Source organism: Mercenaria mercenaria, chromosome 4 (assembly GCF_021730395.1).
Source record: "Mercenaria mercenaria strain notata chromosome 4, MADL_Memer_1, whole genome shotgun sequence".
NCBI classification, from domain to species: Eukaryota; Metazoa; Mollusca; class Bivalvia; order Venerida; family Veneridae; genus Mercenaria; species Mercenaria mercenaria.
In genome coordinates this window covers 25,022,745-25,094,833 of record NC_069364.1, presented here as the reverse complement: position 1 = coordinate 25,094,833, position 72,089 = coordinate 25,022,745, and the positions used below count along the sequence as shown (strand labels likewise).

General features: G+C 36.6%; 2 protein-coding genes across 7 annotated transcripts; one reads left to right on the top strand and one right to left on the bottom strand.

The window, feature by feature from the left end:
* The first annotated feature begins 14,111 nt into the window (after positions 1-14,111).
* LOC123551289 (SCO-spondin-like) lies at positions 14,112-44,129 on the top strand. Of its 6 annotated transcripts, XM_053540788.1 has the most exons (13): positions 14,112-14,813; positions 17,875-17,910; positions 19,127-19,277; positions 20,447-20,622; positions 30,453-30,512; positions 31,969-32,163; positions 32,789-32,980; positions 33,629-33,820; positions 35,786-35,956; positions 40,026-41,054; positions 42,466-42,600; positions 42,918-43,002; positions 43,237-44,129. In XM_053540788.1, exons 1-13 carry the CDS (start codon positions 14,753-14,755, stop codon positions 43,976-43,978), a joined length of 3,225 nt encoding a protein of 1,074 aa, XP_053396763.1. In that variant the 5' UTR covers positions 14,112-14,752; the 3' UTR covers positions 43,979-44,129. The 6 variants fall into 6 exon arrangements, with proteins under 6 accessions (XP_053396763.1, XP_053396765.1, XP_053396764.1 ...); XM_053540790.1 differs by lacking the exon at positions 32,789-32,980; XM_053540789.1 differs by lacking the exon at positions 33,629-33,820.
* A 10,207-nt stretch (positions 44,130-54,336) lies between these two features.
* LOC123551288 (L-proline trans-4-hydroxylase-like) lies at positions 54,337-68,536 on the bottom strand. The gene is made up of 10 exons (XM_045340105.2): positions 68,440-68,536; positions 66,486-66,567; positions 66,096-66,174; positions 64,022-64,132; positions 62,360-62,454; positions 58,242-58,332; positions 57,118-57,262; positions 55,554-55,705; positions 54,681-54,813; positions 54,337-54,383 (listed from the first exon to the last, which is right to left on the bottom strand). The coding sequence occupies exons 1-10, from the start codon at positions 68,441-68,443 to the stop codon at positions 54,337-54,339; spliced, it is 939 nt and encodes a 312-aa protein (XP_045196040.2). The 5' UTR covers positions 68,444-68,536.
* Between the last annotated feature and the right edge of the window lie 3,553 nt (positions 68,537-72,089).

Below are 72,089 nucleotides of genomic sequence, written 5' to 3'. Positions count from 1 at the left end.
TGGGTTTGGGCATGGTCTGCATCATTTCTTAGGTAACCATGCCCCCACCTTTTTGTAATAAAAACCCCAAAAATGTAACATAAATTTTTGAAGCAGGGTTTCCACCCAAAACTATAGGAAAATCCCTATAGGTTATAAAGGGCTCCCTTTTTGGGTCCCGACTTTTTAACATCTTTTGGGAGCATGGCCCTACATCAGAACTATGGTAATCATGCTCCGCCTGTTGAAAAGATTTATTAAAAACATTTGGGAGCAGGGTCCATCAGTTTAATAGAAAACCCATTTTTCCGCCTTTTTTGGAACGACTATCAAAAAACCCATTTGGAGCATGGTAAAGCATCAAAACTTTTAAAAAAACCATGCTCTCCTGTTATCATGTTCATGAAAACAACGGGTTGGGAGCACTTTCTGAAATCAGTACTATAGAAAAACATGTTTCCGCCTGTTGTCATGTCCATGTAAAAGCAGTTGAGCAGGGTCTGCATCAGTTTAATAGAAAACCATGTGGGCGGATACAGGGTCTGTTTTTACAACATTTTGGTGCATGGCTGCATCAATACGTAGAAAAACCCTTACCCCGCCTTTTTAAAGCCTAGGGAAAAACCCATTTGGGAACAGGTCTGCATAAATTACTTTTAAAAAAACTTGCTCCCCCTTTGTCATGTCCATGTTACAACTTTGGGAGCATGGCCCTGCATCAGTTTTAATAAAAAAAACCATGCTCCCCTTTTTGTAATGTCTGTGTTACAATATTTGGGAGCATGGTCGCATCAATACTACAAAAAAAAACCATGCCCCGCCTGTTGTCATGTCCATGAAACAAAATTTTGGGAGAATGGTCTGATCAGTAAAAAGGGGAAAAACCATGCCCCCAACTGTTGCCCATGTCTGTTTTAAACCCCGGGTTGGAGCTTGGTCTCATAAAAAAAAACCTATAAAAAAAACATGCTCCGCCTTTGTCAGGTCCATTTTTAAACATTTGGGAGCGGGGGCTGCTTTGTATAAAGAAAACCATGCTCCCCCCGGTTGTCATGTCGTGTTAAAACCTTTTTGGGCGGGCTGCATAAATTTAACTTTTAGAAAACAATGCTTCGCCTTTTTTTTCTTTTTTCAGGTCCCAAACAGGGGGAAAACATGGTCTGCATCATTTACTATAAAAAAAAACATGCCCACCTTTTTGTAATGTCTGTGTTACAACAGTTGGAGAATGGTCTGCTTCAAAACTAAGAAAAACTTTGTTTCCCCCTGTTTCATGTCCATTTTCCAACAGTTGGAGCATTGTCTGAAACAGTAATAAAAAACCCATCCCCCCCGGGGTTTTTGTCATGTCTTTGTTATGAAATTTGGGAGTTTTTGGCCCGGCATAAATTTTACTATAGAAAAAAATTTGCTTCCCCTGTTGTCATGTCTGGGTCACAACAGCTGGAGCATGGTCCACATCTTTAAAATAAAAAAACCATTCCGCCTTTTTGGGCCCCAAGTTTGTTTTTAAAAACAGTTGGAGCATTTTTCTGCATCAATATAAAAAAAAAATTTGCTCCGCCTTTTGGTCAGGTCTTGAAAAACAGCTGGACATGGCCCAAACATCAGTATAATAGAAAACCGAGCCCCGCCTGTTGCCCCGTCTGTATTACAAAATTTAATTGGGGGGGGAAACTTTGGTCTGCATCAATACAACAAAAAACATGCTCCCCCGGTTTTTCATGAAAAATGGGGGGGGAAAACAGGGTGAGAGGGCCCTGCACCCAGTTTAATGGAAAACCATGCTTCGCCTTTGTCATCTCTGTGTCAAAAAAGCTGGAGCTGGTTTTTATCAGTATAAAAAAAAAACCCCAAATGCCCGCCTGTTGTCATGTAGTTTTAAAACAGCTGGACATGGTCTCATCAATACTATAAAAAGCCATGCTTCGCCTGTTTTTTCATTTTCATGTAAAAAATTTGGGGAGCGGGTCTTCATCTTACTATAGAAAAACAGGTCCGCCTGTGTCTTGTACATGGAACAGCTTTGGCCCAGGGTTTTGTATCAAAAATAGTAAAAAAACCATGCCCCGGGGGTTGTCATGTCTGTTTACAACATTTGGGAGCATGGTCGGCATCAATCCTACAGAAAACCTTTACCCCCCCTTTTTTAAAAGGGCCTATTAACAACATTTTGGAACTTTTGGTCTGCATAAATACTATAAAAAAACATGCCCCGCCTTTTTGGCATGCCCATTTTTACAACGTTGGAGCATGGTTCCCATCAGTTTTAATGGGAAAACCTTGCTCCGCCTGTTGTCATGTATGGGGTACAACAGTGGAGCAGGGTTTCTGCTTTCATTACAAATGGGATAACCATCTTCCTGTTTTTTAAAACTATGTAACAACAGTTGGAGCATGGTCGCTTCGGACAAAAAAAACTGCCCCGCCGGGTTGTCATTTTCATGAACAAAACACTGGAGCAGGGCCCTGCATAAATACTATAGAAAACCATGCCCCCCTGTTGAAAAAACCTTTTTAAAAACAGGGGTTTGGGAAAGCATGATTGCATCATTTACTATAGAACTAAGGGTCAAAAAAAATTTGAAAAAAGGGCCCCCTTAGGAAGTCCCAGGGGACGGGGTAGGGGAAAATTTTACCCGGGGTTGGTGGGGATTTCGGGTGGGGTTGGGGTTGGGGGGTGTGATATTTGGGGGGGGTGGGGGGGGGGTGGGGGGGGTTGGGGGGGTGATTGGGTGGGTAGTGGGGTGGGGGTTTTGGGGAAAGGGTTGGTTTTTAACGTGGGCCCCTGGTTCCTTTGGGGGCCGGGTGGGGTTGGGGCTGGGGTTTTGGAGGGGTTGGTAAAAAGGGGGGTTTTGCCTTTTCCCGGGGGCACCGTCGGGGGGGGCGGGGGTTTAAAGTAATTTTGGGGGGTTAATTTAGAAAAAGGGGTAAAATTTGGGAGAAAAGGGGAAACGAAAAAAGTTAAGTGGGGGGGGGATTGCCCCCCACCCCCAGTAGGGGGGAAAAAAATTTTTGTCTAAAACGCCAAATTGGTCCTTTCAGTTTTTCCCGGTGGGGGCCTTAAAAAAAATTAATCGGTTTTTAAAAATAATTTAAAGTAAAAGTAGTAGGGGTGGGAGTAAGGTAAAGGATGAAGTTAGAAGAGATGGGTTTTATTAAAAGGGCCCTTAATGCAAAAATTTAAAACGTGGGGCCCCGGTGTGACCTTAAACCTTTTGCCCCCTGGTGACCCAAAGTCAGTGGGGGTAAAAAAAAGTCAAGTTTGAAATCCGGGCTTGAAGTTTTAAATTTTTAGAAAGGTTTTGGGCGCCAAAAATTAATTTTTTTCAAGAAACCCTTTAAACAAAAATGTTTTTAAAAATTTGGGAACTTTTGGAAACCTTGCTTCCCTTTTTTAACCCCAAATTTAAAATCGGGGGGGTTTTTTTAAATTAATTTTTGGAGAAGAAAAAGGGTTAAAACCAAAAATTAAAAGGTGGGCGGGGGGTTTTTCCCCCCAAAACTTTACCTTTTTTTGAAAAATAAAAAAATGTTATCTATTGTATTCCCGATGAGAGGATGCTTCAACTGTTAGAAAAGGCGGGCATGGTTTTCCCTATCCATTTACCCGACCGGCGGGGGGGGGGGGGGGGGGGGGGGGGGGGGGGGGGGGGAAAATTGGGGGGGGGGGGGGGGGGGCCAACGGTTTTAACACCCGGTTTTACCCGGAGGGGGCATGGGGCTATCTTTCAGAGGGTGCAAACCAAGCTCCCTCTGGGTTTTCACAAAAATTTCAAAGGGGAACATGGTTTTTCAAAAGTACGAGGCAAAAACCTTTCTCCAACTGTTGGTTCACGGGAAACAAAAAGGGGAAGCAGGGGGGTCGCAAGTACTGAGGCTTACCCGTGCCAATGTTGGTTTTCGTAGTTGCTTTAAAAACAGGCGGGCATTTTTTATCTATATAGTACTGATGCAAAACCCGGCTCCAACTGGGGGTTAAAAAAGGTCATGGTGTTTTACATGTAGAAAGACAGACAGGTCCGGGCAGACCGGGGGTAGGTTTAGTACTGAAACAGGGAAAAAAGCTAAACTGTTTTTCACAAGAGTGTCAACAGATGGGCATTGTTATCACAGTACTGATGCAGCCAAAGCTCCCGCGGGTTTTTAAAAAAGGGGATGGCAACAGGGGGAGCATGGTTTTTCTTTTGTTTTGATGGAGACCGCTCCCCGGTTTTTTAAAAATAACATGACAAAGGCGGAGCATTTTTTTCGTGCCTCCGAAGGGAGGCATCTTAATTTCAACGTCCCCTCCGTTCGTTTTTTTCGTTTTTTTTTTTCTTCGTTAGTTCGTTCGGTTTGTCACAAATTAAAGTTAAATTAAGTTCTTGCATGGGAAAAATACTGCACCCCCCCAACTTTTTTAACTTGGCACCCTGATAGTACACCCTTGACTTTTCCCCCCCCCTTTCAGACTTTTGGGTACTAGGTCAAAGGCCATGGTTTACCAAAGTCCCAAAGTTTTAAATTTTTGCAAAAACCCTTTAAAGGGTTTGTTTTTGTTTTTGCATGAAGGCCCTTTTCTCACAAATTCAGCACCCACAAAATAATTAACTTTGGGAAATTTGATAGTACATATTGGGCTTCCCCAACCCCACAGACTTTTGGGGTTTACAGGGCAAAAAGTCCCAAGGGACACGGCCCCAAAATATTTTTTTTTTTGCGCAACGAAAAGTTAATGTTAATTTTTTCATGAAGGCAGTTTACTCACCAAAAATATGCCCCACAAATATTTAACTTGGCATTCCCGAAAGGGGACACATTGCTTTTTCCCCCCCTACCCGACTTTAGGGTCACCAGGTCAAAAGGGCAAGGGCCAAGGGCCCCACTTAATTTTTGATTAAGGCCCTTTTTTCCGGAAAATTAAAGCCCCCATGGCTTTTAAATTTGGCCCGTCTGATAGTAACGTTTGGGCATCCCCCCCCTACTGACTTTGGGGGCACCCTGTCAAAAGGGAAAGGGCACTCAGCCCGACGTTAACTTTTTGCGTTAAGGGGCCCCTTTTCTCCGGGAAAATACTTTCACCAACGGTACCTAACTTGGGAGCCTGATAGAACACGTTGAATTCCCCTCCCTACTTTACTTTTTGGGGGCCAAAGGGAAAAGGGCAAGGTCACCCCGGCCCACGTTAATTTTGGCGTTTAGGCCCTTTAATCCCAAAGTTCTTTAACCCACGGCCCACTAACTTGGCACCCTGTTTGTTTTCCATCAAAATTCACCAGCCCTACTGACTTTGGTGTCACCAGGTCAAAGGTCAAAGGGCACACCCCCCGACCTTTTTTATTTGCGGTTTAAAGGGCCCCGTTCTCCCCAAAAGTACTTTCACCACCCCTTTTGACCCTTTGGGGCACAAGGTTTAAAGGTCAAAAGGGCACAAGGCCCCGGGGCGTTTCCCTTTTGCGTTAAGGGCCCCTTTAAATCGAAAGTATTGGGGCCCACGGCTATCTAACTTGGGAGCCTGATATTCACGTTGGGCTTCACCAGCCCTAAATGACTTTGGGGGCCCCCCAGGTCAAAGGCCAAGGTCAACGGCCCGACGTTTAAAATTTTTTCGTTAAGGGCCCCTTTTCTCCGAAAGTACTGCACCCACGGCTATTTCCTACGATACCAGTCCTGTACTTCCTATGGGGGCATTTGTCATTTTTTGTGACAGCTCTTGTTCTATAGTACTGATGCAACCATGCTCCAACTGCTGTTACTTGGGTTTTTAAAAAACAGGCGGAGCATGGGTTTTCTCAGTATTTGGGTGAGGCCATGTCCCGTGTTTTTTAAATGAAAATGCAAAAAGGCGGGGCATGTTTTTTTTTTTGTACTGAGGGAGAACCCTGCTCCAAAATGTTGTTACATAGGTTTTTCAACAGGCCAGGTATGGTTTTCTATAGTTAAAAGATGCAGACCAGGGTCCAGCTGTTTTAAAAAACATACATGACAACGGGGGAGCCCTGGGTTTTTTTTAAAAATGAGGGGAACCTGCTCCAAATGTTTTTTAACCTGGACCCTGGCCAACGGCGGAGCATGTTTTTTTTATAGTATTGATGCAACCTTTCTTTTCCAAAAATGTTTTTAATAGGGTTTAAAAAAAGGGGGGTTTTTGGTTATCTGTAGTATTGTTTCAGACCATGCTCCCAAATGTTGTAACACGACATGACAACACGCCCGGGGGCCCCTGGTTTTCCCACTATAATGATACAAAACCCTGGGCCAAATTTCTGTTCCTTTTACATGAAACAGGCGGAGGGGAAAGTTTTTCCCATTTTTTTAAAGAGAAGACCAGGGTCAAACCGTTGTTACATGAACATTAAAAACAGGCAAGCTTTTTTTTTTATTTGTAAAAAATGCAACCATGGGTCCAGCTGTTGTAAAACATTACAGAGGTGAAACAAGGGAGGGGGGGGGGGTTTTCTAAATTTTATGGGGGGTATAAACCCAGGGGGTCCGCCTTGGGGTTGGGGGGACACCGAGATTGGGGGGGGAACAGGGGCCGGGGAAGGGGGGTGGGGGCTTTCTAAAATTTTACTTGGGGGGTGGGGGAAGACCATGGGTCACACCCGGGGTTCCTAATGGCATGGAACCCCCAGGCGGGGCATTGGGGTTTTTCCTTGGGTTTTAAATTTGGGGTGCAGGAACATTGCTTCCAAAAAATTTGGGGAATTAGGGGGCAATGGGCAACCCGGGGGGGAAGCGGAATTTTTATTTATATGGATGTTGGAACCATGCTTCCAGGTCTGTTTTGGGGGGGGCACCGGGGGGGGGGCCCAACAGGGGGGGGAGGGTTTGGTTTATCTTTAGTTTTTGTTGGGGTGGGGACTTGCCCAAATGTTTGGGGAACCCCCTACTTGACAAAGGCGGAGCATGGGGGGTTTTTTTTTTTTATTTTTAATGTGGGGCCCCTTGGAAACCAAATGGGGGGGGGTGACACAGACATGACCCAAAGGGGGGAAGGGATTTTTTTCTATAGGGAATTGGGGGTTTCAGGGGCCATTGGGGGTCCAACTTTTTTATAAACAGACATGGGCAACGGGGGGAGGCAAAGGGTTTATTATTTCTTTATGGGGAAGGGCCATTTTCTCCAACTTTGGGGAACCCCGGGACCAATTTTTGGGACAACGGCGGGCCCTTGTTTTTCCCAATTGGGGGGGGTTTTTTTATGAGGGCCATTTTCTCCCCCAATTTTTTGGGTAACAAGACCCCCTTTTAACGGGTTTGGGCAAGTTTTTTCCCCAAGTTAAAAGGGGTGGGGGAGACCATGTTTCCCAAACCCTTTGGGGGGGGCTGGAAAATGGGGGGCAACAAGGGGGAAGCATTTTTTTCTTAGGGGGAAATTTTAAAAGGGAAAACCATGGGTTCCAACTGGGGATAACCAGACCCTTTTAAACCCGGGGATGGTTTTTCTAAAATTTCGGGGCAAGACAATTGGGGTCCAAACGGGGTTTACCTGGACATGAACCCAAAAAGGGGGGGGCATGGGGTTTTTCGTTTTGGGGGGAGGGGGCCATGGGCTTCCCAACGGGTCAGCAAAAGGGGGCCTTGGGGGCCCCCAGGGTGGAAAAAAGGGGGGTTTTTTATTAACCCTGTGCAGACCAAGGGGCTCCAAGTTTTGAAAAAATGGGGCAAGCAAAGGGCCGGAAAATTTTTTCATAGTTATGGGGGGAGGTCATGGGTTCCCAACTGGGGGTTAAAACCGACAAAAACAGTGGAGCTGTTTTCCAAAGTAAAGATTTTTAGCGGGGGCCCAAAGTTTTCCCCAACAATTTTGGAACCCGGGGGGGAAACTGGGCAACAGGGCGAAGCATTTTTATTCTTTTAAGGTTTGAAAGGGAGGGCCTTTCCCAAGTTTTTAACCCAGACTTTGGGCAACAAAGCGGAGATTTGGGGGTTTTTTATTTTTTAAATAATGCAGGGGCAATGCCCCCAAAATGGGGGGGAATGGACAGGGAAACCCGGCGGGGCATGTTTTCTAATAGGGGGGAGGGGGGCCATGCTCCCAATGGGGGCTGGGGACAGGGCAGCAAAGGGGGAGCTTGGTTTCTATTTACCTGGGGGGGTGCAGGGGGGAAAAGGGGTTCCAATTTTAGTTACATGGACATGACAAAAGGGCGGAGCTGGGGGTTTCGGGGGGGATTGGGTGCAGACCTTTCTCCAACTAAGAACCAGGGGCCGGGCAAAAGGCGGAGCATGGTTTTCTATTATACTGGTGCAAACCCTGGGCCCCAAATGTTTTTAACGGGAACATGAAACAGGGGGAGCATGTTTTTCTTTTAGTTTGATGCGACCATGTTCCAGCTGTTTGGGGTTTCATTGGTTTTTTTAAAAAGAAGGGGGGTTTTTTATCTACCGTATTGAGGCGGGCCATGCTAAAATTTTTGGTTAACACAGACATGATATTTCCCCCGGGGGGAAAGGTTTTATTATTGATGGCAGGGCCAGGGGTCCAATTTCTATTACGGGGACTGACAACAGGCGGAGCATGTTTTTTTTGTACGGGTGCAGGGCCATGCCCCCAACTGTTGGGGGGGATGAACATGGGGTAACGGAGGCAGAGCAGGGGTTTTTTTAAAAAGGAAGGGGGGTGCAGACGAGCCCAACTGTTTTTTTTAGTTTGTCATTACAACAGGCGGAAACCCTGATTTTCTATTAACCGGGTGTAGGGGCCGGGTCCAACTGTTTTTTACTTTGTCTTTACAACGGGGGAGCATGATTACCTATATTCTGATGTAGACCCTGCTCCAAAATGTGTTAAAATAGTCTAAACAATAAGGGGGCGTTTAAAAAATAGTATTTTCCTATAGTTTTTATTAGACCATGCTCCCCAATGATGTTACATGTCTTTACAACAGGTGGGCATGGTTTTTTTAGTACTGATCAACCATGCTCCAAACCGGGTGGGTTTTCATAGTTTGTTACAACAGGCTGAAACATGGTTAACCAAAAGTACTGATGTTTGCCATGCTCCAACTGGGTTTTTACCTTTGTCTTTTTTCAACGGCGGAGCATGATTGCCTTTTAGTAGATTTTAGCCCAAAGCTCCAACTGTTGTTTTCATATAAATTTCAAAAGGGGAGGATGATTGCCTAATAAGGGTTTTAGACCTTTCTCCAACTGTTGTTAAAATAGTCAAATTTAAAAAGGGCGCCCGGTTACCAATAAAATTTCTGATGTTTAACCCTGCTCCAAACTGTTGTTACATAGTCTTTCGCAGGCGGGGCATGTTGCCTATAGTACGGGTGTAGACCATGCTTTCCCCAAATGTTCTTAACATTTTTTTTACAACAGGGGGGCAGGTTTTCTAAAAATACTGAATTTCGACCCTGCACCAACTGTTGTTTTCATTGTCATTTTCAACAGAAGGAGCTTTGGGTTTCCCATAGTACCTTTTTAAAACCATGCTCCCAAAGTTGTTAAATAAATCTTTTCAAAAAGGCCCGGGCATTTGGGTTTTCATAAATTCTTTAGTAGACCATGCTCCAAATGTTGTTACATTGTCCCTTACAACAGGCGGGCATGGGGTACCTATGTACGATGCAGACCAAAGCTCCAAAAAATGATGTTAACCCTAGTCTTTACAACAAGGGGCATGGTTATCATTGTATGGGTGGGAGGGCCATTCTCCCAACCTGTTGTTAAAATAAATCATTACAACGGCGCAAGGGGTGGGTTACCCCAAAAGTGCTTGGAGTAGGGGCCATTTTTCCTCAACTGTTTTTACATATCCCTTTACAAAAAACCCGGAAAACTGATTGGGCCCATAGGTACTGAGTAGACCATTTTTCTCCAACCGTTTTTTCCCATTTTTATTTCAAAAGGCGGCATGGTTTACCTATAGTACTGATGTTTGACCATGTCCAATTTTTGTTTTCATAGTCTTTATAACAGGCGGAGCTGATGATCTATCATACTGATGTAGAAACCCGCTGCAACTAATTTTTACATAGTCCTTTTCAACAGGCGGGGCATGGTTAAACTAAGTATGATTCCCGACCATGCCCAACTGTTGTTACATAGTCATTTTCAACAGGCGGGGGGCATGGTGATCTATTAACTGATGCAAAACCAGCCCAAAATGATGTTACATAGTTTGTTTTTAAAAAGCGGGGCAATTGGGTTTTCTAAAGTACTGGAAAGTAGACCATGCTCCAAATGTTGTTACATAGTCTTTACAACAAGCGGAAAACTTTGGGGTTTTTCTATAGTACTTTATGTAGGGCCAGGTTTTCCCAAATGTTGGTTTCATTTTTTTCTTTTAAAAAGGGGGAGCATGCTTACCTATAAATGTTTTTAGACCATGCTCCAACTGTTGTTACATAGTCTTTACAACAAGCGGGGCATGGTTTTTTCTATAGTACTGTTTTAGAAACCCGGCTCCAAAATGTTGTTTTCATACTTTTCAACGGGGGGCAGGGGTTTTTTATAGTACTGATGCAGACCATGATCCAAAAATTGTTACATAGTCTTTACCAAAAGGGAGGGGCATGATTACCTTAGTACTGATGCAGACCATGTACATGTTTAGATTGACGTCTTTATGTCACATTTGACAACAAAAGTTAAATTTTTTTTTAAATAGAAGAACCAAAGGAATTTTTAAGACCCTATGTTCCCCGGGAAATGTTTAGGGAGTGGTTTTATTTTTTAAAATGAACGGAACTCCCTTTTTCCCAAAAAATCCTTAAAATCAAAAATAACAATAGGTATTAGAGACATTAAAATATGATTTTAGGTTTATCGAGCGACCTTCTTTTTTCCCGGTGGCAAATTTTTGGAAATTCTAAATTTAAAATGCTTTTTGTTGCCGCTTTTTTTTAAGACTTGTAATCCGAATCTTATCAGGAACAATGAATTTAAATATTCTAATATATGAAAAAATTTTATAACTAAGAAAGTTTTAGAGTCACCATCTGCTCAGGGCAATTTTTTCTGAAAGTGGGCCCCAATTTTCCCCCCAATTGTTGGGATATCCCCCCCTAAAAAAATTTAAAACATCTATTTCTGAAAAAATCATTTGGAACAGCCCGGGGCCCGGGGTACGAAAGAGGGATCTGGGCATTTTCATTTTTCTGGGTGACCAACACCTTCCCTTAACCACGCCCGGGGTCCTCACGGGAAAGAAAAAAAAATTTTTAGGGAAAGAGGGTGGAAAACCCCCATCGAGGGGGGGGGCAAATGGGGTTTTAAAGGGCAACGGCGCAACCAATCCCAAAAAAAAAATTTAATTTCGAATTTAGGTTTGAAAGCCGCCAAAAACCGCAGGCCGGAGTCCAAGCGTTTTTTTTCCCCTCAGAACCCCAATTTTTCAACACAGAATGTTTTTCTATGTTTTTATATGTAAATGAAAAAAAAAAAGTCGTGATCAAAAGATTTTTTTCCCGGGGTCCCTATAATATGGAAAAGGTTTTACAACGAGACCCTAAACGCTATGGAGATTTACTCAAAAACTTGTAAAAACGATTATTTTAACACAGTGACAAATTTTTTTTTATCATCGATTTTTTTTTTCATTTTTGTTCTCACACAGACATTTTTTTAAAAGGCCCCCCTTGCTTTCTATATGGCTTAAAAAACTTTTTCTTTATCATTTTTTACTTTATCAAAGACACGAATTTTGGGCTTTCCCCCGGGGGAAAAAACCTACCCCCAAACCATGGGAAAATTGGCCCAACAAGGGCATTTTTCGAATTTTCATTTTGGGCTCTAACTTTTTCTCCCTTTCTCAAAAAAACAAACGTTTCGACCCCATATTGAAATACCCCAAAAGGGGAACAATTATCGTCAGAAGTAACAATTCTTTACTTTCGGCCCCAAATGTAAGATTTCGCCTTTATGAATTAGCCCTACTTTTTTTTAAATTTGGGGCCCCCTTAAACTTTTTGTACTGGGACTTTAATTTTTAAGTTTTTCCTACAAATCTTTAGTGATCACGTTTTTGGGCTCCCCCTTTTCCCCCAGTGCCTAACTTTTAAGATATTTCTTTTAAGGGCGGTTGATTGCCTTTTTAATATCATGGGGAAAAATTTATCTGGGAAAAAAAAACAAAAAGTATTTCAAAACTTAAAAAAATTTGCAAAAGAGACACAATTTTATTAATCCTAATTTGATTATTGGATATTTTAAGATTATCTTTTTTCCAAAATAAAAAAGGAAATAATTTTAAAATGGGACATTTTATTTTTACGATTACCGGTTTGATGCTGAAGATTTAGGGCCCGTTTCCCAATTTTTTATCCTGATTGGGGGTGCATATTTCCCCATACTTTTCATGAATAAAGAACATTTACTTTTGTGTGCGACTTTAAATTTTTACGTATTTCAAAAATTTTTAATTTGTTAGGGGGACCCTTTTACAATTTCCGTGCCTATATGTAGTAGTCCCCGTTTTTTTTAAAAGTCAAAAAAGGGTTTTTTGAAAAAAAAAAATAAAAAGTTAAAAAATAAAAATTCGGGAAAATAATTTAAAGAAAAAATTTTTTTTGTTCAGTATATTTGACCCCCTTTTTGGGGTAAGGGGGGGGTATAGGATGATTATACCCGATTTTTGCGTATTCCTTTTGCCGGGGTTTAAACAATTTTAAAAAGAAAATTTAAAATTTTTTTTAAAAGCTTAAATTTTTTAAACACAAATGTTCAGTCAGTTTGTTGCTGTTTTGACATTTTTTAACCGCGCTTTTTACTATTGGGTTTTGGTTTTTTTTTTTTTTTATTTTTGCGTTTGAAAGCGATTTAGTTTTACTAAGCTGTTTTCCCTTAGACATAAAAAAAATGGCGTCTGTCTGTCTGTGTTTTCCTTTTTGTCCAGTACATATTCCTGGAAACCCTCTAACAGGTTTGGGATTACATGTTTTGATAAAAACTATCCGACCCCTGCACTACTATGCAGAATTGCAAGACTGGAGCTTTAATGAAAAATGCATTTAAAGATATTTGATCTAATTTTTGTTTAAATTCATTAAAAAAAAATACTGTTCCCCCTAACAAGAAAAATTTTTACACGAAAACAAAATGTTTTTCATCATTAAAAAAAAAGCAGTTAAATTTTAAAAAAGTTTTTTTGCCCTTTATTTTGGGGTTTTTGTCCTTCTGTTCAATGCGGGAAATTTCTTTTTAAAAATTTTGTTGGGATTTGTGTCAGTTTGCTTTATTTTTAACTTTAAAATATCCCAACTCCTAAATTCAATTTAATTTCTAATTTTCGCAAAAATTTTAAATTTTTAAATTTTTAATTTTTTAAATTGAGAAAGTTTAAAATAAAAAATGTACGTATTCAAATTGTACTAGATCTAGACTGCTGTACTGTACAGTAAGCTCACAACACAAGTTCAAACGGTTTAATAAGAAAATACTACATTGTTATTTCATTACTTGATGTTTTTTTCAATGCCACATAAATCTAATGAGACATATCAGGCCAACATTATTTGGTTTTAAACACACGTGTTGACAAACTTGGAGGTGGCAAGATGCATACTTTTTTAAGCGAAATGATATGTAAATTTTGGAATTTCCAACAGCTATATATGTAATTGTATATACTGTATTGGAATTCCCAACGTCTAAAAAAAGTAACTAATTGACGCATGCGCATGACGAAACCATGCGGGGCCTGTTGTAGTTATCCCTCTCCTTGTAATAGTCGCGAGAAACTGATTCAAAAGCATGTACCGTCTCCCATTTTTATATCGCGGTTAACCTGACTTTTTAGTCAACTCTGGATAGATGTATGTCAGGGTTGTGCCGTTTGCCTTTTTGTAGTTAATGCTTCATAAACTAATTTTAATTTTCATGTTTACATCATTAAATGTGGTTTTAGATCGTAAGAGCGCATGTTTCATACATAAAACATATAAATAGATGTAATCCTTAGTTATAGTTTAATTAAGGAATTAAAAAAAATAGCCAGACGACCTTAAATGGCAAAAATTCACAAAATGGGTGTGACTTTTTTTGTTAAATATTAAGTCCTTACTCTTTCTAAACCAGTCTTTTAAAGTTAAGTTGCAGTAGATGCATTTAGCTTAGCACATTGTTACAGCAAATTAATTACATGCAAAAAATTAAAGTAAATATGTCTTTTATACCTTGCGTGTGTGTGTCTGGAAGAAATTCCCAGAAAAGGACCTCGGTTAGATTTTTACCAACAATGCTACAATGCGCCGTTTATTTTCGTGAACATTTTTTTTTTTTTTTGGCTGAAGGATAAAAGTAATGCGGAAGTATTTCTATATCGTATACCTTTTGAAAAAGCTATTGTGCAATGTGCGTTTAGATGAGGCGAAGAACGTGAAACGTCAAGTAAGTTTTTGTTGTGAATTTACGAATCTAATATCATGAATTAACTAAATTCATTTCCACAGCGCATTGTGTAGTCGCTTTAAACTTCTAACAAGTAATGACACATTAAAGTATAGGGTTCATGTTATTGTCAACCACCAGTGCGTGATTTTAATACATCGAAATGGTTTATAAACAATTTCTTAAACAGTTTGAAAGATGCGGTTGACAGACGACAAATTTTGTGGTTGAGAAAATATAGGAAAGTAAGATAATGTAATTTCATTACTAATTGTCAGCAGGCTGGTTTGGGAAAAGATGAGCAACATGACTTTAAATCAACATTAAAACAATGAATTATGATAATTAAATGCGTTGGTGTTAGAGTATTGGATGTATAAGATTCAGTTTGAAAGTGGACAGCAAACAGTCTCAACTTTCTATTGTTAAGTCTCGAATTTCTGTTGTTACCATGGATATTAACAAGGTTGTTTTACTAAGTGTCGTCTGCGTTGCAGTAACTCATATTCAAGGTAAATTACTACATATACCTTTATTATGTTTTTCCTTTTTTTTTTAAATATAACTCATTATTATATTTAGAACAGTAATGATAACGTATTTAAAATGAATCATCGGTTAGTCTTGTTTTTCAGTTTCGTTACATGAGCCGTGCCATGAGAAAACCAACATAATGGGCTTGCGACCAGCATCCGCGCAGTCTGGTCAGGATCCATGCTGTTCGCTTTTAAAGCCTACTGCAATTAGAGAAACCGTTAGCGAACAGCATGGATCCTGACCAGACTGCGCGGATGCGCAGGCTGGTCTGGATCCATGCTGGTCGCAAACCCACTATGATGATTTTCTCATGGCGTGGCTCAGTCATGTATTCATTAAAATACAGTATTTAAGTTATCTAATCACATGTCAAAAAGGAATGTTGCAGATACAGGACACATCAATCAAAATTGAAATGATCACAAAGATGCATTAATACAATCCGCACCGGACATTATATTATTTCGGTGTTTAAAGACATTTGCCTGCTACATCTTTCCCATATATTTTTGTTGCGATATGAGTTTACCTTGTTTATACTTTTAATGACTTAAGAAAGATACTGCTAAAAATATATTCTAAAATATTACGCTTGTTTTCTGGCCAATTTATTGTCTCAGTTCAATACCTGCGTAAAAATGCGGTGATGCAACTGTGTCCCACTTGAAGCTTGCGCAATGCCTTTAAAATATTTTTTTTCAATAGTAAATAACATCATTATGATAATCGTTGCGTGTTAAATTATTCCAAAAATAGTACATTCCAGAAATAGAACACCTATTTAATTTGCACGGATGAATAGGGAAGAAACCTGATTCAAAACTCTCGGGTAGAAAGGCGTAACTGACTGATATTATCTCTCAGTATCATGTAAATAACACGCCGAAAATGCAATGTTTACTTGTCTTATTTTTGATTTCTATCCATAATGCAACAAAGTATTTGTCGACTTGACCAACTTGACAATTGCTTCAGAGGTCAATACGTGACAGTCAAAAGCCGAAGGAAAATTAGATAAAATCGCTTATTTATGTCGTAGATTCATATTCCCATATTTTTGATAACCTCTGTTTAAAATGCATGTCTTCAAAAGATTTATTCATGATATTTTACGGACACCTGAGAATTATAAAAAAATCATGCTTTTTGACAATAGCTTTATATATTAAAACACAAAATTTAAATATCTTTGGGCCTTTAACTTTACTTAATTCCTCAAACATATTCCAGTGAAACTTTGGTAGACGCACCGTATAAGCGCCCCGTTTCGTAAGACCGCTTAAAACAGCCCTAAAGTAACGCCTGGTAGAAGGGGTGAGATGATGGATAGATTTTCGCGAGGTTCGAAACTACAGGCTTTAATCTACAAGGACTAGACTCCAGATTTTGGCTAAAGCTGTCTTTCTTTAGAACTGAAATTTGATTATATTATGAACATTAGAACAGGACTTTTTGCTTCTGAACTATCTTAAAAATGCGAAATCAAGAACAAACTATGTCCGAGTCGGAAATCGAAGCAGGGCCGCCGCGGCAATAAAAGCTTTCCTACCCGCTTGACCAGTATCTAACATGCTTTGTAATTAAGGCAGGTTACCTCCTGTACCCAGTTACAAACGCAAAATTCTATTTTGGACGGAAAATAACTATTTTGCATGTGTTTCCATAACATATCATCTATCAGTTTCCAAGTAAGCCTTAAGATGTATAGCGATAATTTCCTGATATCTAAAAAATATAACGTTTTTTGTTGCCGTACGATCTGGAAGTCAGTGCCTTTAAAATTGGGTTGAAAAAAAAGACACAGATGACTAGAGCAGGCTTAGGGTATTTTGGAAGGTCAACTTAAAATTGTTCTAGTTTTACCTCTATCGGCTCATACAAGGGGCCGAGGGCCCCCATTCGCATATGTTCCGGTTTATCTGAGTTTGTTTATTTGTTTTATATTCTAAAATTACAACAGAGCATGTCAGGGGCGTATTATTTATAAACTCGAAATTTGGACCTATCAACTTGAATAGTTCAGAGATACTTAACTTGAAATTTCAGCCTTTGGCTTGCTAACGAACTACCATATATGAACACAGGTGTATTGGTCGCTGGTACCTGTGGTAACCCTTCTGGAGCTCTGGAGGGTGATAAAAGAAAAGTGTTTGCACTTAAAAGCATCACTTTTTAACCATTTTTAAATCTGAAAGGTTTTCGGCCATTTTGAGTTTGAGCATTTATGGCAAGGAAATACATGTATTGTCAAACCCAACTCAAATGTATAGCTATATATCCTGGCTACCTTTTAGACCAAGGTTGGGTAACTGGGGTAGCTGTTTGAACAAAGAAGGTGTCCGGATAGTGTTCGATCTTAGATTAATTAAAAAAAAAAATTACCATATCTTAAAGTTTAGTCAACCTAGTTTCATTCCATTCAACCAGTATTTCGTCCTGGCTATATTTGAAATCCGGATTTGATTAAGAGACTTGAACAGGTCATACATGGATGAAGTGAAGGATAATTTTAAGTATACAAATGCTATGTCACAACTCGATCCTTGTTCAAGTCCTACATACTGGGAATCTTACATAGATGTGTTGGTTGATAATCCGCTTTACATTTTAATAATCTAAGAGTCAATAAAATGATTTCCAAGCTTGGTCTTTAGAAGTGGCCATGACAAACTTATTCATTAACTTTTCTGACTTTTGGCAGACGGACGGACGTTCAAAGTTTGCTGATAAGGAGGCCCGATGCTAAGTCGAACCTTCTACTTAATAGTCGAAATTTCTAGTTTGAGTTAATAAGTCAAAATTTCAAACTCATTGTTCGAAATTTCGAGTTTGAGTTAATAAGTCAAAATTTCAAACTCATTATTCGAAATTTCGATTTAGCATGTCGAAAGTTAGAGATAATATTTTCGAAATTTCGAGTAATTATGTCGAAATTTCGAGTTAAAAAGTAATACGAACTTGACACTATAATTATGTAATGCTCTTCTGCATAAAATAGATTCAAGTAACATTATCACCTATATATTTTATATGCAGGTACACTGGGTTTTTGCAATACAACGGAAACACCATGTAAGTTAAATGTATTTTTTACAAATTAGCCATAAAACATTTTTTATAACACATAATTAAATATAAGTTTTCCCGAAATATAAATATCATTTCAAACATATTGTTCTACGCATTTTATTAACTTAAAATTTCACCACAATAATTAGAAGTTATGGACTAATTAATGACTTTTATTAACGGTGTCTTTTGAGAAAAAAAAGCTCAAACTTACTACTCGGCATTTTACAATATTTTACGTTTTCCCCAAAGACCATTTGAGCCGCGCCATGAGAAAACCAACATAGTGGCTTTGCGACCAGCATGGATCCAGACCAGCCTGCGCATCCGCGCAGTCTGGTCAGGATCCATGCTGTTCGCTTTCAAAGCCTATTGGAATTAGAGAAACTGTTAGCGAACAACATGGATGCTGGTCTGGATCCATGCTGGTCGCAAAGCCACTATGTTGGTTTTCTTATGGCACGGCTCATTTCGGCTTTCTTCGGGAGCAAATGCAGTTCATACGAGCAACGTATTAAAATACGGAGAAAACGTATTCATACGGAAAATGCCGACCGTCATCGCGGGGTGTGGGGGGGGGGGGGGGGGGGGGGTGTTCACAACCTGAACGTAGCCCGGAGGTCCGTCGCATTTTTGTCAATAAATGCCATGGCTGAAGTTAATTAATGTCTTTACTATCTTAAAACACATTTCTTGTGAACATTAGCGTTACACTCACTATCAAAAACTAAGTATTAAATAGTCTAGAAAAACTACTAGTTCTCAAAACTGAAATCTCCAATTCTGTGATTCTGCAAAAAGCGGCCCCCTTTAACGTGACGAATCGCAGATCTGTTACGTAAGTTCGTAATAATATTTACTGTTGTTTAGGTTGTACCCTTTGTATACATGTAATGCATTCAATTTATTTCAGGTTTTAAAAGTGTATTCTTTTAACTCCTTGAAATAAGGACTGCAATTAAACATTCAATAAGCATCGGAAGTCAGACTATGTAACAATATGCATGGCAATGTTATTTTTACTTTTTTTGAGCTATATAAATGGTAGGAACCATATGTACTTTTTTCTTTTGAGATATTTTTCTTACTGGGGTCTGTAAGGATACAAAGCCTATTGTAAATGGATGGCATAATCATCGGATATTTCATATTTAAAAAATGGACACATACATGTATATGTTCATTTACGTCAAATTTCAAAGAGGTGTTCTGTTTTCAGCCATAAATATGTGTCAGACTGGCACACATTCAGTGGGACCCGGCAGCTATATATATCTTGATTCCGCAGGAGGTGCGCCCAGTTTTACCAAGGTTGAGTGTAATTGTACACTGAGCTTCTCCGGTTCGGGAACTCTTAAAATTGCATACAGGTAAGATAAATGACCATCTATGACTTTTTGCATTACGTAACCATTATGAAGTTCCTAGCGACACGATCCCCACTATTTTATCAAAATAGTTTACATTTTTTTGCGATAGTTCAAAGTAACTATGCAACAGGGTTCTTTTTAAAATGAATTGAAAATAAAATTGTAATTTTAGGCATAGAAATTACTGAAAATGTTTCAAACAACTTGGATTATTGATGGCGGGCAATGAGCTGAAGTACATGACTCAGTCTTAGATAATTAATGAGTTATCACCCTTTTGTACTAAATTTTACGATTTTGTTACTTTGTAACTACTTGATAGAATTTTATTGAACTTGATATATGTGTTTAAATAGATGGCAGTGAGAGGCAATGCAGTGTGTTGGAAACAAAGATTTGTTTAAAATAGATACCAGCTTATCTACCCATTTTTAGAGTTTTGTATGTAATTTATATCATATACTTTAAGCTGGGAGTTGAAAAAATGCATATTTGATAGGGAGATTCATGTCTATAACCCTGACATTTTTTCTCGATTACTTTAGAAACTTTTTGAATAAAAATACACGCTGCTGTTAAGGTATATGGTCCACAAATTGGCAAGTTCTATATAACAGTGTTATTAGGATATATCAAATATTGATGCCTGGTAAGCTCACATAATTTTGGTATCATTTGAAAGTGTATTGTCTACTGAAAAAGAAAATATAAATTACATGACAAAAATATAGAGGATATTTGTTTGTTTTGAGTGAATATGGAATATATCTCACTGAGAAGTGAGAAAATTTCAAATATTTTCACGAGCGCGTGAGTGATGAAATATAAAAATATTTAACTGAAAGAATACAGTATTTCATTAGTTAGCATAAAATAAAATATTTAAATATTCTAATATAGTACGGGGGCCAATTAGGCCTACAATGCGACCCGCTGCACAGCTTTGCATAGAAATTAGATTGTTTGGCAGGACCAGCGGTGTGAAAAACTAAAATGCGTGCGTGCGCGCGCGTGTGTGTGGAGGTGTGTGTGTGTGTGTGTGTGTGTGTGTGTGTGTGTGTGTGTGGGGGGGGGGGGGGGGGGGGGGGGTACGGTAGGCGTTACTGGCCGACCTAATCAAAACATTTTGGTCTTACTAATGCACCTACGTTTGTCTCATAACTTAACAGGTCAGATCAAAACTTAACGGACGACTGTGGACTAGTAAACTACACAATAGTTGATAGAACCTGGGGCTGCAACAGTAGGAGACTCTCAACTACGCACAAAGGCAGCAACAACCTAACCTACATTAAAGCATTCGACAATGTAGCCAACTGGCAGTCCTGTCTTGGATTAATGTCTCGTAAGTATGGAACAGTTTGATAAACCTACCATATCGTATGCATGGTCAAATCCTGTAGACAAAGACCAAATAGTATGTAGGTTAAACCTATAGACAAAGACCAAATAGTATATAGGTTAAATCTATAGACAAAGATCAAACAGTATGTAGGTTTAACCTATAGAAAAAATAACACAAAAAAGTATATAGGTTAAACCTATAGACAAAGACCAAACAGTATATAGGTTAAACATATAGACAAAGACCAAACAGTGTGTAGGTTATGTAGCGAACCCCTTAGTCGAGCGGTTACGAGGTGGCTCTATAAGAGGTGCTACACGAGTTCGCCTGGGCCCGGCTGGTGGCAAACATAGATTATGGATAGATTCAGTTAACTTTATAAGATATAACGGAGGTGATATTAATTTAAGCAGAACTTTTATTAACCATGTTAACAGTGCAAACTATTATAAATAACATGACATGCAATATTCAACTCAGTAATTCATAAATGACATTAGTAATAAATGTTAATATATATATTTATATATCAGTTCACAATATTCTTGCTGTGCACCTTGGTTTAATCACTACACGTCTTTACAGTTTGTTTAAACTACTTAAACACAGATGAAAGTTCCACTATTCCAATTTATATTCATATAAATTGAAAGGCACTCATTGAAACAGATCACTTTTGGGAATACTCTTTTACACCACTTTAAATTAGGTTCATCAATCATTCAGCAACGATAGTGTCCGAATTATATTAGATAAACTCCGGTAAATACTTATGTCGCACACTGTACAAATTAGACACTAAAAATTACGCACTGTACACTAGATCTATAACAGGGTATAATGCTAAGGTTTACAAAGGTATCCGGGCTATTGGTATAGCATAACTATATACCAGTTGGTATAATTGGTATAGATGGTATAGATCTAATTGGTATAACTCTACTTGGTATAATTGGTATAATTGGTATGCAACATCTTCATCTGATTAATTCTCGTAAATAATTAGGTTTAACACTAAACAAATGGATTTACCACACTTTGGCACTTTTTCGGTTGGTATAATAATTATTAGGCACTTGTAGATCTAATATGATAGATCCAGAAACACTATACACGGTATAAACACTGGAGATGGAGATTCCTATAAGGAACTTATATATTTATAACATTGCGCCACTTAGTCGTTTATTTGTTTAATACCAATAACGGTAAGACTCTACCTCTTCTTGTGACATGGTTGGTATATGATGGTATACGACGGTATAGACTACTTGTCTATGGTATTTATACCAGTTGGTGAGCGGACCGCCAGCCTGGGTGTTTACAATACACCAATTGAATTTCGCGCCACTTGACCTTTTATATGTGAGATTTCGTCACATCTCGCACGCGCCACGAGATTTAAACACAGCAATGGCGGACAAAACACAGTAGTAAATGGAAATTTCACACTTCTTCACGAATTACGGACACACAACACGATGTCATATGAAAACTTTGATAGGTATTTAAAGTATTGAACACATATTATTGATTTCATAAGTATTTAGGCATTTTAGTAACTTTTAAAAGAACTAACGAGCATCGTATCTCAGAACAATTATTAGCGATTTCAAGCGATAAACAAGTTCAAATATACGAGTCCAATATACAGGCGCACAGCTACAAATAAATCTGTAAACATGAAAAACAGTTCAAATGGTCATCAAAACACACGATGTTAAAATGAATGTACATTTACTTTTCGTAATAACATCAGAATGAACATTTAAAACACATGGAAAACCGAGTGGGTGGGGTAAGATTAACATCGTGCCACAGATAAGAAAATATGCTAATTCCTTATGATATAAATGTAGAGCCCGATTCTGTGAATCAGAACAATGATAAAACTAAGTCTTTATCTATTCTTAACTAATAATTGGTGAATTAAAGTAGGGAACTTCAAAATTTCATGATATCAAATAAATGTCGAGACAATCAAGACACTGGGCCGTTACAGTTAAACCTGTAGACAAAGACCAGACATTATATAGGTTAAACCTATAGACAAAAACCAACAGTATATAGGTTAAACCTGTAGACAAAGACCAGACAGTATATAGGTTAAACCTATAGACAAAGACCAAACAGTATATAGGTTAAATCTGTAGACAAAGACCAAACAGTATATAGGTTAAACCTATAGCCAAAGACCAAACAGTATATAGGTTAAACCTGTAGACAAAGACCAAACAGTATATAGGTTAAACCTATAGCCAAAGACCAAACAGTATATAGGTTAAATCTGTAGACAAAGACCAAACAGTATATAGGTTAAACCTATAGCCAAAGACCAAACAGTATATAGGTTAAATCTGTAGACAAAGACCAAACAGTATATAGGTTAAACCTATAGCCAAAGACCAAACAGTATATAGGTTAAATCTGTAGACAAAGACCAAACAGTATATAGGTTAAATCTGTAGACAAAGACCAAACAGTATATAGGTTAAATCTGTAGACAAAGACCTAATAGTATATAGGTTAAATCTGTAGACAAAGACCAACAGTATATAGGTTAAACCTATAGCCAAAGACCAAACAGTATATAGGTTAAATCTGTAGACAAAGACCAAACAGTAAATAGGTTAAATCTGTAGACAAAGACCAACAGTATATAGGTTAAACCTATAGACAAAGACCAAACAGTAAATAGGTTAAACCTATAGACAAAGACCAAACAGTATATAGGTTAAATCTGTAGACAAAGACCAAATAGTATATAGGTTAAATCTGTAGACAAAGACCAACAGTATATAGGTTAAATCTGTAGACAAAGACCAAACAGTATATAGGTTAAATCTGTAGACAAAGACCAACAGTATATAGGTTAAACCTATAGACAAAGACCAAACAGTATATAGGTTAAACCTATAGACAAAGACCAAACAGTATATAGGTTAAATCTGTAGACAAAGACCTAATAGTATATAGGTTAAATCTGTAGACAAAGACCAGACATTATATAGGTTAAACCTGTAGACAAAGACCAACAGTATATAGGTTAAAACTGTAGACAAAGACCAAACGATATATAGATTAAATCTGTAGACAAAGTCCAAACAGTATATAGGTTAAACCTAAAAAGACCAAACAGTATATAGGTTAAACCTAAAAAGACCAAACAGTATATAGGTTAAACCTAAAAAGACCAAACAGTATATAGGTTAAACCTGTAGACAAAGACCAAACAGTATATAGGTTAAACCTATAGACAAAGACCAAATAGTATATAGGTTAAATCTGTAGAAAAAGACCAATAACGCATGTTATTTCGTGTTATAACGTCTGCAAAATCCCGAGGGATTCTGCAGATGTTATAACACAAAATGAACATGCGCTAACGCTATTCTAGCATAAAACGCGAAAAAGAACTAATAAATAAATACATTCTAACTCAACGTCATGAAATAGGCGGGAATATCTGAGTATTTTTCCACGTTGACGTCATTTCCATAGCGCGTGAGTGTTAACACACGTTTTCTCTCTTGTTTTAAAACACCCCCGAAAAGTGATAATAACATCAGTATAATATAAAATGTAAGTTAAACCTGTAGACAAAGACCAAATGATTTGTATGGACAAACATTTAGACAAAAACCAAATGATATGTATGGTCAAACCTTTAGACAAAACCAAATGGTATGCATGGTCAAATTTAGAGACAAAGACTAAATGGTATGTATGGTCAAACCTTTAGACAAAAACCAAATGGTATGTATGGTCTAATCTGTAGACAAAGACCAAATGGTATGTATGGTCAAACTTATAGACAAAAACCAAATGGTATGTATGGTCAAACTTATAGACAAAGACCAAATGGTATGTATGGTCAAACTTATAGACAAAGACAAAATGGTATATAAGGTCAAACATTTAGACAAAAACCAAATGATATGTATGGTCAAACCTTTAGACAAAAACCAAAAGGTATGCATGGTAAAAGTGGTATGTATGGTCAAACTTATAGACAAAGACCAAATGGTATGTATGGTCAAACTTATAGACAAAGACCAAATGGTATGTATGGTCAAACTTATAGACAAAGACCAAATGGTATATAAGGTCAAACATTTAGACAAAAATCAAATGATATGTATGGTCAAACCTTTAGACAAAAACCAAAAGGTATGCATGGTAAAAGTGGTATATATGGTCAAACTTATAGACAAAGACCAAATGGTATGTATGGTCAAACTTATAGACAAAGTCTAAATGGTATGTATGGTCAAACCTTTAGACAAAACCAAATGGTATGTATGGTCAAATCTGTAGACAAAGACCAAATGTAATGCATGCTCAAACTTATAGACAAAAACCAAATGATATGTATGGTCAAACTTTTAGACAAAATCCACATGGTATGCATGGTCAAATTTAGAGACAAAGACTACATGGTATGTATGGTCAAACCTTTAGACAAAAACCAAGTGGTATGTATGGTCAAATCTGCAGACAAAAACCTAATGGTATGTATGGTCAAACTTATAGACAAAGACAAAATGATATATATGGTCAAACGTAAGGACAAAGACCAAATGGTATGTATGGTCAAACTTATAGACAAAGATCAAATGGTATGTATGGTCAAACTTATAGACAAAGACCAAATGGTATGTATGGTCAAACTTAAAGACAAAGACCAAATGGTATGTCTGGTCAAACTTATAGACACAGACCAAATGGTATGTATGGTCAGACTTATAGACAAAGACCAAATTGTATGTATGGTCAGACTTATAGACAAAGACCAAGTGGTATGTATGGTCAGAATTAAAGACAAAGACCAAATGGTATATATGGTCAGACATTAAGACAAATACCTGATGGTATATATGGTCAAACTTATAGACAAAGATCAAATGGTATGTATGGTCAAACTTGTAGACAAAGACCAAATGGTATGTATGATCAAACTTAAAGACAAAGACCAAATGGTATGTATGGTCAGACTTATAGACAAAGACCAAATGGTACGTATGGTCAGACTTAAAGACAAAGACCAAATGGTACGTATGGTCAAACTTAAAGACACAAACCTAATGGTATGTATGGTCAAACTTAGAGACAAAGACCAAATGGTACGTATGGTCAAACTTAAAGACAAAGACCAAATGGTATGTATGGTCAAACTTTTAGACAAAGACCAAATGGTACGTATGGTCAAACTTAAAGACAAAGACCAAATGGTTTGTCTGGTCAAACTTTTAGACAAAGACCAAATGGTATGTCTGGTCAAACTTATAGACACAGACCAAATGGTATGTATGGTCAAACTTATAGACAAAGACCAAATTGTATGTATGGTCAGACTTATAGACAAAGACCAAGTGGTATGTATGGTCAAACTTATAGACAAAGACCAAATGGTATGTATGGTCAGACTTATAGACACAGACCAAATGGTATGTATGGTCAAACTTATAGACAAAGACCAAATGGTATGTATGGTCAGACTTATAGACACAGACCAAATGGTATGTATGGTCAGACTTATAGACAAAGACCAAGTGGTATGTATGGTCAAACTTATAGACAAAGACCAAATGGTATGTCTGGTCAAACTTATAGACACAGACCAAATGGTATGTATGGTCAAACTTATAGACAAAGACCAAATTGTATGTATGGTCAAACTTATAGACAAAGACCAAGTGGTATGTATGGTCAGACTTATAGACACAGACCAAATGGTATGTATTGTCAAACTTATAGACACAGACCAAGTGGTATGTATGGTCAGACTTAAAGACAAAGACCAAGTGGTATGTATGGTCAAACTTACAGACAAAGACCAAATGGTATGTATGGTCAGACTTAAAGACAAAGACCAAATGGTACGTATGGTCAAACTTAAAGACAAAGACCAAATGGTTTGTCTGGTCAAACTTATAGACAAAGACCAAATGGTATGTATGGTCAAACTTATAGACACAGACCAAATGGTATGTATGGTCAAACTTATAGACACAGACCAAATGATATGTATGGTCATACTTATAGACACAGACCAAATGATATGTATGGTCAAACTTATAGACACAGACCAAACGGTATGTATGGTCAAACTTACAGAGACAAAATGATGTGTATGGTCAAACTTAAAGACAAAGACCAAATAGTATATACGGTAAAACCTGTAGATAAATACCACTGTCGGGAAATACTATTACATCATCTACATATGTTGATGGTTTTTGTTTACTAATGAAATTCTTTGTAAGAAATTACTAAAGTAGTAAAGTTTCTGGATTTCCCATCCAGGAGTTCTTGTTCAATAATGATTTGCACGACAGGATTGTCATTGATATTTGCTTGATATATAGTGTTCATACAATCGTATCACAGTACTGACAAGACCAAACGGTATGTAAGTTCAAACAAGCTCATTTGTTAGTCTTTGTAATAGTGTAGAAGAAGATAGACATGCTCTGGGTGTTAATCCCGGAAAACAAGAATTAAAATAACGCATTTTTTTGTATCCATAAGGAAATGAATTGAACTAAGCTCATGTGTTTATGCTAAAACTATGTCCCGTTATGTTGGCAAAAGTCAAATGAAGCTGTATGATGTACACTAAATGAATGGATTAAATGCCGAAGGACCAACGTCCAATAGTTTTGATTATTGACCGGCAATCCATTTAATAAGTGCTTTAATACATGGCATCATAAATAGATTTTTAATTTTTATGTTTTTCCTTAGCCCACAAAAAATTAGTATTGAACTGTAGACCAGCCGGTAGAATAATATGTGGACCTGCTATTCATATAAGGAGTCATGTAATAAACAGAAAATTATATGATAAATATTCTAGCCTAAAATTGCTTTTCTTGTAACTTTTCGAGGGGGAATGGGGGTGTGTGTGTGGGGGGGGGGGGGGGGGGTGTAAACAGGAGAGAAAACGTGATTCTCGCGCTCACGTGCTGTTATAACACCTTTTTATATATGCACGTTCCGTGGCAAAGCGTAAACGTATTACGGCCCAAAAACGGGTAATTCAAATGAAAATGACGTCAACGTGAAAAAACAACTCAGATATTCCCCCGCATTTCATGGAAAGTTAATGACGTTGCTGGAGAATGTATTCATTTATTAGTTTTTTTGTAGGGAACATACACGTTTTTTTTGTGCATTAACGTCTGCAGAAGCCCGCGGGATTGTTTGTGACCGAGACCGAAGGTCGAGGTCACAAACATATCCCAAGGGCTTCTGCAGACGTTAATACATAAAACAAACGTGTATTGTCGCTATTCTTGTATAAAAAACATTACACGACGACTTCATGCATTGTTTTCATATGTGATGACTTTACGATTCCGGTACATTTTTATTTACCATTCGGTTGTTCTTGGAAACGGTAAACATGTTTTAAATATCCATAACCAGGGCACACAGATCAGCAACACTACCAAATGCGTGATTTGAAGGTTTATGAGCATCTTATTTTTATTTCTAGTTATTACAAACGTTATATTACCCATAATTTTGCATATAACTTAAAAATTTGATTAACTGGAACACAATTTTAAGAATAATAAATTTACATTCGAATTATTTTGAGTACGAACACATTTAGAGTACGGATGAGTACGAGGGTAGTGACTAGCTTTCAAGGTTTATTATATGAATTCTGCGTAAAATCAGCTAAAACATACCGACTGATACTGACAAAAATCGTAAATATAATACCTAAAAACGAGCAATAGCACAAGTTACACGCGATACTTATTTATTCACAGTTATTTACAATAACTGAACAGACGCTTTATAAAGGGAGTGAACTCTAAGAGAAGCTAGTGCGTACATTGATGGGGGCAGTACGTTTGGGGTTGGAAACTGATACAGCTAAACATACTATGGATTACATTGTATCTATAATGCTACAAGAAGAGGTTGTTATGTAAGAAACAAGACGCAGATGCCAAATATCAGTGTGTGCAAAAATACATACATATGTCCCTGGCAAAGCATTTCAAAAATAAAAATCGGGTATTAACAGCACGTGAATTGCCTTGTTTGCACACGATTTTTCTCCCGTTAACACATGGGCGGATCCAGTGAAAAAAGTAGTTTTTATGCAAGAATGCGCGTTTTATGCTATAATAGCGTTAGCGCATGTTTATTTCGTGTTATAACATCTTCAGAATCCCTCGGTATATGTTGGTACCCTCGCCCCACGGACTCGGGAACCAACAAATCCTTCGGGATTCTGCATAGTATTACGTTATAACTCGAAAAAAAAATGCGTTATCCCTACAAAACAACACTTAAGAATCGTCAAAGAATACGCTTTACCTTTTAACGTCTGCATAATCACAATGAATAAAAAATTAATAATCACAAAGACATTTCGTGAATCCCTTCACTGTGAGATTCGCAAATGAATAGATGCAGTATCACTGACCCTTTCAGAACAATTTTGAATGCTGAAAAATGATCAGTATTTTCCCTCCAGAACTTTACAAGTTTGTCTTGTACTAATTATACCTATACGAAACTTTACCATGTGTCTCCTAACACTTCTTAGGCCCCTACAGCAGAATTAACGCTTGTTTTCAGTGATAACTTTGTGACACATTTACACTTGCCTTCAAATAAACCCTTGCCAAACACGTAACAGTGAAATTTTACACTATCCCGCTGTAACACTTCTTCAAACAACAGTTTACAAATTGTTTGAAAACTAGCAGTAAACACTTTATACAGTTAAAAATACAATTTGTCTTCAAATATCTCATTGCATCATTTCTTACAGCAAAACATTACAAAATGTCTTCAACTATACCCTTCCAAAATTTCGTACAATAGAACTACACCCTTCGGAAACGTTTATCAGCAATACTGTTTGTATTGAAATGTCTTCTTGCACTTCTAAAAACATATTTAAAATATCCACGAACAGATTTCTAACAGCAAAAAGTTACCATTCCTTTTCAGCTTTACCAAAATTGCAACATACTTGTCAGAAAAACTTTACGCTTTGTCTTTATTCATACCCATTCAACACTTGTTGCATCAAACCTTGACCATTCGTCTTCAAGTACATCCATTTTGAAAACTTCTTACAATGTTCTTGAAACATATGATCAAGCTTTTAAACTTGTATACACATAAACTCTTGTAACACCTCGTATGTCAAATCTTTGTCTTTCATTACGTCTTTACATCATATCAGTTTGCCTTGAAATGTACTTCTTCCACATTTCGTACGGCGAAAAAGCAGAATTTGTCGCAAACGTAAAAATATATTGAAATACACCACTGAAACGCTAAACCTTTACTGTTTGTCTTCAATGCACTTGGCAAAACTTCTTACAGCAAAACATTTCATTTAAGAAATAATGTAAAGAAATATTGATACACGGAAAAAAGGTTATACGTCCGAGGAATAATTTTAGCGTAAGCGTGTTTTAACAGAAACATTAGAATTTGTCTTATGTAATGCTGTCGCAACGATTGTTTTTAAGTCTTACAGCCAACATTGCACTTTGTCTTCATGTATAATTTTGCATCACCTTTTACATCAATCCCTAAAGGTTTGTCTTCAGATATTCACTTTTAACAGTCATACTTTACTCTTGTTCTTAAACTAAACCCATGCATCCCTTCTTAAAGCAAGACGTAACAATTCCTCTCAAACTTCAGTATTGCAGCACATCTTACAGCTCAACGTCTAAAATATTCTCTTACAATACTGAAGTCAAGAAACGCATTACAATATGTCTTCCTTGGTACCTCATCTTTTTCAGTGTAATGTACCTAAAGAGTATGTCTTTTGTTTTCAGCCAGTCACACCATAAGCGTACAGTGTTATCCATTCCGGATTTACTACGCACCCGACGAAGGTAAATACCTATTATCAATCTTGCTACTCGGGACCACAATTCTTGTACGACTGGTGGTGCCTTCTTGCCGTAATGGCACACCTTGTTTCAAAATGACCAGATAATTATGGCACTAGGAGTACCGTTATGGAAAGAAGGCACAGTCAACATTAAAGTTAAATTCTTACTAATGTTATAGAAACGGACTGTTCAGGGCAGTGAACAAAACAAAGAGTCCTTGTATTGTCCGTAAGTATTGACCTGGCACTCATTAATTTTCGCCGATATTTTCGGACGTTTTCGTTAATTTACGCAATATTTATATTCTTAAAATATCTATATTACTAAAGTAACAGTTAAGCGTTGACACGGTGGCGCAGTGGTAAGGTGTCTGACTTCAGACCATGTTACCACGGGTTCGAAATCACATTAAATCATTTTTTTATGCAATGTAATGTTATCGATGCCTGTTTTATTGTTACATTATTTTATGCATCACATTTTTTTGTGAATTTTACTTGATTCTCTTGTAGTATTTATTTTCTGGAATTGGTGGTGACAATTACTTTGTATTTTTAGATCCTTCTAAAGCCATTTTCCCACTTCTTCTACAACGGTTAAATATGATAAAATTCAGTAAATGGACCATCAAACCATACGTTTGATCCGATAAGTGGTTAGTTTGCATATAAAACTTATAAAAAATGATCCGGTCAGGCATAGGACTCGAACCCACAACCCTGAGGTTGGCAGCTTAACGCCTTTTCCGCACAGCTACCTGCACATACATGACATTACGGTATCAAGGAATTATATATAAGTTATAGCTACATCGCTATTCATGTTCGGAAACCGATAATTAATTTACGGAAATAAACGGAATATTCATGAGTGCCAGGTCAATACTTACGGACAATAGGAGGTCACAGTCCTGAGGAATGTGGAATTTGAATCTGATATACGCAATCCCATACAGAAATTATTTGTAATCCAGAAAGCTAGACATTTTGACATAGTAGTCATAATCTTGAATGGCACGCCTATAATCTTGAACGACACGCCCATAATCTTGAATGCCACGCCCATAATCTTGAATGACACGCCAATAATCTTGAACGACACACCCATACACGCCTACTCAGTATTAAAGATATCCAATGCCCAATCTTTCACTTAAATATTTTATCTAAAAATGTACTGAAAATTGTCATTAAATGTGTTAAGCATAACTAAATATATAAATTAATCGTGTATGTATAATGAAGTGGAGCTACATACGCAATTAGATGTCATGCAATAAAAAGTCGATTGTTAAAGAAACTTCCAGTTTTAGTAGTAGCACACACATATAATTACCTAGCTGTCAGGGTGTACTATATTAAATCTAGTACATAGAACTGTAATATTTTCAAATACGAAATTTGGGTCTAGTTTACCATAAAATAAATATGCTCAAACTGAGGATTTGTATTTGCAGTTGTGAATGGTCAGTTCGGTGACTGGTCAAATTCGTCTGGATGCTCTATGTCATGTGGAACAGGGACTCAAACTTGGGTTAGGAGGTGTGATGACCCAGCCCCAAGGAACAACGGGACTGAATGTCTAGCACAAAATGGAACAAGAACATTAATAGAGACCGAAGTCAGACAATGCACCTTAGCTAACTGTCCGGGTAAGTTATAAACTTAGTACACGTGTAGCTCTAGCATGTTGTTAGCTTGGTAATGAAATAAGGTAAGTGATTAAGAACTCATATTTTATATTTAGCATGCTATACTAGTTAATGCTGAATAAAAGTCACCGCTTTTGGCACTAAGCATTTGCTCATTCAGTTTACATGCTTAGAACTATGCACGTTTCAAGTGCTATATTTCTCGAGACTGGATAAGAGTGTAAGAGTAATTTTGCTTAACTGCGTTCTAAAAACACTCTTAAGAGTAATTTTGGTTAATTGCGCTCTAAATCACTCTTAAAAGTATTTCAGTTAACTGCGTTCTAAAACACTATAAAGAGTAGTTTGGTTAACTGCGTTCTAATACTATATTCTTAAGAGTAATTTTGGTTAACTGCGTTCTAATATACTCTTATTTTGGTTAACTGCGTTCAAATGTGTTATTCCATGTAAAACGCGATCCTCAGTAGATCTACGGAAACAAGTTAGAAATGTCGGTGTAAACTAAGGCAAGAGTTCATGACTCTGGAAATATCAGTTTGATATGTTATATCTAACGTCAGTAATATATGTGAAAAATAATTTACACCACCTCAGTTCAGCCCTTCTGTATCCCATTAAACAGTAAACGGTGAGTGGGGTCAGTGGCTGACCACGTCCCCTTGTTCTACAACGTGTGGTAATGGTACTGAGATTCAGACCCGATCCTGTGATTCCCCAGCTCCACAGAATGGAGGTACGGCATGCCTCGCAACGAATGGAGAGACTGTGCTGATCGAGACTCGTACAGTACCCTGTTTCATTACCGCATGTCCAGGTAACATACATGCCTGCTATGTACTTAAATTAACATTATTTCTACTCCTGTGTATACGAATTGAAGAGCTTAACTCAAAGATAGGCAACAGGGCATTTATCTATGTATGTATATATATATAAAGAATCTAAATCAAAACTATACAGAATTAACGGTTAAATAATTATATAGAATTGCACAAAATATCATTTACGTCGAGTTTCGGTTATCTCTAACTAAAACACTCGATTCCTTGGAATACGAGATACCGATGGTCAACTGTAAAATGCGTCCTGTATCATATGCGTTATATTATTTTATATACCTACGTTAAAATACATCTATATGAGGATTTTTTTTTTCAAAATGAAGGTTTTTCAACTTTTATATCCACTAACTATTATAAATCTTTCAGTTTTATTGAAGATTGAAACTAAAGTTGCAATGATAGAAATTTGTGTCTGTATCGAACATGTAACATCAAATACATTTTTGTATGGTTTTATCTAATTCTGTTTGGAAAATTCAGTCAGTAAGTTGTTGCAATATCAATTTATAACAGAATAATAAAAAAAAAACACAACCAAAAAGGACAGAATGGAAGCTGTAGGAAAAGTTAGCTTTGTTGATATTCTTGCGTATAAGAAACAATGCCTGTCATCTTTTTAGTAAATGGTGGGTGGGGTTCATGGTCAAATACGTCCCCTTGTTCAGCAACGTGCGGTAATGGTACTAGGACTCAAACCCGAAGTTGTGATTCTCCTTCACCACAGAATGGTGGCAATGCTTGCCTCGCAACCGATGGAACGAGTGTTTTAGAAGAAACTCAAACTATACCCTGCTTCGAAACTGCGTGTCCAGGTAACAGCGCCATATACATGTATATGTTGTTCTGTTTACTACTGTGAACCCCATACGAAGATATCGGTATCCAGATCGCATACTTGTGTCACTTTCTTGTGCACTTTAAGGTAGTAAGTCTAAATTGGGGTCCAGTAACGGATTTATTCGATTCTTATATATCTGTTCATTTACTCTTATTATGTTTTCTGAGAGCATAGAACATGTTACAATTTCACGGATTTGATTTTCCTGTTCTGATTATCATACGAAGAGTGATTTTAGCATAAGTATAAATTTGATATACATACTTTGTTTAATGAAAAGCACGAATTTAAAACACCTTTGGACTAACCTACGGGTATGAGGCAGAACAACCCTTTATGCCTTTAATAATTCAAAAGTGTGTAAACATTCCTTAAAATTACAATTTTATAGCAAAAAACTCGTCAAAATTGAAAGTAATTTCAAAATTGCTAAAATATGTTCAACATCTCTGAAAGCTTAATCCTTTTCTAAAACAAGACTTAAAATGAATATTGAGTAATTTAAGATTATGAATTGATTTGCTATATTAAGGATATAAATTGACAAAACTATAATCTTATTTGATATATCACTTAAATGCTTAATCATGTTAATATTATTTCGAATGTTTAAATGTGCGAGACGTAGTTTTTTGGTGGCTGTGGTAGTTATAGAAAACTATTTATGAGAAACGTTAATATTACAAAATATCTATAATACTAGTATGTATAAATAGCTCTCAACTGTACTGTATATCCGCGGAAACTAAACGTGACGATAAAAGCTGAAGATTGTTGCGCACAAATTGACATCACGATAAACATCAAGATATGTGTTTTTTCTTATCAACACTCCTGAGCATTGATAGTTAAAATAACGCATGACCGTGGCTTATATTCAGTTTATTTCTTAAGTTGGCTGGCAGATGACAGGGGCGAAAAGGGGGTAGGGGTCATGACCCAAAGTGTATGTGATCATCACTTTGAACTAAGAAGTTGTACTCTTTCCTTCTATTTTAATGAAATGCGCATTTGACAGAATGCGCTTAGAAATTAGCTTTCAAGTGGAAAATAAGTAGTGGAACTTGTATCAGATGTTTCTTTGGCAATGAAATACCAGTACATTAAATCTCATTTAGGCGACACTTTCGTGATTAAGTTTTTGTTTGGGGAGGAGGAGTATTTTTAACACCGAATATAGTAGACGCAACTTGACCCCGATGGTTGAACTTTGCATTATAATACATAACGAGGCACAACCTATTATTGAAAAGGAGTGTACGTAAAACACGAGCTGCACGAGAAAAAGGAAATATAAATTTGTGTAAATATAAATTAGTGTATTGGAAAGTTTTAACTGATCAAATGTGATTTTATATTCTTTGATACTGCACATTAAACAAACTAATTCCATATAAATATACATGTACACGGCTACCTTAAACCCTTGATTTCTACAATGAAATAATCGATATGAATAATCAGCCTAAGGTCAACCATCGCGGTCAAGTTGCGACTACTATATTTTACATATTTCTGTGATTATTGGATATTTTGTTAGTGTTGCATTTGAACTATGTTTTAAAAGAGAGCTTTCTTTTGCCAAAATAAATATGCACAGAGCCACATTTTGCACAAGTGTCTATATATTAAATATATTTTATGCCGATTTTAGCGAAGCAGCTCGGGAGCGACAACGCAGAATTTGTTTATGCCTTTGTGGAGGTTACGACCTTTATGAATATGATTCAAATTTTCCATATTCTAAACGTGTTTTTTTTTCTGACAAACTTGCGTTCTCGGTCCCGAGATTCTATGGGATTTAGATTAAATAACAAACAGGCAGCATAAATGAATGTCATTAGCTAGCCAGTACATCCGCCTTGCAAGTATATGAGAGGGTTTGTTTTCATTCCATCTGTGAGCAAGTCACTTTAAAATGACTTCTCTATAATTAAAGTGGATGGCGGGTATACAGACTGGTCTGCATGGACGGCATGCACGAAGACCTGCGGCGGAGGAAGTCGGGGACGCTCTCGGACCTGCACGAATCCTACGCCACAAAATGACGGACTACCTTGTAATGGTAGCTCGAGTCAGACCGAGGACTGTAACACGAATACTTGTCCAGGTAAATGGATGAACTATACAGTTATTTTATTGCACGTGATACTCATAATTAGACGAAAGGAATACTGTGAGCTGAAGACTAGCTGGTTAGAATGTTTTTATGGATTCCACGCTTTATATTATTAGACCACGATAATCCGTAAATAGCCAATCGCAAAGCATACTTGTATCCGTCTATATTTCATATACAACAGTAGCGTTGTATATATATCGGGTGAAACTTGGGCGAAAAACGCGTGAATTTCGTGTCAATTTACCATCTAACAATTCAGGCTAACGCCGGAGTTAAATGACCTTGCAATATTGTCACCAGTTATCAATGGGATAAAAATATGACTGACTGCGGGTAAATTCAGTTGACAACGTCTAAATATTAATATCGTAAAATGACCCCATGTTATTGGATATCAATAAAATTTTATCTGTAGATTTCGACAATTTAGAAAACTTTGAAAATCAAATGTACTTTGGGACTTGTTAAGGATTATAAACACTAAATCATCTTTACAGTAAAATTAAAACATCATACTAGTGTTTCCCACGCACCAAGACTAGTATCTTGAATAGAAATTTAACAGGCGGTTAGTTTAACAGCTTAATGCAGTGGTCATGGGTTCGAGCACCATTGGAGTCACGACCATGACCTCATAGACCCCAGTACTGGTTTTCATAGGAAACGGGCTCGAGAATGGTTACAATAAGCTTAAAGCTTTCATCACAAACGAGCTAAAACAAATAAGTATAAACTAAACTAAACTAAACTAAACTAAATTAAATTACAGCCCGTAAATGTTTCGAACAACTTGGCCCAGTTAGAAAGTAGAACAACTACATCATTCTTACAAGAAGGGCACGACATAGTAAAAGGTGTTCGTAGTCCTACGAGCATCTGCGCAATAACTATATCCTGATAAAAAAAATAAAATGACTAACTAACTAAATAAATAAATAAATAGATAGATAAGTAAACACCGTCACTGGTTTCTGTTTAAATAAGAACGAAAAATGAATATAACCATAATTATTTTGTCACTTTACACCGATTGTTGAAAAGTGATTTCTAATAGAATCTGATAATTTGTATGTGATTATGTATATTTCCAGTAAGCACTAGTCCATACTTAAAATACCAGATTACTTCAAACAACAATATTATTTTTATCCAACATGTTTACCTCAGATTTGCTGTCGGCCTTTTTTTGTAGTTTCAAAACCTGGCTATCTTCTTGAATCAACCTATCTGTCATCGTGTTTCGCCAACATGCAAACCCCTCACAAAAACTAGTTGTTCAGCATGCAGTTCAATTTTGAGTAGTTTTGAGAAATCCATATTTAACTGTTTGGCATTTGTGATTGCAAATGACTCAAGGTGTTAATGAACGTTAAATCTTAGTAAATCCGGTATTTGAGTAAAACTGAATTTATACAAATAACCTGCATTCTTTCATATGCCCTACTGACAAATGAGCGCTAACGGTACAAAGATAATATTACTCTTATAAAAACACGTTAATCCTAATTTCTATAGAACGCGTGGGAGAGTTTTCAATAATTGCAGTTTTTATGTCACGTGGTCTGAGTCGGATAGACAACTCGTGCCGTTGTCTACGGGATATATACAACTCGCTTTGCTCGTTGTATATATCCCGTGACAACGGCACTCGTTGTCTATCCTATACTTATTCAATATTACAATATTACACATGCTATTAGATCGACCTGCGCATGTCATATGAAACAGATATATGGCTGAGAAAATGTGAGAAAATCGGGGTCAACACAAGAAAACGGATAATACGGATTTTGTTATTGTTTCAAAAGAAAGGCCGACCAATACGGAGAAGTTTTATAACGACGCCATATTGTCGGCAGTAGTTTCAGACAATTTAGAATAACAGATGTTGGATAAATGCATGACATATTTTTAAAATGTTTTTTTTTATTAAAATTGTATTGATATTTTTATTTTCTAGCCGATATTGTAAAATTGAATAATAAAATTGTCATTAGTCGAGTTGTTTTATATTGGCCTTGTTATTTGTCCTCGGGTAGTGGTATTGGTTGTCGGCCTTCGGCAATGGGCCAATACGACCTTCCTTAGACAAATTACAAGGCCATTTATGAAATCACTTGATACTATTATATTAGGCGAAAATTGCTTTACATCTCAGGCATCGTTTGTTTTGAGTTTTAGCCCGGCAAACATTGGCATATTGGACCAATATCGGCATATGTATATCTGTTCATTGTATTGGTCATATATTTGATATGTTCTGTGTTGGAAACAATATCGGACTGATATTATATCAAGGTTCTAAAATTGTTTTAAGGAAAATATTGTAAACCTTATAACTCCGATATTGGCGTGATATAGAATGCTTGCCGGAAGGAACTGTTGCTTCACTTATTATTGCGTCAATGAACACATTGTAGATCTCAATTGTAGCTTCTGTAAAGACTTTCTTATCATTAGACTGGGAAATTAAGTTCTTGGAAAGTTACTTATTGTATATACGTAAGTACTTTTGCAAATACAACTGTGTCTTTATATTACAGAACCGTATGTTAAGAATGGCCCATGTCCAAGTATGGCATCCTCCTAAAATGACGTCGTTTTGTGTTTATCATCTCTATTGTTGCTGTTGTTGTTGTCACGTTGTGTTGTTGTTGTTGTTGTGTTATTATTATTATTATTATTATTATTATTATTATTATTACACAGCCTGTTCTCTACACACTGTATCATTACACAGAATATATTATACATATATCTCTTTATCTTCACTAAACAATTATAAACTTACACGGAATTAGTTAACCAATATTCTTGACAAAATAAAACAAACTACTTTTTCTACGAATATGTTTCTTTTCCTATGTTGAAAATGGCTTTGAATGTCTTTTTTACCACAAAAACCTGTTAGGAAACATCTTTCAAACAAGAAAATATATTTGCTAACCAGCGCGAAAACGACGTGAAAACTGTAATATCATTAAACTGTATTAATTTTTATTATTTCTTTTGAGTGTCTTTACAAGAAAAACCTTAATCGAGACAAACATTCGTCAACGCTGAAATTTTGACTTTATAGTTCCACTAGAGTTGGCATAGCAGCATAATTAGTGCCTATATCTTTCTCCACAAATATGCTACACGATATATACTATACATACAAAAAATCAAAGGTAAAAATATAGTAATAAAAGGTTATGGTAACTTGAGGTTTTTAGAAATTTAAAGTCTAAGACTAAATGCTTAACACGGCAGTTATATTTTGTATATTGATATTTCCTAAAACGTTTGTTTCTTTTTTTCTCGTCAGTTTTTATTAACGTCGTGCATACACATTTCTTGCATACAGAATGTGAATAGCAATGCGAATAGCACCCAGGACTTCAGATCTACATTCGTCCATTCTGCATGTCGTTTTGTGACTTCTAGCTCTTTGGTCGGTTTTGTGTTCGTCTCGTCACTGTTTTATTGCTTTCTTGTACCGTCAGCTGTGTGTTGCAGGACTATATTTTGGCGTAACTGTGTCATAGTTAACAAATTGGTCCAATCACTTTGGTGTTATAAGCTCGCTTTGGGTTTTCTTGGCAATCAATATATGTTCAAGCTGTGGTTGTCAAAATTTTCTGTTGGTTTTTATAACAAGCCATTGTTTGGTATAAAAGCTGAATTTGTCTATAGTATGATTCTAACATTTGCTTTCAAGTTCTTTAAACTCAGGTGAGGGTTTGGTTTCTGCCTTAAAATCACGACACACATTAAATATTGTGAAAGATTGGTTTTCTCTTGAGCACTAATTTTGTGTTCAAGCTGTGGTTGTCAAAATTTTCTGTTTTTTTTTTTTAACAAGCCATTGTTTGGTATAAAAGCTGAATTTGTCTATAGTATGATTCTAACATTTGCTTTCAAGTTCTTTAAACTCTGGTGAGGGTTTGGTTTTTGCCTTAAAATCACGGCATATCATTAAATATTGTGAAAGACTGGAACTATATACTCGCTTGTAAAGTTGTTGTACTTTATCGGTATGTAGTCACTGATAAAAGCATATTATTGCTTGTAGTGGACGGTGGCTGGAGCTTGTGGTCGGATTGGGATACTTGTTCAAAATCTTGTGGTGGAGGCGGTTATCAAAGTAGAAACAGAACGTGCAATAACCCTTTTCCTCTATTCGGAGGTCTAGAATGTGTTGGAGACTCAATTGACATTCAAGCATGTGGAAATACGAATTGCCCAATAAATGGTGGCTGGGGATATTGGCAGGCATGGTCTCAATGCTCAGAGACTTGTGGATCTGGCATCCAAACAAGATACAGATATTGTGACAATCCTAATCCACAGTACGGCGGCAATAGTTGCTTCGGAAATTATAATGAAACACAAAATTGCGATGGATATAACTGCCCTGTTAATGGTCAGTGGGGAGATTGGTCTTCATGGACTACTTGTTCTGTGAGTTGTGCTTCTGGAACACATTCCAGGTATAGAGATTGTAACTCTCCAGTTCCTCAAAATGGAGGACACTATTGTAATGGTAATAATTTTGAAAATAAAACATGTACGAATGAACCATGTCCAATAAACGGCAACTGGGGACCATGGTCGCCTTTTGGTTCATGTTCAAGTTCTTGCGGAAGTGGTAGGGTGTCCAGAATAAGGCTATGTAACTCTCCAGCGCCTGGATATGGCGGACAGTTTTGTCCTGGTAGCAGTTCTGAAATTTCAACATGTCATCAAGGAGATTGCCCAGTCAACGGCAACTGGGGCCTGTGGTCTCCTTGGAGCATTTGTGTAATCACGTGTGGATCTGGTATCATATCAAGAATAAGAGCATGTAACAACCCTTCACCAAGTCCTGAAGGGGCTGAATGCCCCGGCGAATCTACTGAGGATAAAAGCTGTGACAAGGACCCATGTCCTATTGACGGAGGTGTCGGTCATTGGTCTCCTTGGAGCATGTGTACTGCTAGTTGTGACATAGGTGAAAGGTCAAGGTTAAGATTTTGCGATAGTCCTGCACCTCAATACGGAGGAAACAACTGTTCTAAACTATTGTCACAAACGGATGTATGTAATATAACAAGCTGTCCCGGTATGTATGTATTGCATGAAAATAATATTTATGTTAGATTTCAAATGCTGTGTTAAAATGTATTTGGTTGGTGTAGCAATTACACTTTCTAATGTTTTTTGTTCATTTCAGCTCTATAAAACAGTTGAAATCAGATGGTTTTAAAGTGAAACCTACTTTTAAATTGTCGTAAAGATAAAAGAAAGCTTAGATATCGCAGTGATTGTTGTAACAACACAATGAATTCCACCCTCTGTTGTTTGTTTTCATAAGTGCTAAAATCTATATAAGCCAATCAATTTTAGTATATTTTTTTTCAAATTCGTTCATAACATAAAATGTTAAATACGACAGTTTTATCTAATAAATTTAATTGTGCCTTCGTATTTTTTGTAAGAAAATGATATAATACTAGTATGTATTTTTGCTTGTTGTGCGCATATAGTTACAACAGGAAGAATTAAATATTTTACTGCAGGATATCAATATCTGTCATTCTTTATAAAACGATCACTTTTTTACCATTGCATGAACTCCGTCAAAAGAATTTAAAAAATCTAATATTCAGAACTACAAAATGAGTAAAATATATGTTTTCAGTATGACCTTTAAATGTGACAACTGAAATGTTTTACAAGTTATCAACGATTTTTTTATGTTATTGTTATAATGAAACAAATGCTAACAGTTTATTTAATTTAAGTTAATAAAGAACGCATTCTTGTAAAAATGGCTTTCCTTCATTTTGTGGCGGTAAACAGATCTATAACATGCCTTGTTAAAAACTGTGTCCGTGTTACCCCGAAAAATAGTGGAATTTCTTGGGCAAAGCCACATTAAAATAAAGCAAACATTTGCTTCAGCATATTGATTTCTTGATAGAAAAAATGGGCATTAATGAAGGCACTGGGGAATCCATAAATCCCAGAAAGAGAACAATATATTTCAGAATTTAACAAAGAAAACATGGACATTACACAAGTATTTCCCTACAAAATTTATATCATAGTTAAAAGGCTCGAACAAATATTCTAATAAGACATCAACGTGACATGCCCCGCGCTGTATATCACACTCTGAAATTTTAACCAATAACAACGTCCATAAACATAAATCGTCTTATATCTTCTTAGTACATAAAGCGATACGATACTCTTACACAAAATATACTTTTCATTTTTGCTATAGATAGCTTTTCTGCGTATTTTGTAGACTATACGAACACTACATGCCCATAGATCTCACAGTCTTTTTCTCGTTTCTCGTTTTATTTACCTCTATTCAGAAACGGAAATTCTTTCTCCAATAGTTTTAAAAAGTGGCTTAAATTTGGAGGCGTGCCTCCCTTTAATACATTTATCTTGTAATTGTATATTAAAGAATGTTTATCTAAACATTGACTTTTTAAACAGTCAATACTTTTGCGTTTCAGGCACGGGTACTTCACAATCAAGCGGAATTTCAACGCCAACATCAACGTCAACAACGTCAACACCGTCTTCCACACCGACAGCTTCAGCGACAGAGCCGCCGGAAACCGGTGCAATCAGAGATAAAGATGAAAAATGTAATTACCTGTACTCTTTACCATTTACTGATAAATGTACAAGTGATGATGATGATGATGATGATGATAAAATAGTTATACTGATGATAAAAAATTGATGACGATGATATAATGAATGGTATGTTTGATGAAAAATATCAAAAGCGTTTCATTTCTCGATTTTTAACAAGTCGTATGCATCACTTTTTTCACCTTTATCAGCATATGTTACTACCATGTTGAAATGTAACATCAAGTTTACTTTGGTATCTGTATCAGCCGTGGTTTAACTTAAACTGTAGCAGCTCCTTTACATTCGTCAACATTGTTTCTTTCAGCAAATATCTGGGCCATCGTCGGCGGTGTAATTGGTGGTTTGTTGTTCCTGCTTCTTCTGCTACTTCTCATTATTTGTCTGTGCAGGTAACTTTTCGTTTGTATTTCATATTTTGTTAAGATTTAAGACGTCTTTTAAGCAAAAACCAACTTATTTTAATCAATACCTGAAGATTTCTGCGATACACAAATCTATATAATAGATGTAAAGATCTGCTTTGTAACCTTTTCGAGAGAAAGGTACAGAAAAAAGAATTGATTTTCAATTCGAATTCATGAATGTACGAATCGTGGAATTTAATATTGTGTTGTTTTTTGCAGGAGAAGAAGGAGAAAGGAGGTAGACGAAAAACGTAGACCGTCAACTGGTCCGAGATCCATTAGGTACTTGTCGCACGGTGATGACGTTACAGTTACCGAAAATGAACTGTACCATTACGACGGCGAGACTCCAAGTCACGCGACAAATGCTTTGTTTGTGGGAGGCATCCCTGAGACACCGAATAGCCCGAATTATATCCCCCATTTCTCCACAGGCACCGGTGACTCATACGCTGTTATCGTGGATTCCAACCGAAAAAAACCGAAATCCAAAGAAAGGCCAAAATTAGACACATTCAATTCACAAGAGGACAAAGGTAATACTGAGGCTAATGGCGATGTCCGCGCTTCAGCTGATACAGTCAAACTTGCCGACAATTATAATGAAGATAACCTTGGCAGAGGAGTTGAAAACCCTGGCTACGATGATAATTATATAGCTCCGTATGATTCCGCGGAGGGTGAAACGAAACCAAAAACTAGCACTTCTTCACCGTCTCCGTACGATTACATTGACAATGCGAAACTCCAAAGAGATGACGAAGACTATGAAAACGAAAAGTTGGCCGGAGATTATGCCACACTTCCTGACGATACTGAGCAGAATGTTGCTGATGACACAGAAGAAAGTGATAGATACAAGCGGTTTATAAGCAGTGAACCAGAAGAATCGCCTGATGATGACGGATATATGAAATCCCCTAAACGTGACAAAACTTTTGAGTTTCCAGATACAAATTAGATTACGCATATGTTCAGTAACGCTTTGCATTTATAACATAAAGTGTAGACAAAAAGTCATCAATTTCATCCATCCGTCGTACACCTTTTTCATTTTCTCGCTTAATTGTGCGCATAAAATTTGATATGTATATACACTGATTGCTCTTCCATGACTTTTACTTGTGATACATCATGTTAACCATGAGTTGTTCTATAGAGCAACTCTGGTTACGTTCTCTTTTCAAAATAGCAAGCCACTCTATTTTACAGAGTGTTGAGTTCTTTTTCTCTTTGCAAAAAACACCAAAGAAAAAATATGTGGTCTTTCAACTTAAATCATTTTTGCCCACGATAAGGGTGTAGTTAACGACAACTTCGGCGTCGAGTTCTAGCAACTTTAATGGATAAAAATGATATTATCAAAACAATCCGTTTTGTAACTTGATTGCAAGTTGATTTGTTGAAAGAGAAAATTGATAAGATTATGTTTTTAATCCTTTGTGCTACTGATCGTGCAATGCTTAAGTCAAGTTATGTAGAAACACTAGTACGAAAAACCATCTCTGATATCATGTAAAAAATACTTAATGATTGGCTTAACGGTCAATAGAAAGAAAACACTATTGGCTCTTGGTTCTTTGGGACCTCGGGCAATAGCTTTGACTATTGACCTTCAAGTCATTTAGTAAGTAAATTGATTTCATTCATCACTGAATCACATAACGCTGAAAAATATACCTTGGTCTAGGAGCTACTCAACATAGCACCAACTGTATAACCGTTAAACGTTTTCAAATATATACCGAATCGTAGATTTCACTTATTATGATAACGCTGCGCCTAAGTCAAAATTTGCTTCATATTAATGACATGTATAAAATTTTATATTACCAAAGTTATAGTCCGAGAGCTCGAGGACTTTTATTGCAACAATTGAGGCCAAAAGAAGTTTATACATTTTTGGAAACAATATTTCATTTCCTCCATGAAAACCCATTTCTTAAGTGTCAAAGCCGTGCCTATCTATATTTTGTTCACTTATGTTTGTGATAGGGGAGGTAAAGCTCACTTGTAAAAATATTAGGGGGTAGGGTAAAGTTTACGTCTACAAGTTTTTTCACTGATTAATTACAGTAATTATCTGATTGTCAGTAAATGTATATATGTCCAACAATGACAGCAATAAGAAATTCATCAAAAAGGACTGAAGGGCAAACTGGATATTCAAGGTCAAAGGTCAGATTTATGTTAAAATCACAAAATTGGGCACATTTGAAATTTATTTTTATTCTTAAAAAATAGTTTGTTATCATAAGTCACTAATCTTTATTTATGTAATGCGTATATATCAGCCAAAATCAGAAGTGCAAATTTTATTGCAAAAAGTCAAGGTCAACCCTGATAATTGAAGGTCAAAGTTCATTTTCATGCAAAAATGTGAAAATTATTGCCTTAACTTTTTTTAATCAGTTTAATATGTTTTCACATTATTAGTCAATGAAGTTAATTCGTTTTAATGTTTGTATGTCAGGCAAAGTCACCAGTGCAGATGTAACCCCCAAAATGCCAAGAGTAAAGCTTATATCAAGAGTCAAAGGTCATATTTGTGTGAAAAATGACATGAATAGCTTCCTGTTTGAAATATAACAGATATGTTTAAATCATTATAAGTAACTGCTCGTGATTTATTTTAATGTATATATGTCTCACAATGCCAGTAAAAAAGATATCGTCTAAAATCAGACAATTTCAAATGTAATATTAAGGGTCAAAGGTCATTTTCAAGTAAAAGAATGAAAAAAAAAGCTCTTTAACTTTTCTCTTTGTTAACAATATCTTGTCGATATTAGTCCATAATATCAGTTCATTTTAATATGTAAATGTTAGGCGATGTTTGGTATGCACATATAATTTCAAAACATCCAAGTTCAACCATAATATGAAAGGTCAAAGGTCAAAAAGTGAGTAAAATGTTGCAATAATATCGCATATTTGTAATAATTTTTATTGTTTAAAAGTATTTGTTTTGTCATTTCAGTAACTGATCGTTGTTCATTTTACTGTATATACGTCAGACGATGTCTTGGAAGAGAAAGTATGTCAAGGTCAAACCTGGTATTAAAGGTCAGGGGTCATTTTTGTGTAAAAGATGAAAATGTAGCATACTTACTCATTTCTTTGTTTAAAAATAGCTTCTTGTTATAATTCACTTTTAGCAATTTATTTTAATGTATACATTTCAAGCAAGGACAGCTATGTAGGTTTTCCCTAATAAGTCAAAGTCAACTCTTTTATCAAAGGTTAAAGGTCAAATTTGTGTGAAAATTCGCAAAAACAGCATGTTTGTAATGATTTTTCTTTATTGTTTTAGGATATTTTTGTCAACACTAGTAACTGATCATTATTCATTTTAAAGTATATATAACAGATGATATCATTCTTCCTTGATTATGAAAAATTAGTCAAGGTCAACCTGACATTAAAGGTCAAGGGAGAGGGTCTTCAAGAAACTCGCCATTATGTAAAAAGGCTTGAACAAGTTGGGGAGCAAATGAAAAGATCCTACGGTAAGTCTACACAGGCACCGTACGGCCCATATCATAGCACGCATCCACCTCATGGGTAACTGCTTCCAAAACCAGTAAAGATAAACTGGACAAGGTTCAAAATTTAGGCCTGAGGATAAACAACTCCAATAAAAGAAATGGAAAAGACAGCCATTAGAGATCAGACGAGAGTACAAAGCCCTTATGCAGGCAGAGAAGGCAGAGAGACTACCATCACACCCACTCCACTCAAAACTCGAGAGAAGAACCAAGAACAGACTGAAACGACAGAGTCTCAACCATATCGTCAAAGAACTGCAGAAAGGAAAAGCAGCAGCACTAGATGCAGAGGCAGAGCCGCTTGTGTCCGATGAATGGGTTCCTAGACAATCTGCTCCAAAGATCAAATTGGGGGTGCCAGGAGTAGAAGAAAAGGGAAAACAACACCAGGCTCACCAACAATCTCTTACGCTAGAAATGATCAATGACCGCTATCCAGCACACTCTTGGATCCAAGCATATACAGATGGGTCAGTGGGAAAAGCAGTTCAGAATGCTGGGAGTGGTGCCTACATCAAATTTCCAGAACAAAATATAGATAGGAATGGCTTTGACACTAGATGCGGCAGTGAACTGCACCGGTTCTGCAGGTCGCTGGCATTTCCCCACAGCTTGGTCTCATATGGGATGTCTGTGGGCCAAACTTTCTGGCGTACTTCTTCCAGATAGAAACCTCTCTGCAGGATGTGGAATGGTATTTGTTCCTCTGATACGCACTGGCATTTTGGTGTTTTTGCAACACCCCGCTTCTTCATATGTTTTCTCAGGCCTCAGTGTCCAGTGCCCTTACGGAGGATAGTTGTTTGGCTTTCTCTGATTACCTTGTGCAGACCGTTATTATTGGGCAGGTAGCCTCCATCACTTATGTTCTTCTAGTCTGACGCAAATCTATTCTTTAGCAGAATCTGAGATTCTCTGTATGAAGCTTCCTTTGCAAAGTTCGCCCGCAGCTTCATTTTCGGCTATGCCCACATTTCCAGCAGCTGTCTCGTTAAGATGTCTGATGGACCTGCTGAGAGAGCCTGAAGAGCTCACTTGGAGTCTGTTAGGAAAACAATATTTTGTCCCTTTTCTCCTCGCTCATACAGTTGGGGTGTGGCCGAAATGGGGACTTGCGTCTCGGCTCTAAAGTTGGAGAATCTCTTGCCGACTGGATGACAGAGTGTGAGAGAATTTGATGTAGGCACCACTCCCAGCATTCTGAACTGCTTTTTCCACTGATCTATCGGTATATGCTTGGATCCAAGAGTATGCTGGATAGGGTCATTGATCATGTCTAGCGTAAAAAATTGTTGATGAACCTGATGTTGTTTTCCCTTTTCTTCTACTCCTGGCACCTCCAATCTGATCTTTGGAGCACATTGTCTAGGAACCCATTCGCCGGGCACAAGCGGCTCTGCCTCTATGTCCAGTGCTTCTGCTTTTCCTTTCTGCAGTCCTTTGACGATATGGTTGAGACTCTGTCGTTTCAGTCTGTTCTTTGTTCTGCTCTCGAGTTTTAAATAGAGTGGGTGTGATGGTAGTCTCTTTGCCTTCTCTGCCTGCCCAAGGGATTTGTACTCTCGTCTTGTCTCTAATGGCTCAAGGTTGGATGTCTTTTTCATTTCTTTTATTGGAGTTGTTTACATTGCTCAAAGACTTATCCTCAGGCCTGAATTTTGAACGTTTTCCAGTTTATCTTTACTGGTTATGGAAGCAGTTACCCATGAGGTGGATGCTTACTCTGCTATGGGCCGTTCGGTGCCTGTGTAGACTTGCCGTAGGATCTTTTCATTTGCTCCCCAACTTTTTCAAGCCATTTTTCATAATGGCAAGTTTCTTGAAGATGCTCTCCTTTGACCTTTAATGTCAGGTGTGACATTGACTATTTTTTTTATAATTAAGGAAGATTGTTATCACCTGTTATATATACTTTAAAATGTATAATGATCAGGTACTAGTGTTGACAAAAATACCCTAAAACAATAAAGAAAAGTCCTTGCAAAAGTGCTGTTTTTCTGAATTTTCACACAAATTTGACCTTTGACCTTTGACAAAAAGGACTGGCTTCGACTTATTAGGACAAAACCTACATTGCTGACCTTGCTTGACATGTATACATTAAAATAAATTTCTAACTATTTATAACAAAAAGCTATTTTTGAACAAAGTAATGAGTAAGTATGCTACATTTTGATCTTTTACACAAAAATGACACCTGACCTTTAATACCAGGTTTGACCTTGACTTATTTTCTCTTCCATGACATCGTCTAACATATATACAGTAAAATGAACAACGATCAGATACTGAAATGACAAAACAAATACATTTAAACAATAAAAATTATTACAAACAGCTGATATTATTGCAACATTTTACTCACTTTTTGACCTTTGACCTTTCATATTATGGTTGAACTTGAATGTTTTGAAATTATATGTGCATACCAGAGATCGCCTAACATTTATATATTAAAATGAACAGATATCATTGACTAGATCGACAGGATATTGTCAACAAAGAAAAAAGTAAAAGAGCTATTTTTTCATTCTCTTACTTGAAAATGACCTTTGACCTTTAATATTACATTTGAACTTGTCTGACTTTAGACGATATCTTCTTTATTGACATTGTGAGACATATATACATTAAAATAAACCACGAGCAATTACTTATAATGATGAAAACATATCTGTTATATTTCAAACTGGAAGCTATTCGTGCAACTTTTCACACAAATTTGACCTTTGGCCTTTGATATTAGCTTTACTCTTGGCAGTTTTGGGGTTACAGCTGCACTGGTGACTTTGCTTGACATACAAACATTAAAACGAATTAACTTCAGTGACTAATAATGTGAAGACATATTAAACAGATTAAAAAAAGTTAAGATAATAATTTTCACATTTTTGCATGAAAATGAACTTTGACCTTCAATTATCAGGGTTGACTTTGACTTTTTGCAATAAAATTTGCATTTCTGATTTTGGCTGATATATACACGTTACATAAATAAAGATTAGTGACTTATGATAACAAACTATTTTTTAAGAATAAAAATAAATTTCAAATGTGCCAATTTTTGTGATTTTAACATAAATCTGACCTTTGACCTTGAATATCCAGTTTGCCCTTCAGTCCTTTTTGATGAATTTCTTATTGCTGTCATTGTTTGACAATTATACATTTACTGACAATAAGATAGTTACTGTAATAAAACAGTGAAGCAACTTGTAGACGTAAACTTTACCCTACCTCCTAATATTTTTACAAGTGAGTTTTACCTCCCCTATCACAAACATAAGTGAACAAAATATAGATAGGCACGGCTTTGACACTTAAGAAACGGGTTTTCATGGAGGATGTGAAATACTGTTTCCAAAAAAGTATAAACTTCTTTTGGCCTCAGTTGTTGCAATAAAAGTCCGTGAGCTCTCGGACCATTAAGAGACTACTCGAAGGTGTTTTCTTGTCAGTTGTGAATTGTTGTACATTTCTAAGGGCTGTGTCGCACGCTTTGTGAATGAATGTAAGATGAATGAAACGTTTCATGCATTATTTTGCTAATTTTCCTGTTTTTACGTTATAATGTGATAAAAAAAACAAAATATTTTACGTATATTTAACTATTCATTTAAGAAGGCCATGATTGATCAATGACAAATTTTCAGACTTGTTTAATGTTTTCTTTGTTTTTGTTTTAGCTGACAGGTTCACTTTGATATTTTTAATGAATCGATTAATGTAAAGAAGGATGTGTCTTCACCACCTTGAAAGTCTGACACATATACTCAGGGGTCAAACATTTTTTTATTAGCTGACGTTGGTGTTTTGATTATGAGGTATCCATTCTGCTGAGTCTTGGCAAAAATTGTACTTTTTTCTTCTAGATACGTAATTACCTTAAAAAAGATATATGATTGCAAAAATACGCAGATTTAAATGGCAATCTTCAGATCAAATCTGTCAAAAATGAATTAAATATTTTTATAACTTTAATTTTAATTGTACTATAAACATGTATACAGGTGCCATATTTATTATGTTGCAAAACCCCATTTGTAATTGTTAGACTACTATCGCACGTTTTCTATTAAACACTTTTTACAAAATTCAATGTAAATTCGTCTTTTCACAAAATCATCTTATCCCTGGTTACTTTAAATGTTTTCGTACAGTATCATGGTTAGCTAGTAAAGCGTGATGTTTTTTTTTTCAAGTATGAATAAACTAGGTATTTTGCATCTTACATCATGCGTACATGCATAAAATGTGTATTTTCTGTTTTGTGTATCCGGAGGTTGACTACTATACTAAGACCTGAGGGGGAATCTGTTCAAAGGGCCTCCATGTCTTATGATGGTCCCAAAATATAGAATATTTTGTCTCTCATCACTGTAGATAAGTCTCACTTCGAGTATGAAATGCATCCACGTCCATTTGAAAACAATGTCCGGCAAACTAGCCGGAGTACAAAAAAAAAGAAAAAACTAGAATGTGTCTGTAGGACACAGGGTGTGCCCCCCCCCCCCCCCACTGGTACATTTGTCACAAATAAGGGGAAACCATTCAAATGTTTGCAGTCTTAATGGGGTATAGCCTCAAAAAAATTATGAAATGGATTCATTATTCTATACCGTATACTTTTTAAGCTATGAGCATCACAAACAAAAAATCCACTATTTTGGCTATTTCAAGGGCCATAACTCTGTAATAAACGCTAAAATTCTCAAGAAGAATGCCAAGTGTGCAAGGTCACATTATGATAAAGACTCGAGCAAGGTTTCATGAATTTACATTAAATACTTTTTGAGTGCGGCACATAATTAGGTGAAATTGTGCAGTTCTGACTATTTCAGGGGCAATAACTCTGGAAATAGGGGCGGGGCGGGGGGTGGGGGGGGGGGGGGGCGGACCCAGATGAAAAATAGAAGGTGCGCAAGTTCATATCATGATAAAGATTCATGCAAGGTTTCATCAATTTATATCAAATACTTTTTGAGCTAGGCGTGTCACAAGGTGAAAATGTGCATTTTTGACTATTTCAGGGGCCAGATCCCTAGGAAATAGGGGGCGGACCCAGATGAAAAATAGGAGGTGAGCAAGTTCATATTATGATTAAGACTCATGCAAGGTTTCATGAATCTGTATCAAATACTTTTTGAGGTAGGCGTGTCACAAGGTGAAAATGTGCATTTTTGACTATTTCAAGGGCCATAACTCTAAAAATAGGGGGGCGGAGCCAGACAAAAAAATAGGAGTTGCGCAAGTTCATACCATGATACAGACTCATGCAAGGTTTCATCAATTTATATCAAATACGTTTTGAGCTAGGCGTGTCACAAGGTGAAATGTGCATTTTTGACTATTTCAGGGGCCATAATTCTAGAAATAGGGGGCGGACCCAGATGAAAAATAGGAGGTGCGCAAGTTCATATCATTATTAAGACTCATGCAACGTTTCGTGAATCTATATCAAATACTTTTGCACTAGGCGTGTCACAAGGTGAAAATGTGCATTTTTGACTATTTCAGGGGCCACAACTCTAAAATTAGGGGGCATCGCCAGACGAATAATAGAAGGTGAGCAAGTTCATATCATGATAAATACTCATGCAAGGTTTCATTATTTATATCAAATACTTTTTAAGCTAGGCGTGTCACGAAATTTGGACGGACGCACGGAAAGACGGACGGACGCTCGGACAAGAGAACTATATGCCCCCACCACTCATGGGGTGGGGGGGGGGGGGCGGAGACACAAAACACAGTAAAGCTGGTGTAACCATAGGTGTCAGTGTGAATGTAAAACAAGCAAAACTGTCAGATTGATATCTATATAATTTGCAATCAGTAATTATACAGTCAAGAGCTGCCCGTAAGACAGCACGCTCGACTTTTCTCAGTGCTTTACTCTAAATTTGAGCTTTGCCATAAAAACTTTATAAAATTTTAACAAAATACAAAAAAATCTAAGCTAAAAAGGGGTAAGACACTGTAATAATTCAGATCAGAGTTATGGAGGTTGTTAATCCTGGTGTAGACTTTGATAGTAAATAACTATTTTAAGAAACAAGTTAATAGCTTTGATAGCAACAGAGATATTTGACTTTATCAAAAACTTCAACAAAAAAAATCTAAGTTAAAAAGGGGCATAGCTCCATCAAAATTTAAATCAGAGTAATGGGGGTTGTTTCGCCTGGTGTAGACTTTGATAGTAAATAACTATTTTAAGTTTCAAGTCAATAGCTAAAACACACGATAAGCGGAAAACCAAAACGCGAATAGGCGAAATAGCGAGATGTTTTTATCGCGCCAATGAGAAGGACTGTATGCTGATGTTAAAATAACTCTTTTCCCGACCTTTTTTGTTATGTGTTAAAGATGTATGTACTATTGTGTGTATTTTTGAAACAAAAGGAAATGAAATATGATTAACTTAAGACCTCATAACAATGGTGTGCGTATGCGCTACAGGAAGGCGACAAAGCGAAAAGGCAAGATTTTTTCCTTGGCGCGTTTTCGCCTTTTCGTTTTGTCCCGGGCAACAAGGCGACAAAGGAAATAGCGAGATTTTTTGCGCGCCATTTACGGCGCGTTAAACATCTCGCTATTTCGTCTTGTCGTGTTGTGGTTTTTCGCTTGTCGAGTTCTAAATCTCGCCTTTTCGCTCTGGCGCCCGCGACAAATCGAAAAGACGACAACGCGCCAAAACCAGAAATCTCGCCTTTTCGTCCTGGCGCCCGCGACAATGCGAGAGGGCGACAACGCGCCAATACCAACAATCTCGCCTTTTCGCTTTGTAGCGGGAGACAAAGAGAAAAGACTAAATTGGCCAAAATCAGCCACCATATTTCAAATTCTTTTTAAAGGCAATCACAGTTTGCTTTCTTGTAGCATTTCATTTCTTTGACCTGTTGTATACGGCGGCCTCTGTTAACCTTCATCTCTTTAAAGACAATGTCATGATTTAAAGTACCTAATATGGGTAAACTTGTGGTGTTATGAGTTTGAAAGGGCATGTTTGTGAGAAAGAGGACCAACATATTATTTCCTCTAGTGAGGATGGTGACCATTTGCTGAAGATTGAGATTTACTATATTTTCATGAAAGGAAGTGTACAAGTTACGGTACCTACAGTTTTCAATGATGGGTCCATATGGAGCTGTTTCTGGGGATTTTCTGGGTGGCTGACTGAAGTTCACTGAAGGATTTTCATCATCTTCCTTAGGTTTGTAATAGAAAGAGATGTACATATCTCTAATATCTTCGAGGGACAGTTTGGCCCATACAGAATTGTAGTTTGACCTGAGCTGAGCCTGTTCTGAGCTAAAAAGGGAACGAGAAATGGCTATTTAGAGAGTACCACCACATCGGCCCTCCATCCTATCATCTCTAAATATTTAAAAATTAAATGATCATGGAGGAATTCTGAATGTTCTAATTTGAACCGCGCCATGAGAAAACCAACATAGTGCGTTTGCGATCAGCATGGATTCAGACCAGCATGCGCATCCGCGAAGTTTGGTCAGGGTCCATGCTGTTCGCTAACAGTTTCTCTAATTCAAATATGTTTTAAAAGCGAACAGCATGGATCCTGACCAGACTGCGCGTATGCACAGGCTGGTCTGGATCCATGCTGGTCGCAAACGCACTATGTTGGTTTTCACATGGCGCGGCTCATTTCTTCTTTTGAGCCTTAGAGGTAAAGACAATGATGTATGCAAAGTGTTATGACTCCATGTAAGGATGACATGGTATGGAGAAAAACGAGGAGAAAAAACATGTATCATTTAGTTCTATATCCAACCTTACATTTGAATACATTTCCATGTACTATAAGAAAACAGAACATGTACATGTGTTTGTAAGTAATCACGTAGGAAAATCAACACATTTTCAGTAAGTAAAATCAGTAACAATATTTTTGTCGGTGGCATAGCCAGCAACAAGTTGAAAAGAAAAACCCAAACTTAACGAAAGACCACTTTATAAGGCTATATTTCTGTATAAGTAGACAACAGCATTAATTCTACTCATTTCCGGTCTAGTTCAAAACTGTGTATAGTTATAACAAGAAAAAAGTCCAGGCAAATGTTGTCTTCTTCCGGTTTTTTCGTCTTCTAAACTAACCGCTTTCTTTAACGCTTGTGCAATTTTGCGTTTTGTCTGCAAAGTCCTCTGGAATCCTATCTCCACGATACATGAAGTTTCTGCCGGAGAAATCTGTGTAATTTTTGCATTCTATAATTGCTGTGTCCGGTACCTATAAGTTTGAAACAAACTATGATTTAAGAGTAGCTATTGCAAAAAAAAAAAAATGAAAAAGAAAAGTTTCAAAATGTCAGAACTGCAATTGGGACCATCGTATTCGATCTCAAAGTCGGGCAATGTTGGGCCATGTTAGTTCATATGATACAGAACCAGCAGCTGTGTCGCAGTTTCCCGTTCTAATTGATTTATTTCCTCTGACCACGCTCACGGTCGTGTTCGACTCCGAACTGCAGAAATCTGGAATATTCTCTGCAATAACGAATTACATCCCCGCAAAACAAGTGGGTAAGGATTGCAATGAATCACTCAAGTGAATTTTATAGAGAAGCCAGTGTACAAACGAATGCATAGAATCTGACACCGTCCGAATCATTTGTGTGATCTTAATTTTGATTTTTCACCAATATACACAGAGAAGCCCTGGTGGCTAGGCTTTTTGATAAAGAGCGGTGGCTTGAACAATTTCAGACTGTTAGAATATAGTTGAAAAGAAGTTAGGCTATGCCGACTTAGAGCCAAGCTGATTTTAAAATCTTTGGTAAAACGTCACTCAATGAAAATTCGTAGAGAATTATTTTAAAATTGATGTAGCAGGTAACCTGTACAGTAACGTACAAAAATGAGTCAAAAACTTGATATGAATGCTACTCCTTGATCAGAGTTGCATGTGCATTGCGTGCTGGCCCGGTTCTGCAGTGATCACGTTCAACTTACCCAGTAATACAACTTTACCTTTTTAATTTTTTTATGATCCACATAAGTACTGGAATTCACCGGCCTGTTATTTTCCTCATTAAAGGAGGCATTGATAGCTAAACGTCTTTTCTTGCTGTTGTTATGTCCACTTTTGTGCAGCAGGTTACAGTGAAAGAATATGGCATCGCCTGGAGATATATTAATCGGGGTCATCGCAAGCCCGTTGTCTGTATTTTTCCTTTGCAAGGTATGTGTTGTTTGGAATACCTCGCATGATACTGTAGAAGGATCGATCCCGACGCTGCAAAAGGCGTAGATCTGATGATTACGGTTCTTTGGTTGATACATGACCCAGACTACTTTGATGCATCATCAAAGTAGTCTCCAATTATGTCTATCGAAGGGTTCAGAAGTACCATTTCTATTTAGAGTAACCTTAAAGTTGATCAGATACCACTCAAAATAGAAATACTAAAAGTCCTTTTGAACAGACTTTAAATCGAGGTGATACAGTGTAGAGTCTTTACGCATTGTACGTTGAAGAAGTGGAAAAGTTTCTGTATTTTGCACTCATTTTAATGTTAAAACAATGTTATAGCAATATACTGCATCCAGTGAGAGACTTGTATGCAAAATTTAAACAACTTTTACCTGCCGTTTTTCATAAATTTTGCATAATTCATGATATTTCCTCAAACTCAAGTAGAGTCAAAGTGATGGCCACCGTCCTATTAAACCATTAATTTTGATAAAAGAAATATCAAACTATTGGTAAACAATTATAGAACACAAAATAAAACAGTTAGATCTACTGTTAATATTTTTTCTAGGGTTCCTCAAGTAAAAGGATTTAATGAGACAGAAGTCTACCTTCAACATTGAAAAATTAAGGTCGAGTCCTGTGGGACTGCTTTAAACTTTGCTCACTTCATTCAAAAATAGCCTTGGGGCAGAAGTAAAACCTACCTACATTTCTTCCACAATATGTAATTTAAAGAGTAAAGGCAAAATAGATAACTTTTATTGCATGTAACTCAGTATTTTAAAGATGTCTAACTCTGTCCCCTTCTGTTTCAGAGATAAATTCACTTTGAACAGCAAGAAATATCACTTGTCAAATAAAAAAAAAATCATTTTTTTTTTGACAATAAATCAATAGTAAGTCTTGAAAAAAGTAAAAACTTACTAGGAAAAAAAAGGAATATAAAGAAACAAATTTGGTCACAGTGGGGCTTGAACCTATGTCCCCTGAAAAATTAAGTCAAAGTAGGTTTATTGTAGGGATTGAATTCTCTTCAAAAGGAGGTACCATACCTTAAAAATTGGAAAGTCGAAAAATATACAGTGTTTACAATCTACGTTTATATAGTAAGTTATACAAACCCATACTTTCATGTGGAGTGCTGTATTTTTGGCTGCGTGATTTGATTTTGACATTTTTCGTACTTCTGAAAATACGCTAGAAAAGTTTGGTCCATGTCTGTTTTTCATCAAAATTATTTTTAACTATGTACAGCTGATATTTCAGCGCATAAGAGTAAAAATGATTAATTGTTCCTTAATATCACGGCATATTTTGTGCAGTGGTGACGCTGTATACCTGGATTGAGATCAATGTGAACAAGATCATAGCTTTTCTTCAGCAGTTCGACACGTTCAGCTTCTGGACCATGCACTACACGTTCAGCTTCCGGACCATGCAACTGATGATCAATTCTGCCACATTTATGAGACCCTCTTAATACCTGCAAAGAACATAATGTCAGGATCCATGTTGTTTGCTAACAGATTCTTTAATTGCAATAGGCTTTGAAAGCGAATAGCATGGATTCTAACCAGACTGCGCAGATGCGCAGGCTGGTCTGAATTCATGCTGGTCGCAAACGCACTATGTTGGTTTTCTCATGGTGCGACTCATAGTTGTTTGGGTTTAGTGCTTGTTTTCAACAACATTTAAGTAGTTATTAAATCCGCAATTTGAATGCAGGTGAATGGGCAGAATCTCTCGGATTCTACATATAGATTACCCATTTGGTGAGCGCCGAGAAAACGTCATACAGGGGGAAATCAGTGCCCATGCCATGCTTGCAATAAATACCCAGGAAAAGGTTTAACAGAATATGACCGATATTTACAAAATCAATACTGTTGTCTGTAATGAAAATATGTTTATTTTTGAAGCGGACAGTTATTAAAAAATGAAATCAGATAGTATTACTTTGTTCTTGATTGTTTTGCTTCGATCTTCGTATATATTTCCTTACATAATACATGTACAATATGGCTTGCCAGTCAGTATTTTATATAATGGCATTTTTGAGAAATGGTTTAGGTCATGGACCTAACCTATGTTTGTATAATAGTGAGACATACTTGTGTTGTACATGTATTATAACGTATTATAATCATTAATGTTGTTCATAAAACCCGTTGATATCCTACAGATAAATATCTTTCTTGAAATCATACTTACAGGTAACAAATGGCTGTATGGCACATATCTATGTGCACGTGTCTTACCGTGTAACAAATGATAATACAAATGCATTTAAACTAACATGGTCAAGCGTGCGTTGTGACTGTTAAGAATATTCCGCTGTTTAAATATTTTAAGAGTATCAAAATGGAGTGGCTGTATATAGTTTTATCAAAGGCCATGCACTTTTAAGATTGTAAATATATTCATAAAGAGGTGTAAACTAAATCAGTCAAGAACAGCGTTACCATCAGGCCGCCATTTTCCTGTGTACATTCGTCAATGGCAACAAACACCGCTATCATGTCAGGTCGTAAACAAGTATCATGATACCAATACCTGCAAAGGTAAATTTCACTTTTCTGTGAGTTTTTGTGTTACAATTAAGATTAAGTTTGTATTTAAGACCTAAAATAATTACTGCACTTTAGAAATATTTGTAGAAATACAAAAATATGGTAATATCTAGTTTGCAATTTGATGAGGTTCTTATAACTCTATGTCGAATTCTTTTAAGACTTTAATGCTACTTTTGTGCGTTTGGGTGGGCGGGTATAAACCACATTTGGACTTGTTTTGAATGATTTATGATCGCTTGCTTCAAAATTAGGTGGTTTGACTTCCGTGAGTATCAACAAAATAGAATATATGCAAGGATACCAGTTGTGCGAGGTTGGCTATAAGATCGACAGGAGGTAGATTGCTGTTCAATGTCGACTCAGGTCTGCAATCGCAGATCATCATTTAAGGTTTCGATGGAGGCCTTGAGAAACAAAAATCAAACAGCACCAAATCATAGAAAGAAAGAGTTGTTGGACATGAAAATTGAACAGCATGTAAAACATGTATATTACTTTACGAAACAAGTGTCAGTATACTGATATAAACATTGAATTCCGGAAAAGAGCTGCCCAAAGGGGCTCCACTTCCGGACAGTTAAACGCCTTTAAAAACTCACCATTTTCAAAGAACTGTTACACGTGTTTGTTTTGATGCATTTGCAATAGCGTGCGAGTGGTGAAATTTCACGTAACAAGGTGGAACATAGTTTTCAGCAATTGTTTATCTTTTTTTCTTTACAAATGGCATTCATTTTCAAAGGGAGACAACTTTTTCTCAAAGATTACTTAAAATAATCGGAAAAAGTTGTTTCCCTTTGAAAATGAATGCCATTTGTACTTAAAATAATCGGGAACAGTTGTCTCCCTTTGAAAATGAATGCCATTTGTAAAGAAATAAAGATAAACAATTGCTGAAAACTGTGTTCCACCTTGTTATGCGAAATTTCACCACTCGCACGCTATTGTAAATGCATCAAAACGAACATGTGTAACTGTTCTTTGAAAATGGTGAGTTTTTAAAGGCGTTTAACTGTCCGGAAGTGGAGCCCCTTTAGGCAGCCCTTTTCCGGAATTCAATGTTTATATCAGTATACTGACACTTGTTTCGTAAAGTAATATACATGTTTTACATGCTGTTCAATTTTCATGTCAAACAACTTTTCCTTTCTATGATTTGGTGTTGTTTGATTTTTGTTTCTCAAGGCCTCCATCGAAACCTTAAATTAAGTCTAAGTCGTAGATCGACATTCGACGTCCAGCTAATACATCAACATTCACTGCCAATCTGACTAAAGTACTTGATCTTCTAAACGAAGATCTGAGAACGACCCATTCACATTCGTCTTCTGTATATTTTGGATTTCCAATATTGCTATTTTTATTTTCGCAAATCTATTTTTATTTGACAACTTGTTCGAATGTCAAAGAGTAAGAAAAATTTGCAGTCAATCTAGGGCTCGAACCCGGGACCTCTCGCTTACAGAGCAAGTTCCCTACCGACTGAGCTAACCCTCTATCTGACATCTTTCGACACAAAAATTGTAGATATTAAAAACAAAGGCTTTTTAAAGCTTGCAGAATGTTGTAAGTTACCTTTTGAATGGCTTGCGGAAGGGTCGTCAGAACGAGGCCATCAATAGCTCGTTGTCAGATCCTAAGCGTAGCGTAATAGGAGATGTACTTTAGTCAGATTGCATTCACTGCAAACCTTTGTCTGCAATCGTAGATCAACTTTAACATATTTCTAGGTCGTAAATCTACATTTGTAACTGTCTATATCGTAGCTCGAAATTGTTGAGGTTGTACACCGATATTTAATGTAGGATCAGGTTTGCAATCGTAGCTTAACATTAAAAAAAGTCTAGGTCGTAGATCGACATTCGGCAATGTTCAGATCCTTGATCAACATTCACTGCAGTCCTAGTTCTGCAATTCTAGATCAACTTTCAAAAACGCCTAGGTCGTAGACAGACATGCGTATCAGTCCACGTTATAGATCAACATTTGAAAATGTCTAGGTCGTAGTTTTACATTCGAAAAAGTCCACGTCGTTATCTAAAATTCGAAAACGTCCAAGTCGTACATCGACATTTGAAAAATTCGATTTTCATAAAGGCCCAGGTTGTTGATCAACATACAAAAAAGGTCTAGGGTCGAAGATCGACATTCGAAAATGCTCGGCTTGTATATCGGCATTCGAAAAAGCGCAGGTCGAAGATCGATGTTCAAAAAAGTCCCTGTGAAAGACAGACATTAAAAAAGTAAAGGTCGTAGATCGCCATTCAAAAAAGTCTAGATCCTAGACAAAGATTGTCATCCGATGAAAATACAGTTCCTAATTTTCGTTCGAACATCCTTAAATCCAGGAAAATGTCGTACGGTGATGTTAGTTCAATCTTATCTTTACCGTCATGAAAGTTATTTTTAGCCATAAATAAATGTATTTGCCTTTGTCTTGTTTTCAAACAAAATCATATCGATATATCTTTCCTTCGAAATGGGTCAGTATACATGTAGTAGACAAGCGAATATTTCCGGTATTGTCATGTCCGGTTATTGTTTCTTGTGTAATGTCTCGTTTCTGAATATTATAAAGTATAACATAACAACTTCAAAATGCAGGCCTACCTTGTGCTCTCAGCTCTTCCTACACTTTTATCAGATTCATCCGATGCAATTAAAACTTGGTATATAACAATCAAAATTACGTTTCGATGTCGAGGCGAGTTTTACTTTCGGTACGATTGTCTTGCGTTATTCCCCTTTTTGTTAACCATACCACAGCTACATTATTACCTAGTGTAATATTTTTACCTAGTGTAATGTTTCCATATATTAAAATGAAATGAAACGTGGTATGTATCATCATCATTAACATCAGGAGGACACTTGCATGTTGTAAGAACTTTTCTGTCCGATTATGTTTTGGCTAAGCCCCCTTTTTGTGTTTTACAATATTTACACTTCTATCAAACTTTTAAAGGTATGCGTCATACAATGTCCATATTACTCTTGTTTATTAGAAATTTAGTCCTCCTTACATTTGAATTACTTTCTTTTCATTAACCAACAATATAGTCACATCTTTTGTACTCTGTACAATCATTTCATTACAAAATAAGTACACCAAAATAGGAACAAAAAATCCAATAGCAAAGGATACTCCAAAACTGCAGCCTCTCAAAATCGCAGTGTAGCGAATGATGTTAATAATGACTGACTGAGTAAAGCAGTTGTATAAAAATAATACCTGAAAAGTTTAAACAGGAGAATGGTGTGCAGAAATCTTCAATCTCTACTGCCAGCATGCTTCAGCGTTACATGACAAAGTAAATAAATTTTAGGTGAATTCTTTACACACGTAAATGTTATGGAGATCCACCATAAGAAAGAAGCCATCTAAATGGGGTTATGGTTTTAACCGGAGTATGTGCGTTTTGATGACAACTAAACATTAAATCTATTTCATGCAAGTATATAAGCAAATCTGCGACAAGTGGTGCAAACTCATAAACTTTAGGTCGGTCGTTCTGAAAGATGTTAGTCTGTGCTTTTCTGTTATTATTATTTTATGAGAATCTATAGAAACTACTATTTTGACAATTATGAGGAATAATCAATAAACTGGCCAAAATATAATCACGACCTCTTCTTATTATTTTTGTTAGTAGTATTGAATATTTGATAATCAATAAAGTTACATTACAGTTGCTAAAATGATTGTTCGTTTTTCACTCAGTTGTTGTAACGCAGTATACACTCTTATCTCAGGAATAACTCTTTTTTTTTAAAATGCAATTACTAACATTTAGTCAGTGATAGCCTTTGAATAGGCAAGAGACTGCTTCTATCTGGAAATATCAAATCCGAAAATGAACTTGTAAATGATTTTTGTATCTATCTATTTTGTAATAATCAAACACGAACCTGTATTAGTTACGTTAGTAGAATAAAAACAATTAAAGTTACATTTTGTAAGTGACTAAGACAAGATTATGAAGACAAAATCAATCTAACTTAATTACCCGTAGTCTTGGTGCCAAAGGACACTCCCTCCATGTATAGGTTCCTTCAGAAGACATTTACCATGGAAAAGGTATAACTCCTCCACTCCTAGTAACTAATATATAAATATATGTGACATTTTAATAAAAAAATTGCATGTAAGGTTGCAATAGTATGTTTAAACCATTTTAAATTCAAATGAAGCTAAGAAACACTTTCAGATGATATAGAAATTAACCATTGCTTTAGAAATGTATGTAATATTTATTGATCAACCCCTACGTTTAGTTATTGTACAGAAAACTGCTTCAGCTATTTGAGCCGTGCCATGAGAAAACCAACATAGTGGGTTTGCGACCAGCATGGATCCAGACCAGCCTGCGCATCCGCGCAGTCTGGTCAGGATCCATGCTGTTCGCTTTTAAAGCCTACTGTAATTAGAGAAACCGTTAACGAACAGCATGGATCCTGACCAGACTGCGCGGACGCGCAGGCTGGTCTGGATCCATGCTGGTCGCAAACCCACTATGTTGGTTTTCTCATGGCGCGGTTCATTTATTCTTCGTTACAGTCACTTATGAAAATTAAACAACCTGGCCTATTGTACGAGTATCTCGCAAGGCGGACAAGACAGCCCTTAGATGTTAACCCGAGTTACCATGCATCTTGACCTAGATATCATAAAAAAATCTTACCCAGTTTCGTGCTGCCTATTTTTTGTATTCTAGATGATAAAATTTCGAACCTGGACTAAATTTCATTTATTTGACACATACTTGGTTCAATTCCATGTAGTTCAGGTAGAAAATGGGGACTCTAATGTGTAAAAAAGGAGCTTCTATATTCTTCTCAATGACCTATTTTTAAACCCATAGTGACCTGATTTCAAACTTGGCCTAGATATTAAAGCACACTTTGAAATGTGGCCTTCAGTGTGTTGTCTAGAATTTTCTATGATTTTGCCCAGTGATTTAAAGATTGACTTCGATTCCATCAAGATATACATCTAAGCATTTCGCATGAAGATGGGATAAACATGTAGTATCTGTAATGTTTAACGGGTCTTAAACCATTTAACGTAGTAACCTAGTTTCTTATTAAGACTGGATTTTACAAACACAAACATTCGGGCCTTGTTCCATTAATAACGAATAGAAGATGTGGTCCCTAGATTGTTTAAAGGGTGTAATTTGGCCTAAAGACCTAGTTTTTGACTCCAAATGACCCAGTTTTAAAGTTGCCGAAAGGTTTTCTGCAGATCAAGTAGTTAAGAGCGGTGTATTCAGCGACCTACATTTTAACACTATAAATACCATTATCGGTGACATCAAAGATACTATCAAAGCAACTATTGTGACCAAGTTTTATAAAGATTAAGAATAAATTGTGACCTCTAGAGTCAACAAGACAATTGCAGACGAAAGACGACGAATGATTGGCAATAGATGCCGAATCATCTATTTAATATGCTAATATTTCAGGTGAATGAAAATGCGGTATTTCAGAGCATTTCTTTATCTGTTTTAATTTGTTATCTTATTATAAAATAGATGACATAGATATGTTTAAATGATCAAATTGTATATCATGAATTTAGATTGCGTTTAATAGCATATACATCATAAAGCAGTTCATAATTGGGCGGATAAGAAACGGGCGAAATTTATTCAAAACTGATAAACCTTTTCTGCTGTTGTTACAAGTTTTTCGCTCCTCGCCATCATGCCAGTGACGTCATCACCAGGATTTTGCCATAATATAATAATTGTGGGGCGATCAGTATCGTCCGAGACCTGTAAAAGATATTACACTTGGAACCAGTAAGGCATACCAGGCATCTAACTCACCACCGCCCACCATCTCCACGACAAAGGACAAAGTTCACTTACGCTTTATTTGGCCTACACAATCTGGAAAATTTTCAAATTTATTATGATTAGAAAAAATATACATTGTGTGCTACCAGAATGTTTATGTACTATAATGAATTTAGTATCTTATAAACAAAATTGTGTTCAAAACGTGTCACTTAATATTGCTAAAATCGCAGAATTTTAAGAAAATGAGCCTTGTTTACCATATTTAGGTCACATGGGAATGTTTTTAATAGTGAGCACACTCAAGGACCACAAAAATACTTTGACCGTTGGTCCAGCATCTCTCACAGAATCTATGGTCATTTTTGGCTGCGGGTTTATCCCGCTACCAAAGTTAAAGTGTATTTCTGACAATCATAGCATCTTTATTTGATTCCAGATCACATCCGAAGGATGTTCATTTGCTACACAAAATAGTCCCATTCATGAACAATGCGGATGAATTATCAATGAACAAGCAGTTCTTATTCAACCTTTATCCACTAGCACTGACCATTTAGATTATATAAGATCTATCAATGATAAGGCATACCAGCCCATGGTTACATCACAAGCTGGGTCAGGCAGAGTTCATCTTAGGTATGGGGCACATTAAATTTGTATTTGTTTCTCATTCATGTATATTCATAGACTGGCATTTAAACAGAAAATAAATTTACCAACAACCCGCAACCATCAGACATTTCAAGGCTTTGATTTATTGTGGTTGACAGCTGTGCTCAGTGAAAATTTCAGAATTGTTTAAAAGTTCGGTTAAAAACTGAGGGTTTCCCATTCCAATAAAGTTAAAAGTATTTGTATTTAAGTCAGATATTTTCTTTGATGGTGAATGAATTGTAAATTATTTCGTGCAGTTTGATAAAACAATAAAAAAAACTTGTTCAAATTAATAAAACTTGTTCTTTACACCATTTAGAGACTTTCACTTTGGGCCAATCTTGGGCAAAAGTGAACCTTCTCCTTTTCAATACTACCTGAGAAAATACCGTGGGACTTTATGTCTTTGACCAGATATGTTGATATATTAAAATTTAATTTTGTAACATTCTAATAAAAACTCATTGGTATACAAATTATCTTATCAACATAAGAAATACTGCGAATTCACGGCCTTTGTCTCAGCTCCATTTTATACCATATATATTCTTTTATCACCAAACCTGTCTACTATATGATAGACTTATTGCCTAAATGGTTGCCATCTCCTGCAATGTACGGTTACTATGGAAACAGAGAAATCATGTATAGTTCAAAAGACATGTTTAATTACACAGTTGATCCTACCAAACAAACCAAACAATTTGGTACCTATAAAATTTGACTAGGAGGGATGCATATCAGATTACATTAATGACTAGTCCCTAACACAAAGTACTACTTTGGAGAGAGGATGGAAATGTGTTTTTCTCAACAGGTCAATGAATAGCTGATAAAACGTTACCGCATTGCTTTAGCCATAAACGTCGTCTACGTTCTCGTAAAAATTTAAAGACGTCCAATATTTGAACGTTACCAAGTAAATGGCCACATTATTTTCGCAACAGGTACCTACATTTTTGGTCAAAAGGCAGCCAATTAAACGATCATGCTGCGTTAACCAAACTATTTCACGTAAGTCCGAAGACAGCAATTTACATGTCGCACTGTGTTAACCGTTGACGTTTTCAATTTCAAATAAGGTTCAGACTACTGAACACAGCAATTCAACGACAGTGTTAGCGGCATAGATGCACAGTATTTCACTCTAGACAGCAATATAATATTCTGTTTCAGCCAAGGACGCTTTCAGAAGACGATAAACATCGTTTTGGCCATAAACGCTTATTGTTTCACGGAAGTCCAAAGGCAACTCGATAGAGTCAGCCAGTTATGCCTATACCTTATACCCATGTTTCAGCAATCCGCCTTCGAATATAGTTTCCTCAATCTTCTTTACTTCATCTGCACACAACAAGTTCCTAAAATGAATGTTACCTTGGTTACATCGACGAATAAATCGCTTAACATGGGTGTAATGTATATGTAAATATTACTGACTGATTCAAATTCCAATTCTTATAATTTACAATACATGTGTCATCTATTCAAGGAAAACATATTTGCTAGGTGTGAAAAATTTATAGCTCACCTGTGTAAAATTGAACCAAGAAAATGTTTCAAAAACCCGACTTAATCATTACAAAGGAAAAAGTGTTTTGTACATATACAAAGTTATTTTAACGCAGCTATATACAGCTGAAAAGCAAAATATAGTAAAATATGGTCTTACCGAATAACGACATATCCGTTGTCGTCAAAGTCTGTCTTCATTCTTTCTGATACGCAGAACTTTCCAAACTCGTATGTGTAGCCTTGAAATAAAGGTTTTAAAGTGACGCAGAACTTTCCAAACTCGTATGTGTAGCCTTGAAATAAAGGTTTTAAAGTGGCTAAAATTCATCACAGACACTTGAGGTGTGGAACACTTAACCCCACTTCCTCACCCCTAACTACTACGCATATGAATGGCCTTTTTTTGTTTCCCAGCGAAGACACTATTTATACAACAAAAGCAAAAGTTGTGTAACATCCCTCATTGGCAGTGAGAAATGATCGTTTTTTTACTACCTCAGATAAGTTTTCCCTCAGTCTGCACTGGGGTATGAAATGATGATGAAAAGGGTTATACAGGTGCGTAGTAGTTGGGACTGTGTGTGGGAGCAAGTGTTCCACACCCTATGTGTCTGTGAAAATCACACTCTGGTGCTTGTGTGTGTTTTTTAATAAATTGTCCAAAGATAAAACACAGCGACAGTTCCATATATTCACATGAAATACGATGATTGATTAGCGTCTTGTCTTAAACAGTACAGTAACTTTTGAGTTTTCTATAGCTTTCAATTGAAGACTGGAGTAGGGTTGTTTTACGAAACAACAGTTTAAGATAGATTGCATACATTAATCTTTCCTGGAAAAATCATCTGATTGATACATTTAAAGCCTCAGAACAAATTTGCAGATGCACGCTAAGATAGATACCCGCGCTTATCCTGCAATCTGTCAGATCCGGGATGCTCGCAGTGCCAAAAGACGCACCTCTATCAAAAGTCACAATTTTGCCATTTAGAAGATCGTATTTCGTATTTAGACATTTCATGTCTTTATCTTTATTTCCCAGAATTAGGCAAAACTTACTGGAAATGTCAAATAGAACATGAAAAGGGACGTTTAATAACCGGATCTGACATCCCTGCCACCAGAGTTCAGGGGCTATTGGCCAAATGAAAATTCGATGAAAAGAACAATTCAACCTCTTCGGCGGAAGTTTCTTCCACCTATTCCACAATCTTTAGATGGTATACAATTGAAGTCAGTATATTATACATATTATACGCTAAATGCGTGCGGACATGCAATAATTTGCGTATATTTGCGGGGCGCTCCAATTGATAATCACTTCCGGACATGCGCAGAAGACCGCTCCAGGTCTGCAATTAGTAACATCGTTTTGTTTCTACTTTCATTTTAACTCATTCTTTGCCGACAGGTAATTTCGACAAATTTTCGAAAAGTTTTCGGCGAAATTGGACACTAATACCATTTCTATCAAATGTCCATTCTATCACTTATCGTATTCGATCACATGTCCATTCTACCAATTGTCTTATTCTATCATCTGTCTTTCGACGTAATGTCGTCCACCGACTGTGGTATGGCGATTTTAGCTTAAAGTTTATGTTAGTGTAGGCTAAGGCTTTGGTGCATTCAAATATAGTGAAGCCTTCTGGGTATTCAATCCGTTGTAAGCCTGTCAGGCATATAACTTCAGTTTGTCTTTTTTTCTTCTGTTTTTATTTTTTTTGCATATTAATTTTGTCTATTTTGGCATTTCAGTGTGACCTATTTTGTCGTTTCACTTTAGGAGTTCCTTATTTAATTGGGTCCTTTAACGGTCTTCTTTACGGCAGCACTGTTACAGTCAAATATCTGGAGACTATTTGGCATGATGAGTGCAGGAATCAAGTCGAACAGTATCCCGACCGGGAGTATGAGGTTAGAATGTTGTCACATAATATTATCATGTAAGTTAATGAAAATAACCAACACAATTACAGGTATCTGAAATTGGTCTATAGAAAGTCCCATAGTTGACGATATCAATATAATTGCCAACTGTATCATCTTATAACTGCGACAGTTAATACAAAGTTAATTAATAAAAAAAATTAAAGTATTAAACTTACTCATATTTCTGCTTATGGTAATGTCCAGATACTAGTACACAATGACAAGATGCAATGCTGTTGCGAGTTTACAGAGCTACAACCAGTGAATATGTTAAGCGAAAAAATACTAATTGAAAATGCACTGTGAAGTGTTGACCGACTGTCCTTTGATCTTTACGTGATAAAAATATGCAAGGGCGCATGACAAAACAATAATAGTTAAGGACCCATAAAGCATTACTAGTATGTAACCGACCTGTTACTCAGTTTAGTGGTATTGAAAAAATCGTAGTCGTAATTGCATTTAAGGGCTTTCGTAGGAATGTAATTGACTGGAAAGTATATCATTTAATCCATAGAAAGTGTAAACGAGCAAGGTATTATGTCTTCCAAAATCTTTGGGGCGGGGGTAACATTTTGTTTGGTGTGGTCGTCTTTCTATCCGTCCGTACCTCTGTCTGTTGTCTGTCTTTTCGTCCTTTTGTGCGTAACAAAATCGTGTCCGCTATGCCCGTTTTACGTTCTTGAAAAGGATTTTTCAAATAAATTTGGACAATTGTTTGGTTTAATTAGGCAATGTGCAAAACGAAACTTTCATTCAGGTTGGTTTAAGGTCAAAGTCGAACGACGAGATTAAGGCGTACTTGATCTATCATTTTATTTCTATGAGAATTGTCCAATATTTTAGCACACACATTTGCAATAATATGACGACGTGCAGACTGTTTGCAATAATGAGGCAGTTTTGAAGATAAATGTTGTTAGAATAGATCAAAGGTCAAACTAGCAGTATTTCTTGTTCTTTTTTGTACCTTTTGGAGTTAATTTTCGGGGTAAGGTCATAGGTCAAAATAACAATGACCTTGACACAAAAATCGGTTTCCTATCGATAACTGAAGAACGCTTTGGTCTACTGTCGCCGATCTTCAAATGATGATTGCGCATTGGTCAGTAGATGTAGACTGCTACTGTTTATATTTTTGTCAGTAGGTCAAAGGTCAAGGTAACGGTGACCTAGAACTAAAACCAGTTTCTAAATGCTTAACCATACAGTCGTCGAACTTCGTAGGATGATTGCCTATGGTAGATGACGGGTAAGAAGAGCAAAGGTCAAGGTCACAGTGACCTACAGACTCAAACGGTTATTAAGTAAAGAACGACTTAGCCTATAGCCTTCTAACTTCAAAGAATGATTACCCGTGGTCAGTAAATGCCCCTATCATTTTAGGTCAGATGGTCAAAGATCAAGGTCACAAGGACCTTGAGACTGAAAACGGTTTTGATTGATAACTACAGAACACCTTAATCTACAGTCGTCAACTTTCATAGGATGATTGTCTGTGGTCGGTGGATAACATTTGTTTGCGAAAGGAGCCATGGTCAGCTTTTAACAAGAATTTGCAAGAATTCTCTCCCTTCATTGCTGACTGTGTGAAAGCAATTCTCTTCAAACTGGACTGCCTCCCTTACATTAGCTAAAGTCGTGTCATTCATTACCTAAGTCAATAATTTAATTCTTTGTTATGGATTTTGCATTGATCTAATATTTTGCTTTAAGTAACCGTAATACACGGAAAATAAGGTCGCATGTTACTCCATAGAGAGCAACAAAATATGTAGCCAGTTTTTGATATAAATCATGTTTTATAGATTCATATAGAAGTTTTATTCATGCAAAGATATAAAACGTTTCTGTAAAAAAAAACCCACAACATTATGTTGGCTTCTGATATTGCGAAATTCGTGTTGTCATGTAACAGAAAATGAAAACATTTAAATAAATTTCTTTTCTTTTGAAACTTTGAATCCCGCCAAACATTAAAATCTGAGAATTATTTCATAAACGAGCTTTCCCACAAACACATGCATACATAATAGTTTTCCTCGAGAAAAACGAAACTTTTGTGATGATACATGTATTCCCATTTTGACTGATTTTTCTTGTCTATATAACGGTACTTTTGTTTAACTTTCATGCCTAGATGTTTACTCTAAAACATGATAAAATAAAGTAATAAACTAAGCAATACTGTATTTGACAGGCAATGGGGAAGAAAAACCCGAGTAATTTGACAAATTTAAAAAAAAACATACATGTTACTAAAACACGAACACACATGTTTTATTAACTGGTCGTGATCCAAGGTTTTCCACAGAAATCAAAGACAGAAAGAATCTATTGTATTATGAATCAAGTTTCTGATTTTTTTTTTCTGATCAGCATTGGTGTATGTGTATCATATAGATCCTAACTCATTTTGTTAAATAATTAGCTCTGATTCATCCTGTCTCCTTATTTATAGTGTCTAAGTTACTTGATTATACATAAATCAAATATGCCATTCAGATATGTGTTTGTACATACTATACAATTTATCATTAAATCAAATTGATCGCGTAAACTAAAGTCGTTAGCTGTAAAGGTGCCTGTTTTTCATGCTTTCCACGAACAAAACCGTGACAAAAAATGTAGGTCGTACTAAAGAGATAATCCTGCTGTGCGAGCAAACTCATGAAAAGCGTGTCAATTTTTGTAAGCTTGGATTTCATTTCTAAAATAGGCATGATATTGCGTGTCTGTTAATTTCACCCTTTCTTTGAACATCAAAGAAACTATGCTGTGTCTTTTGTTTAAAGCCCTGCTCCCGTCAAACATTTTAACCTTGAATTGTCACTGAAAAAGCAAGTAAACCATGACTATGAACAGTAACGCCTGTCAAAATAGAGTCTATTTTATATAAAATTCTATATGAAATATCTGTGGTTTTGCGTGCTAAAGTGTGGCACGTGGCCGTTAACTGTTACCTATTGTAATCATGGGTTGCATATACACAAAAGAATTTGAATAGCCGGGAAGCAGGGCTTTAAATAAATGCACACATCCTCTTTCCCCTCTTACCAGCTTTTAGTGAGCGCCTAACTTGCAAATTACACTATTTCATTTTTTGTTGGATTTAACGTCGCACCGACACACGATAGGTCATATGGCGACTTTCCGGCTTTAATGGTGGAGGAAGACCCCAGGTACCCTTCCGTGCATTATTTCATCACAAGCGGGCACCTGGGTAGAACCACCGACCTTCCGTAATGGCTTCCTCACATGAAGAATTCAACGCCCCGAGTGAGGGTTCCGAGTGAGGCTCGAACCCACATCGATGAGGGGACAACAGATTTGAAGTCAGCGACCTTAACCACTCGGCCACGGAGGCCCCCACTATTTCATTAAAATTTATTTTTTGAAGTAGTTTTTGTCCTTTCGCTGAATATTTCAATATTTGAAAGATATTTAGCTTTCAGTCGGAACTTATGTAATTTATGTTGATTCGTATTGTTCTCATAAACAGTTTGGGGAAATATCAAAGCTCTGTTCTATTCTGTTCTTTTTTGACTAATTAGACAATTATGAACGTTATTATTTCAAAAGACTATATTGAATCGTACGTCAGTTGTTGGTATATGCAGTTCCGTAAATTAACACGGTTTAAGTTACATCAGAAATTTAAGAAATCCACAAGTTTTTTATTTCTTGATATACTTTGAAGTAAAATGGAAGCAAGAAGCCTTTACCCTATTACACTTAAAGTTATATTATTGTATTGTTTATAAAGTCAAGAATACCTACATATGTGATAATAAATTGTCATGCTTTGGAAAATATGATTTATTTG

What these genes read in the sequence shown, in the direction of transcription:
- LOC123551289 (XM_053540788.1), top strand. Translation starts at nt 14,753, where the DNA reads ATGGATATTAACAAGGTTGTTTTACTAAGTGTCGTCTGCGTTGCAGTA. An exon ending in ACTCTTAAAATTGCATACAG is followed by an intron (nt 19,278 to 20,446) that starts GTAAGATAAATG and finishes ATAACTTAACAG; the next exon opens with GTCAGATCAAAACTTAACGG. An exon ending in CTGTCTTGGATTAATGTCTC is followed by an intron (nt 20,623 to 30,452) that starts GTAAGTATGGAA and finishes TTTTGTTTTCAG; the next exon opens with CCAGTCACACCATAAGCGTA.
- LOC123551288 (XM_045340105.2), bottom strand. An exon ending in TGCTGAAACATGGGTATAAG is followed by an intron (nt 64,133 to 66,095) that starts GTATAGGCATAA and finishes TATCTTTTACAG; the next exon opens with GTCTCGGACGATACTGATCG. An exon ending in CACAAGCGTTAAAGAAAGCG is followed by an intron (nt 54,384 to 54,680) that starts GTTAGTTTAGAA and finishes GTTTTCTTATAG; the next exon opens with TACATGGAAATGTATTCAAA.